Source organism: Moschus berezovskii, chromosome 10 (genome assembly GCF_049115385.1).
Source record: "Moschus berezovskii isolate FMDL1 chromosome 10, NW_MosBer_1.0, whole genome shotgun sequence".
Classification (NCBI taxonomy): domain Eukaryota; kingdom Metazoa; phylum Chordata; class Mammalia; order Artiodactyla; family Moschidae; genus Moschus; species Moschus berezovskii.
The window spans coordinates 102444151-102515291 of record NC_142469.1 but is presented as its reverse complement, the minus strand read 5'-3'; the positions used below and the strand labels follow the sequence as shown (position 1 = coordinate 102515291).

Below are 71141 nucleotides of genomic sequence, written 5' to 3'. Positions count from 1 at the left end.
GGGTGATGGAAAGGAAGCTTTTATGGGGCCCCAAGATTAATCTTTGGGCTGACCGAAAGGCAGAGACTAAATCCGAGTGCCCCCAACCACTACAGCAGCCTATAGTTAGAGATATCATGTCTCTACAAAACAAGCACAGAAGCTCGCCAAACAAAAGTGCACCCCAAAGACCCTGAGAAGAGTCAGCAGAGACAAGACTTGGGCTCCCTAGTACTTTAGATATTAGACTATTAGATTCAAAATGTTAGATGATTATACATGATATATTTAAAGAAGTAAAAATAAAGTGAAAAATAAATAACGATTTGATCAATAACCAAAACAACTCATAAATGAAAAATACTACCATGGATAATAAAAGCTGAGTGGATAGTTAAAGAGCAGATTAGGAATAGTAGAAGAGACGATTAGAGAACTAGAAGACTGGTCAGAAGAAGTTACCAAGATCGCAGCACATCCACACAAAGAGACAGGAAATAGCAAGAAAGAGAACACATACAAAAGGACTAAGCTGAAGAGCAGCCTGAACAACAGGAGCCTGAGGATGGGGGAGTAATATCTTTAGACTTTGAGAGAAAATGACCTTGCGTCTAGAACTGTGTGCCTAGCAAAACTGTCTTTCAAGAATCAAATCAAATAAAGGCATTTTCAAATAAAACGGAAAGAAGGCACAAATAAAGGGTAAATAGGAGTTAGAAAAAGAAGACACAATTGCATAAACAGCAAATATTAAAAGCAAAAGAAAACATTATGAATTATACAACTGTTTTATCTGTTCATCATAACTACTTGATCTGCTCATAAATATAAAGGTAATAAACTTGAAAACTTAACATGAAATAGATTCCTGGAAAACTATCTTACTAAACTTGACTCAAGAAGAAACAGAAGGTCCAAATGGTCCTACTGAAACAATTAGAGGATTTTAATCAGTTGTTTAAAATCTTCCTGTAAAGGAAATAGCAAGGTCAGCCAATTTTATGAGCAAATTCTACACAACTTTCAAGGAAAAATTGTTCCTATCTTCTGATGTAAAATGAAGAGCTACTCCTCCAGGAGAATTCCATGAGGTTAATATAACCTCAATGCCAAAACTAGACAAAAATGATGTGATAAGAGAAAATTAAAGACATTATAACTGATAAACATTGATACAAAAATCCTAAAAACATTAAATACCAAATCTGGTCAAGTAGAAAAACAAAAATATATCTTGTCCAAATATGCTCCATCCCAGAGATTCAGGGGGACATTTAACATTAGGATAAATGTTATTGTTGTTCAGTTGCTATGTCGTGTCCGACTCTTTCCAATCCCATGGACTGCAGCCCACCAGGCTCCTCCGTCCTTCACTATCTTCCAGATAAATATAATCTATCACATTAATAGATTAGAGGAGAAAGAACATATGCCCTTCTTATCTGACTCAGAAAAAAAGTATTAGATAAAACTTAATATCCCTTCATGTTTCTTAAGAAACTCAAAACACAAGGCAGAGTCCATAAACTGATGAATAGTATCTATAAAGATCCTCTCAGAGTTACTCAGTTTTCCTGGGTCTCTCCCACAAATACATGCTATTAAATTTTTGCCTGATTTCCTCTTGTTTAAAAAGAAAAATGAAAAACTCCACACAGCAAACACCTTCCTTGATTATGAAATATGAGAAGTGTGGGGTTTCCATTCTCATCAGCTCTCTATACGGGCAGACTTGGCAACTAACCATTATCTATTTCAGGCACTTGGCAATTTCTTCACTGTCAGTTGCACTGCTTGTCATGTGAAAGGCAGTCTTCTCCCTGTATCTTAGTAACAAGACAACACAACTTCATCGCCCAAGTGATCCTCCTTTCTAAGATCCTATATAACACACAGTGGTCAATTTAATTTTGCTTTGTATATTCACATACAATTACTATATTGGCTGTCAAATATTTTGAATAGCACTCCAGCTCTTAACGTAAAATTTTGCAAAGCCCTTGTGCCAGCATTATAATTCTCTCTCTTCTGGACATTTTCCATTATTCTCTAAATTTCAACAAAAGTAGGTGGAGAGAGGAGAGGAGATAAAGTCAAATGTGCTTTTCCCCTATTCATGCTACAGAATGTTTCAAGAAGCCGATGGTGGGCGTAACTTCAATTTCTCCATACTCTCCCTGGTACATCCAATTCCTGGTAGTTAAGTTCTCAACATTGTTCAATTTTATTTATGGTTCCCATTATTCGTAAATCACCTGGGGCAGTGAACCCCATGTGTATTGTTTATAGTGGTGGTATTCGCCCACATGGAGGATCTGATTTTTTCTCATATGCCTTCTGCTTCTACAGATAGTTTTCTTAATATACATTTAAAATAAGAATAAAGTAGTTGGCAAACATGATGTGAATTAGAGGAACTTTTTGTACAATACTTGCCTGTTCTTTTTGCTGACACTTGACGATTATGTCATTGTTTATAGTTGCTAAGGTGACCATGTGAGAATATTCAGTTTTGGAATACTTCAAGTCCAAGTTTGTGGTTCATATCCTTTGTGAATCACTCCACTTATAAATAAAATTAATTTGACCCTGGGCCATTTCATCAGCTATACTTCTGGCAAGATAATACAAGCCAGTCGCATTCTAGAAATAATAAATAAGTTACTTATTGGCCAACCCACTGGGGAAAGTGACATTTCACTCACTCACTTGGAAATAAAATAACTCAATCAGGAAATCAAAGTGGCACTGTATCAGAAAAACTGAGTAACACAGTACAACCGTTCAAAGAAAATCAAAATGAAGCCCCAAAGCCTCCAACTGCTGGTGGAAGTTAAACTGTTACTTCAGCTTGGAGAGCAACTACAGGCATTTGTCAAAACATTAAATACACATATTCTTTCTATTATTGACAAACAAGAAAGACACGCCCAGACTAGATTTGAAAGAAAAACAAGAAAATACAGCTTTAGGAGAATAGGATTAATAGCAAGGTCTCACTTTTGAACTGTGGTGCTGGAGAAGACTGTTGAGAGTCCCTTGGACTGCAAGGAGATCCAACCAGTCCATCCTAAAGGAAATCAACCCTGAATATTCATTAGAAAGACTGATGCTGAACCTGAAACTCCAATACTTTGGTCACCTGATGTGAAGAGCTGACTCATTGGAAAAGACCCTGATGCTGGGCAAGATTGAGGGCAGGAGGAGAAGGGGATGGCAGAGGATGAGATGGTTGGATGGTATCACTGACTCAGAGGATATGAGTTTGAGCAAGCTCTGGGAGTTGGTGATGGACAGGGAAACTTGGCATGCTGCAGTCTATGGGGTCACAAGGAGTTGGACACGACTGAGGGACTGGAAAACAACAAAAATGGGACAGTACAGCCTTAGGGCAGAAACATTCAGCCAGATTCTTTAAGGTACCCTTTTTGGCACAAATCATCCCCAACTGTTTTCCATTTTTTGTGTTTCTCAGGAGGCAGCATCTGAGTGCCTTGGTTGGGTCACATGATTCCACCTCCCCACAAGAGGACAGGATGCCAAGCTTCTTCCCCTGACAGGGCAGGCACAGCCCCGCTGTATTTGCTTTTAAATAACAGCAGAAGACAAACATTTGAGGTGTTTTCTTACTACATCTCCATTTCCCCAAAGGCAAACAGGGGTTCTATTATCAGAAAGAAAGAGCATGACAGCTTCAGTTCAGTTCAGTCGTTCAGCTGTGTCTGACTCTTTGTGACCCCATGGACTGTAGCCCGCCAGGCTCCTCCATCCATGGGGTTTTCCAGGCAAGAGTACTGGAGTGGGTTGCCATTTCCTTCTCCAGGGGATCTTCCGACCCAGGGATCGAACCCGGGTCTCCTGCATTGTAGGCAGACGCATTACCGTCTGAGCCACCAGGGGAGTCCACACACATATACACACACCCTAATCAAAGCTTACGTATCTATACGTATACCTGCGTGCACGTATATACCTGCACGCACAGTCTCTCAGTCGTGTCCGACTCTTTGTGACCCCATGAACTGTAGCCCGCCAGGCTCCTCTGTCCATGAGATTTCCCAGCCAGAATACCCTTCCAGGGATCTTCCTGACCCAGGGATCAAACCCACCTCTCCCGCAGCTCCTGCACTGGCCAGCAGATTTTTTACCACTGAGCCACCTGAAAAGCCCAGGTATATGTATAAAGTTGTTTAAACAATGTGGAAGGACACGGTCCGTACCCACCAGGGGCCTGGCATTAGAAGAGAATTTGTCTGAACAGACTACTTATAAAAGGGAGGGAAGAATTTGGGGAAAGAATGGGGTTTAATGCAGGACCAACAAGAGCAGGGAACCATGGAGCCCCAGGGACCTGGAGAAGGTGGCTTTTGGGGAAGTCAACTTTTGGCATTTGGTGGAGAAGCAACCAACCCACAGTGACCCAACAGGGAGAAGTAAAAACCCTGCCATCAGCACCTCCCACCCTCCAGCCTCCTCCTGCTGCCTCCCATCGGCCAAGTCCAGTCGAAGGTCGGAGAGTAAAGCAGTGGTCCCACCTCCAGGATCTAGTGCCTGAGGTAGAGCTGACATAATAATAATAATAGAAATCAAGGGCACAATAAGTGGAATGTGCTTGAATCCTCCTGATACCATCCCTCCTTCCCTCGGTCCATGGAAAAATTGTCTTCCATGAAACTGGTGCCTGGTGCTGAAAAGGTTGGGGACAGCTGCCCTGCATTACTCAGTGAGCACTCACCAGCATTTAGAGCTAAGTAAACCTCAGTGACGTGTAGTTAAGCACGGGCCACTCAGAGCTCTACACGGGAGTGTGGCAGAGACAGCTGAAACCCACCTCCTGCCGTAACAGAACAATGACCCCCCAAAGATGTCCTCATCTCCTGAACCTGTTAAGGTGACACCTTGCCGAGAAAAAACAGATCCTGCAAGTGTGATTAACTAAGAATCTTGTGATGGGGGAAATATTCTGGATTAGTTACTTGGGCTCAATGTGATTAAAAGGCCCTTTAAAATGGAAAAAGGAGGCAGAGAGTCAGAGAATGATGTGTGACAGGGGAAGCAGAGGTCAGTGATGTGACCACAAAACAGGGAATGTGCACAGCCTCTAGAAACCGAGAAAGATTATTCCTGAGCTTCCAGAAGGAGTGGACCCCTGCCAAAACCCTGATCCCCAGACACCTCCAGCTTCTCTGACCCCTGAGCCAGAGTGACTAGCTAAGTGACAAAGGGCCCAGACCCTGGAGGGCCCCACACCATCAAGGTCTGCAGCCCTGGAAATGGATACAGTTTCCAGTGTTGCGTCCTTGGCTTCCAACTTGCTCTTGGTTTCCAAGACTTTACACCCATCTTAAGTTCCCTACTGCCTGCCTTTTAGACTTCAAGCTCTAGCATCACACACAGGCAAGAGTTCCCAGAGAGGTCATTGCAGTAGCTCCCAGGACTTCCTGTGGTCAAAGGTCAAATCTCTATAACTGAACCCTTACGAGTTACGTATATATGTATCTATTACTCTATCTATCTGTACATATGTGTGGTTCTATATCTGTAGATAGGCATCCATAAGTATACAGACAGATGCTAGACAGATAGGGAGATATCTCCCTTAGCAGGTCTGCTTCTCTGCTCAAACTGACACAGGGGCTTGGCAACAAGTCATTGTCAATATCACTGTTGACATTATCTATCATGAAAGCCGTGGTTTTCTCAGGCTGTACTCTATACTAGCCAAATTCCTTAAAAGGATTTATCTATTTCCTATTCTTCACTTTCACTTTTCACTTTCACACATTGGAGAAAGAAATGGCAGCCCACTCCAGTGTTCTTGCCTGGAGAATCCCAGGGACGGGGGAGCCTGGTGGGCTTCCATCTATGGGGTCACACAGAGTCGGACACGACTGAAGTGACTTAGCAGCAGCAGCAGCATTTCCTATTCTTAATAATTAGCAAGACAAATAACAGTCACCTTATACTACCAATAGGAAAAGAACTTGATAACAGAAGTCCCTTAAGGAAGCAGTGTCTGACACACCCACCTTTTATCCAGAAGGAAAGACAAGGAGGAAAAACTTTCTGGGCAAACGGGTGTCTCACCCTTTTTTACCTTGAAGAGGTCCCCAGGCCATCACAGCTCTGGGCCAGATCAGGAACTCAGTAAGTAGAATGCCTTTATGTGCATAAGAACTAAATCCTTTCAATAATTTGCTGTGAAAGGGCTGACCTCCCTCTGCTTTGTTAGACAAAACTCTTGTGATTAGTTCTAACCAGGCTTGAATTGGGGATTACCTGGCCTTGGACAAGCTGAAAAGTGGAGCAAGTACAAGCAAAGCATACCTCAAGGGTGTGATTTTTGCACAGGATTTTTCCTACTTGTTGGTTTAACCAACTCTTTAACGTCCATGAAGGTCTAAGATAGACTTTCTAGAACACACACGCATTGCAGAGCCTCCTTGAACCCATAAAAGTGTCATATGCTCAACGCGACAGCTGCCCTCAGCATCATAGATTGGGTGCTTGCCCCCGTGTTGGTGCTGCATATGGATCTGAGTTCTTTTCTGTAGGTCACCTGGATTTCTGTTTTGACACCTCCTCCTATCAAGATGAAGGGTCATAATCTCAGTTAACTCCCCTCATTTTCCGAAGTTTAGGAAGCTCGGAGGCTGCACCGTCTATGGGAAGATGCTACCTGGCTGTTTCATCTAACCACACGAGGGCCCACTGAGACATCTCAGGTCCCTGACTATACCATCCTTCATACTAGTGGGTCTCCCTGTGAGTTCTGTGCCACGCTTGGGACACAAGGACCACTTGGCTCCTCCAGCACTCCACAGGCGGGAGTGAAACGGGAGGAAGTGGGCAGGCCGCAGCCTTAAAAAGAATGACATAGCCGTAGGACATGACAAAAACTGGTTAGAACCAACTAGGTCCAAGATGGCAGAAGATCTGACTTCTAGTAGACCCTGAGCCTCGTTGTAATACATTAGCTAAATGACGCTGCCCCCACCCCCAGTGCCGTGACAGTTCTGAGGCTGACTAGAGTAGGCCAATGGAGAAGGAAATGACACCCCACTCCAGTACTCTTGCCTGGAGAATCCCTTGGACAGAGGAGCCTGGTGGGCTACAGTCCATGGGGTCACAGAGTCGGACGTCACTGAGCAGCTGACACACACTTAGTAGGCCAAAAAGTGGGCACTGGCCCCCTGGTCCTTTCCCAAGAGAGTTGGAATCATCTTCCCATTCATTAGCCTATAAAATTACCCAGCCCATAAAAACCAACCACGCCACATTTCGGGCTCTCTCACCTGAGATGGCCCACGCTCTGTCTGTAAAGTGTGTTTCTTTCTAAATAAATCTACTTTTTACCGATCACTTTGCCTCTCAATGAATTTTTTCTGTGACATCAAGAACCTGAGTGTCATTAAGTCCCGACACCAGGTGTGTGAGAGCTCAATTAAAAGCCTATGGTTCAAGTCCCAATCTGGATTGCAGGCTTTCAGCAGGGGCGGATGGCAAACAAGGACTGGAGATGAAAGCAAATGATAGGCAAATGCATCTTAAATTATATCCTGCCCCCAAGTCTTATTGAATTTTATTTTGTATGGTGTGTGTGTGTGTGTGTGATAGGCAAATGCATCTTAAATTATATCCTGCCCCCAAGTTCTACTGAATTTTATTTTGTATGGGGTGTGTGTGTGTGTGTGTGTGTGTGTGTATGCTCAGTTGTGTCCGACTCTGTGGCCCATGGAATTTTCCAGGCAGGAATACTGGAGTGGGTTGCCATTTCCTACTCCAGGGGATCTTCCCAACCCAGGGATCAAACCCATATCTCTTGCATCTCCTGCATTTGCAGACAGATCCTTTACCCACTGTGCCACCTGAGAAGCCCAAGCTTTACATGTCCCAAACAAGATTTTGATTCCCTCCAGGCCATCAACTGTACCTTATAACTCTATATGTCCTTACTGGTCAGCAGAGTACCAACCAATGCATTTTTATCTTTGACAATAATCCTGCGTAGATTACACAGACAGGTATGTCTGATGCCTTCACCATGCAGGGAACTGTGACTAGCAGAATACTCCAGATGTGGACCCCATGGTGAAGACTCGTGTGCAAGAAATGTGCTGATTGTGGAAGCAGTGCTCCCAGGGCCAACTGGGAAGTGTGGAAGGCAAGATGAGGTAGGGAGGAGGGTGTGCCAGCAAAGGCTCAGTCTCAAGCCATCACACACAGAGGGTTGCTGCAGCCTGATCCCTCAGAGGAACCTCGGAGGATAAATTACACCTCAGGGTGGTCCCACAGGAACCAGGTCACTGGGTTTGTGAGTATCAGGGCTGAGCTGCTCCCATAGCCAAGGGCAATCCTTTAAAAAGTGTCAGGAAGCCCACAGGCACGGAGGGAAAGGACCCAAGAGGATGTGAGCACTGGCCAGTGTAGCGCCCCCTGCTGACCTGATGGGGGAGCAAGACCTTCTGAAGGCTGTACAACACTGAAGCGCTCCACGGCTCAGTGGCTGTGAAGGGAAGAGAAGAAACTGCTTAAAAACACTTCAGACGAGGGTGTGCACCCCTCCAGTTCACTGAGATCTTTTCATGTATCATGTCTGCAGTACTGTGATTTTTTGAGCCATGGATTTGAGCCAAGAATTTATCAACTAAAACTGCAAAATGTCACATAACGCAAATCATGGTTGTCAACATATACAAACGTCAGCTGGCAGGTGCTCGGACACAAAGCAGAGAAAGAATTTTACCTGAAATTCAATTTACAGGTATTTGGAAATATTAATAGTGTGTAAATAATATTTATTCATGCAGATATGCTATTCTTTTACAATATTTTATCTCTAATATTTTAAAGGAGCACTTATTCTAGATAACTTGGAAAAGCTGGAGAGAAGACTATTACTCCTAACTTTGAAGCACCTTTTTCCTAATTTAGAACAACGGTTCTCAAAGTGATATCAGGGTGCTTCCAGGTCAGCAGCAATAGCTCACCCAAAAGCCTGTTAGAAATGAAGGTTCTTGGGCCCCACCCCAGACCTGAAAAGTGAAAGTCGCTCAGCCAGTCCTTGAGATTCTCCAGGCCAGAATACAGGAGTGGGTGGCCTTTCCCTTCTCCAGGGGATCTTCCCAACTCAGGGATCAAACCCAGGTCTCCTGCATTGCAGGCGGATTCTTTACCAGCTGAGCCACCAGGGAAGCCCAGACTTGCTGAGTTATAAATGCTGAGGACTGGGAAGGCCTGTAGAGGGAGCTGTCACCCCCCACCATAAGTTTACCCCACTGCCTTATTAATGGGCTTCCCAGTTGGCACAGTGGTAAAGAATCTGCCTGCCGATGCAGGAGACCCAAGAAACGTGGGTTCGATCCCCAGGTTGGGAAGATCTTCTTGAGGAGGAAATGGCAACCCATCCCAGTATTTTTGCCTGGAAAATTCCGTGGACAGAGGAGCCTGGCAGGTTACAATCCATGGGGTCACAGAGTCAGACACGACAGAGCACGCACACACATACTTGGTATTGGAGACATAAGCTCTTTCCAACATTTCCCTATTTTAAAAAATATTTATTTGGCTGCATCTTCATTACGGCCTGGGGGCGCTTTAGTTGCAGTCTGCAGGCTCTAAGTTGCAGCATGTGGGATCTAGTTCCCTGACCAGGGATCAGAACCCAGGCCCCCAGCATTAGAAGTTCGAAGTCTCGGCCACTGGACCACGAGGGAAGTCCCCATTCCTCAGTTTCAAACAGTCAGGAAACATCCTTATGCTAGATTTTCCCTGCAATTAGTTGAGTCGGTATTTCGCACTCTCCTCTCTCTCTCTCAAACAGAAGCTTTAAAAATGAGGAAGCCGTCTTGCCTCCGCGGCTTTCTCCCTCTCTTTCTCTCTCCATGCCAAACCCCAGAATGCATGCCAGGAACACGGGCAGGAGGGGAACACGAAAATAAAAAAAGATTGCATTAAAGACACTCGTTCCAAAGATTATATTAAGAACTCTAGCTTTTGATCCATCCCCTTGTATTTTCTTTTTTACCTCCTGTGGAAAATTCTTGCCTGTCTCCCTGGAAAAGCAGCCCATAATTTTTCCTGAACTGAACCGCAACTGATCCTGTCCATTTCTGTTCAGAGTTTACGGACAGGACTCACAAAGGGGCAGAAATGGCTACGTCCCCTTTTAGGGTAAAGCCAGGGAGAGGAAAAGGAGCAGAGGGAAACTGGAGAGGAGAGGAGCAGAGAGTAAAAAGGGGTGGGACAAGGGGCGGGAACCTTTCACAGGCTTGGGTCCTTAGGTGCAGAGCAAAGGGAAGTTGCCACCGGGGCCCTCATCCCCGGAGCATCCATTACACACATTTTACAGAGATACCCGGGCAATGCGTTCTTCCATAAATCCTCCAGCATTTTTTCTTTACAACCTCAAACAAAATTCCATTTCTGCTACCGTGGATGCAGGCCATCATAAATACATCTCCAGTAATTTCAGCTCCTGACATTGGCAGTGTCCTTGGGCTGAACTTAATCTGAAAAGCTGAAGTTGCAATCTCCTCAGCGGTAAATGTATTTTCCCTTTGACCACATAACTGGGATAAGAAAGGTAACACCCATGGGAATATAAATGTGCCTCTGAAATTGAAAAAAAAAAAATGAAATGAATTATCCATAGTCCAGTGATACAAATTTATCCACATATTTTCCATTCTATTGTATCACTTGCACCACTAAACTGCCAACTGCACAGCTTCCCAGTAAACTTGCTGGGGTTATTATAAGTAAAATGTCAAGAGTTACCTGGGCAAGAATGTGAAAGTGACTAAAAATAACATTACTATGCTACCACCCTGTCTGCAGTGACGTCAATCGGCTGTAGCTGGTGGCTTCACCTGCCTCCTCTCCTCCTTGATACCCACCAGGCACCCCCTAGGCCACCCCCTCCCCAACCCCAGACCCCTCACTGTGCAGCTACTGGTCCTGGAGACCCTGCCCGTCTCCTCCTCACAGATCGCCTTTCCAGGGCTGCCTGCTGGCGCCTCCACCCACCTCACAGGGGCTCAAGGTGGGTCACTGTTGGGTTTATTCAGCTCTGACACTGGATGATGCTGCATATCTCCTGCCTGTCCCCCCAACTCAGACACCGAGTCCTGTGAAGATGGGGCCAGTGTCTCTGTCCTTGCTTTTTGAATGTGGGGGACATTTCCCTCCAAAGTCCTCAATCCCTGGACACACACCCCTTCACACTTTGAGTTTGCAGTTACTTCCTGCCCGGCCAGGTGGTGCCTGCTTGCCACGCTCTTGACTCAAGACTTGGCCATGTGATGTGTCTGGGCCAATGGGACATCAGCAGGAGGAGCCCAGGCCAGTCTGACAGAGGACAACATATGATATCATCTAATGGGTGGCTCAGGAGGGAATGTACCCTAGACCAGCAGGAAGAGGTGAGTGATCATAAAATGCCCGTGTGTGGAGGCCAGTGGCTAGTTTACACTGAAAGGAACAGGGACTGTCCTAGTTTTCACACACTTGGTAACCTCTGCTTGTTGATGTTCAATCACTCAGTCGTGTCCAACTCTTTGTGACCCCATGGACTGCAGTACGCCAGACTTCTCTGTTCTTAACAGTCTCCCAGAATTTGCTCAAACTCACGTCCATTGAATAGGTATGCCATCCAACCATCTCATCCTCTATCGTCCCCTTCTCCTACCGCTTTCAATCTTTCCCAGCAACAGGGTCTTTTCCAATGAGTCAGTTCTTCACATCAGGTGGCCAAAGTAGCGGAGCTTCGAGTATCAGTCCTTCCAATGAATATTCAGGACTGATCTCCTTTAGGATGGACTGCTTGGATCTCCTTGCAGTCCAAAGGACTCTCAGGAGTTTTTTCCAGCTCAACAGTTCAAAAGCATCAATTCTTCTGAGTTCAGCCTTCTTTATGGTCCAACTCTCACATCCATACATGACTACTGGAAAAACCATAGTTTTGACTAGACGGACCTTTGTTGGCAAAGTAATATCTCTACTTTTTAATACTCTGTCTAGGTTTGTCATGGCTTTCCTTCCAAGAAGGAAGCATCTTTTAATCATGGCTTCAGTCACCATCAGCAGTGATTTTAGAGCCAAGGAAAAGAAAACTCTGTCACCACTTCCACTTTTTCTCTCTCTATTTGCCATGAAGTGATAGGATCAGATACCATGATCTTAGTTTTTTGAATGTTGAGTTTTAAACCAGCTTTTTTACTCTTCTCTTTCACCCTCATCCAGAGGCTCTTTAGTTCTTCACTTTCTGCCAATAGAGTGGTATCATCTGCATATCTGAGGTTGTTGATATTTCTCCTGGCAATCTTGATTCCAGCTTGTGATTCATCCAACCTAGCATTTCACACGATGTAATCTGCACATAAGTTAAATAAAAAGGGTGACAATATACAGCCTTGTCATACTCCTTTCCCAATTTTAAATCTCTATTTATACCCTTCCTTATGTTATAGATACAGGATCTGTATCTGTACACCCTGGTGAGATGGGACCACACTTTTAAAAGTCACTTACTGACTTTCAGTTCAGTTCAGTTCGGTCGCTCAGTCGTGTCCAACTCTTTGCAACCCCATGAATCGCAGCAAGCCAAGCCTCCCTGTCCACCACCAACTACCGGAGCTTACTCAAACTCATGTCCATCGAGTCGGTGATGCTATCCAGCCATCTCATTCTCTGTCGTCCCCTTCTCCTCCTGCCCCCAATCCCTCCCAGCATCAGAGTCTTTTCCAGTGAGTCAACTCCTCGCATGAGGTGGCCAAAGTATTGGAGTTTCAGCTTTAGCATCAGTCCTTCCAATGAACACCCAGGACTGATCTCCTTTAGGATGGACTGGTTGGACCTCCTTGCAGTACAAGGGACTCTCAAGAGTCTTCTCCAACACCACAGTTCAAAAGCATCAATTCTTCAGCGATCAGCTTTCTTCACAGTCAACTCTCACATCCATACATGACCACTGGAAAAACCATAACCTTGACTAGATGGACCTTTGTTGGCAAAGTATTATCTCTGCTTTTTAATATGCTGTCTAGGTTGGCCATACAGCTAATTAATTTGGAATTAGGAAACACCACACACCTGTGTTTGGGTATTTGGGTTGGAGTCACACTTCTGGAGTTAGGAATACCCCATTTGGAACTCAGGGTCCCTGATGGAGTCTTTCTCACGGCCTGAAACACACAGCCTCCAACCAGGTCGGCTCTACGCCCCAAGGTGGCCAGGCACAGACCACACCTCCCACAAGCCGGCCACACCTCCCAGAGCTGGCCATGCTTCTCAAGAGCCGGCCACGCCTCCCAGGCGCTGGTCACGCCCTCACGAGCTGGCCACGCCTCTCCTGAGCTGGTTACCTGCTCCCACAAGCCTGCCTGTGGGTACCTTCCCGCACCTGTACACACTGATGAAGTGTCATGGGCCAGCCTGGAGGAGCCGGCAGATTTCTTAGCCGGGAAGACTGGGCCATGCGATGGCAGAGGCGCTGCTGATAGAAGGAGACTCATCCTATCAGGTCCAGGGTCCTGGGTTCTTCCAGAGGAGCCTGGCATGCTATGCGACCTGGTAAGCAGTGGATTTACCAGACACTGAGCTCCCCCTGGAGGCCAGTGGACCTGAGGATCCCAGGCCACTTCTGGATGACAAGAGTGTGGCTCCAGAGCCCTGGACAGATGCACCTGAGATACCAAGGCGAGTGGGGCATTCATTCTCAGCTTCCCAGGAGTCTTAGCAGAAAGGCCACTGTTGGGACTTTTGGCTCTCGCGCGTGCAGATGGCGTCACCTGGAACCTGAGAGGCTACACGAGGGTGTCGGATGCCTGGTGAGAGACAATGGCCAAGAACAAACTAAGAGGGCAGAAGTCCAGGGAGGTCCACCTAGCCAGCCAGAAAAGCTTTAAGGTTAAAAATAAAGCAAAACCAGTTACCACTAATCTTCTTTAAGGTTACAAATAAAGCAAAACCAGTTACCACTAATCTTAAGAAGATAAACACTGTGAATGATGAAAAAGTTAACAGAGTGAATAGAGCTTTTATAGATATACAGAGGAACTGGCAAACTTCTCAAAAGGCCTTCCCCTTGAACCTCTGCAGAAACAACTGATATCTTAGCAGTGTCATGAAAACGTACCAGTTAATGTTGATGAAGCTACAAGATTAATGGCTCAGTTGTAATACACCAGTGATGCATCAAATTCCCCAAAAAGACCAATAAATTTAATTTTTTACACACACACAAAAGAAAGGTCACTGTTGGGATGCAGGCAAGGAAAGCAGTGCTGACAGCCACCTCGCAGGTGGGACCAAGGGGACGGTGTCTGCTGCTTGACTGTCTTGCTTTGCTGCACTGCATTAATTATTTTAAAATCCCACGTATGTCTTTCCCTACAGTTTAGTTTTAAAGTGTTCTTGGGCAAGAATCACATGTTACACTTTTTAAAGCACTAAGGAAAGTGCTATGAGCAATGTGAAATACATTTTGATTTGAATTAACATGAAAAGGAGGAACATACCCCAATATCTGTTATTTTTAAGTGATTAGAGATCAGGTCTCCACTGACAAGGTGAAGCAGAAAACAGAGTTTCTCTATAGCAAAGTAGGTTTTAAAATCCAGATGATTCAAGTCTGCTGTGGGGAGCACACAGAGCTGAGTCTGAAAGGCGAATACCTTCTGGGTGTTTCTGGTTCTGCCCCCAACTAACTGCTGGATGCTGGGAGAACGACTCCCTCACCCAGGCCCCAGTTGGGTCTTCTCAACGTGCACAATATTGGGGCCACTTTTAAAGGGAAAATTTGCTTCCCCCCCCCCCCGCCCACAGTGGATTGCTTCATTTTCTGGAATAACACATAAATATACACAATGATAAAACACAGTGTAAATCATTTAAGACTTCCTAATGGTTCAGATGGTAACGAATCTGCCTGCAATGCAGGAGACCTGGGTTCTATCCCTAGGTCAGGAAGATCCCCTGGAGAAGGGAATGACAGCCCACTCCAGTATCCTTGCTTGGGAAATCCCATGAACAGAGGAGCCTGGTGGGTTACAGTCCCTGGGGTGGCAGAGAGTCGGTCACGACTGCGCGACTAACACACACAAAGCACGTGTTGCTGTTGTTCAGTCGCTGAGCTGTGTCTGTGTCTTTGGGACCCCATGGGCTGCAGCACACCAGGCTTCCGAACACATGTTTAAAACATTTTAAACATAAACTGTAGCAACACCACAAGTCAGCAGAACTCAGATGGTAAAACTGACGTGAGAGAAAATGTTGTTTCCGAACAACACTGCCTCTCACCACCCGCCTTACCTCCAAGTGCAGTGTTGGCAGTACCAGCCTTTTATATCCGGCTTGCTTCTGCTGCAGTTGCTGCTGTTGTTTAGTCGCTAAGTCATGTCCTACTCTTCTGCAACTTCGTGGACTGTAGCCTGCCAGGCTTGTTCTGTCCATGGGATTTCCCAGGCAAGAATAGTGGAGTAGGTTTCCATTTCCTTCTCCAGGGAATGTTCCCCAAACCAGGGATTGAACCTGGGTCTCTTGCATTGGCAGGTGGATTCTTCACCGCTGAGCCACCAGTAGCTGCATGCAAAAACTATATGGCTGCAGGGAGCCTGGGCCTTACTGGGCCTTCTTGGGCCTCGCAGTAATACCTGGCCCCAGCCTGACCACAAGCACAGACCCAAAAGAGAAAAAGGTACTGCCCGGTAGTGCTTAGAAGGGGGCCGACCACGTAATACAGACTACACTCCTGTTTTAGATTGCCACTGAAGTCAAAACGAAGTCTTAATCTCATAGAGAATTCAGAGACTTTCCAAAATCTGTCATAAACGCGGGCTGGAGAAATACTGAAATCAAAAACCTCTAAAAATCCTTCAAGATTTTAAAGTCCGTTCCATTCAAATCGAACCTCCCTGGGCCTCAGAAACGTCGGTTGCAGAACACAGACCTGCCACCAGAGGGAAGTACAGAGCCATCCCGGTAAAGAAGAGGCCGCCGGCAAGCCCGCCTCCTCCTCCACTTGTGGGAGCAGAGAGCTTGTTGGCTTCTCTTCCCGTGGGTCCCGGAGATAGGGTAGTTCAACCCAACTAAGCATGATAGCGGTTCAAATAATACGAGTTCATTCTTTTACTCAAATAAGAAGAGCTTTCTCTTTTTATTAGTTTCTATTTATTTGCATCTATTGAACAAACTTCCATCAGATGCCTACTATGTGCAAGAGAAAGATACGTGAGTAGAAAAAGTTATTCACAGAACTCTAAATACACTTCTAGCATAAGCTGAGCTGACAGCTCTCAGAAAGTCTCTGTGCAGGATTCACTAGTTGTGGTCTTCAAGGAGCATACAGAGTGTACAGTAGGAGAAAAGGAGGCCTTGTTTGAAAATAACAAAGTACCACCACTGGCATCATTGACTCAACGGACCTGAGTCTGAGCAAACTCCGGGAGATGGTGAAGGACAGGGAAGCCTGGCGTGCTGCAGGCCACGGGGTCGCAAAGAGTCAGACAGGACTTAGCGACTGAACAGCACAGATTTCCACGGGTGGCTGTACTCAGATAGAAGGAAACGCCCTGCTTTCTGCCCACAGGGCCCATCTCTGTAGAAACTCATTCTGCTTCCAGCCACTCACTCAGGGAGCAGACAATTCTGGAACGTCAAGCTGTGTGCCGGCAGCCCACAGTCCACGGGGTCGCCAAGAATCGAACACAACTGAGCAACTGAGCCTGCATGCACTCAGAATGTGCTAGATGTTTTGGGTTTTGAAAAAGTGTGAAACTGGGTCCCCATCCTCAAGACTCCCTGTAGCCTAGAGGAGTGAACAAAACTAATATGCAAGATGAGAGAGAAACAAGTACTAAACTGAGGGGAAGATAAATGAAATAAGAATTGGAAGCAGGGAGAGACGCCATTGTTAATTGTGAGGGATGGGACCCTTGGAGGAGGCCCAGGAGGAAAGGAGAAACAGGGACAATCATACCTGAAATGTAGTCAGCTCAAGAGGTGTGAAGTGATGTGGCCTTATCAGATGTATCTCTAAGACTATTTGACCTTTCTGGGGAAAAAAAATTATATCCTCTGTGGAAAGGAAGTGTCTCAGGGCCTCGCTGGGCTGAAGAGTGAGGCTCAGAGGCCTCGGGACCCAGGCCTCAGGACCGCCTCCCTGCCTCTCACCACAGTCTGTTCTGCCCACAAGTACATGATGGCATCTCTCCCTCCCGTATCCTGTGCCTTGGGCTTCCTGCTGCTGAGCTGAGCGCGGGGTAGGTGGGGAAGGGAATGGGCCCCTAATTCTTTGGGGGACTGAGCTTCTGTGCCCCCAAAAGCCACATCACCCAGGCTGCAGGTCACAGGAAGCAGCTCTGCTGACCCACCAGCATCAGCCTACAGCATCTGTCTCTAGAAGAGTCCCCACAGTCATCCTGCTCCCATCTCCACCCAGACTGCTCCACCCAAACCCTCTCATCTCTCTCCAGCCACAAAAGAAAACCTCATCATTTTAGCACACGAGGAGTCATGAACTAGCTTGTTCTTCTGTGCGACCCTTGGGAAGATGGCTGATCCCGAATTCTGTAAATGACTCTGACCTTGACAGGAGTGTGTGCCCTGTGGAAGGAGCCAGGCAGAGAGACCAGGGTGAAGCGTCAGAATCAGTGTGTAGAGCTAGCCTGCTCCAAGAATGGTGGCAAATCTAGTTTACGCACAAAGTTTTGCATCAGGAGAGAAATCCTACCCTTTGGGTAGGAAAGTTTGGTAATGTTTAAATTGTCAGAAATTATTATTTTACTTCTATAAACTTGAAATTTCAATTCTCTCATGACTATACATCCATCCATTCTTTCTAAAAGAAACAAAACATTGTGCATTTACAAAATGCCAGGCACCCTGCTGAGCCTGGACCTACAGAGAGAAATACAGCATGGTCTCCGTCCTGGAAAATGCAGCAGGTCAAGGAAGCAGTGAAGTGTGTTAGTTACTCAGTCTTGTCCTACTCTTTGCAACCTCATGGGCTGTAGCCTGTCCATGGGGTCACAAAAGAGTCAGACAAGACTAAGCCACTAAGCAGGCATGCAGGGGCCAGTAGAGGCGAAGACAGCACCCTGAGGGCTTGGATAAGAAATATTTAAGGACAGTCAATAGACTGAAGGACCGCGCACAAGTGAGTTGAGACTAACAGCTGTGGTGCCCTAGGAAGCGGAGCAGGGACCTAGAGGAAGGGACCAGGGGCTGCTTGCCAAACCTCCTACACTCTGTTTAGCAGTCGGGGAAGGGGGAAAGTCATGCCTAATCAAATGGCAAAACATGCCAAGGAACGGGCGGTATAAATAACAGAGACCCGGCTCATAAATCGGGCCTAGGGATAAGCAAAGCATGTTCAAGAACCTGCAAAGCCCGACAGCCTGGCTCCACTGCAGAAAGATGGCCCAGGAAGCAGATCAGATTGGATGGTGGGCTAATCCGCTCGGCAGCCACAACAGGCTACCCCAGGCAACAGACGTTTGTCTTCTCTTGATTCCAGAGGCTCAAAGTCCAAGATCAACGTGTCTACTTGCTTTCTCACAATGACCTCTCTCCTTGGGGTGTAGATGGCCGCTTTCACCCTGTGAATTCATGCACACCAAACTGTGCACCCTTAGAAAAAGGCTGTAAAAAGTGATTAACCTCTGTCTGAGTAAATGCCATCTGTAGGTTATGCCTTTTTCTTTTTTTTTTTGGTTGTTGTTTAAACTCACAAAAAGTTTTCGATTTGTTTTGTCTTCCACATCTCCTTTAGCAAAAATTCCTTGTACAAACTACATGAATGAGAGCACTTTGGGTAATTTTGTAGAAATCAGCCCTAACCCCTCTACTTCTATGATGATTTATGGGAGTTAGAGATGTCAGTTTGCCAGGAGGATTCTGGAGAGACAAAACCCAAAATCAGAAGACATGTGGCCCCCTGGGACCAGCAGTGGTCATGAGGGCCCCCCACCCCCCACCCACCCTCTGTGTCCGCCTCACTCTGCTTTCCCCTTTGCAGACTGGCTCCCTCCTCTTCCCCAGAACACCTGGGAGTCAGTGGTCCCTTGAAACACCCCCAATTTTCACTCTCACAGTCCCCATGCCCACAAGGTGGTTTCTTCTCCTCAGATCATTTGCAAATTTCCTGGGAAACAGCTTGGTCCTATTTTGGGTCTGCCGGTTATTCCTGGAGCAAGAATTGACTGTGTCCAGGAGCCGTGTGGAAAAACTCTTGGCCCAGACAGACCCAACCAGCCACAGCGGCAGCCAGGTCAGAGAACAGCTGCTCCCCACCAACCTGGGGGACCAGCCCCAAAGAACGGGGTGGAAATAGATGCTGACACAGACTAATTGGCCTGAGGTTGCATGTATTTCAGATAACCGACAATCTCTTCAATACAGCTGTGTGGGAAAGGCTGGAAGAGAAGCTGTTAAACTCTCAGAACTGAGAGCCTGTCCTAGCTCACTTCAGTTTCTCTTTTCCCGCATGACATTGCTTTGTTCCTCCCACATTATTTAAATAAAGTTAGAAAGGATAGGCTACCCACTCCATTATTCTTGGGCTTCCCTTGTGGTTCAGCTGGTAAAGAATCCGCCCGCAATGCGGGAGACCTGGGTTCGATCCCTGTACTGGGAAGATCCCCTGGACAAGGGAAAGGCTACCCACTCCAGTATTCTGGCCTGGAGGATTCCATGGACTGTATAGTCCACGGGGTCGCAAAGAGTCGGGCAGGACTGAGCGAGTTTCACTTTCAGATGGATGTGGCATGATGCTTTCAGTATGCAACCTTAAGACAGAGGCTTCATTTGAAATATTTAATAGATTCTCTGTACTTTGAAACTACCATAATGGGTGTAAATCTCTGCAATGATGAGCACAGTGGCGTCTGCCCTTGCTTCATGCCCATCCTTATGTTCAGCACACAAACTGCACTGGCATGAAATGCTACTTTTGAACCAAATCCCACTGATGCGCGCAAGAGCAGAGAGGATGATATAACATCCGGGTAAATGGTAGCAGCCGAAGCCAAATCAGGCTGCTCGGAGAACTTGAAGAAATTATTGATTTTGAATCTTAGTTTCTTTATTTAGAAAATCGGGAGTTGGGACCAGGTTATCATTCAGGTTGCCACTAAACCTTAAATTCTGAAGGATCTTCTGAATGACTGTCACAGTTACTGATAGAAAAGTCTTAAGAAATCCGTGTGTTCTGTAGATCACCAATATTAATGGATTCAGCCAAAAAGGGGATCTTCACCAAGAAAACAATTTTTTAATTAACGCTCTCAAGTTCCCAGAAGAAAGCAAGTTCGAGCTTCTGTTCTCTCTGAAAAGGTTTCTCTCTGCAAAGGCGGGGAGCCCAGCCCTCCGCCTTCACGCTAGGGGCTTGTACCGGCCACCTGTGCGCGCTATAAAAAGCAATCGCTCCGGAGCCACTTCCTACTGGACACTCAGGGGACCCGTGCACTGCTTTCCATTCACTGGCCCGCACTGTTCTTTTGGGTAAGCGTGGCCAACAGTTGATGGACGCTTCTGCAATGAGAGGTGCTGGGCGACCCGTTTTGTGCGAGGATAACCCTACAAGTCACATTTGCTGAAAACAGACCCTTGGGGCATGAAGTTCTTTAGAATTCGGCAGGTCAGACCAAGTGGAGGGTTGAAGAGAGAGAGAGAGGAAGGAGCGAGAACTCGCAACTTTCTAGCCAGTTGGCAGATAGAGCGAGTCCCTGAGACACAGGGCGGGCGCATGCGTGAAGCGCCGGAGCCCTCGGCTGGGAACTGCGCTTCTGACCGCACCGGCGCCAGGGATGACCAGCATGGGTCCGGGCTGCTCAGGGCCAGTGTGGTCGTGAGACTCTGAGCTCAGCTTCTGGCTCTCCTGGAACTACCCCAGCATGCCTGGTCCCCAGGCTCCGAGAGTACCCCCAGGGAAAAGCCGTGATGGGGTCCCCGCTGCAAAAAGCATGGTGAGTAGGGAGGCTTAAGCCTGAAGGTCCACTGGGAGCTCAGATACTAAGGGGAGTCGAATATAGCAAGTCTTCCCCCCGCCAAAGGGGACTAAAAATAGACTTCAACATAAAGGTCATTATTCAGAGCAGTATATATTGGTTGACCCAAAATTGGTTTATGTAGCTATCTAGAAGAATATATTCATATGAAGGTCTGAAATAATCTCTACTGGAATGTTAACCATGGTTAGTTTACATGTAAGAATTTTTGTCAATTGTGCATTTTCAACGTATATGTATTACCCATATTATCTGTTTTTCTAGAGTGAGCATATATTTCTTATTTTATTTTTTAAAGAGATATTTAGAAATCTCAAACTAAAAATCTAGGGGGAGGAGGGGGCCATTTGTTGAGGCTCAGGGTTGGCACTGCATATCCTAACCCCCAAATCTACACCTCTCCTCCTGTTGTTGGCGTCTTCTGCCCTTTCCTGTTTATTGTTTTTAGCTCTTCCTTTAAGTACTGGGGGTAGGTCGCACTAGATATTGTGATAAAGTACTCTCAAAGTGATTTTTTAGATTCACTTTAAAAGAAACATTTAGCATAGAAGAGAAAAAGCCAAGTCTTCACATTTTCAGGAAGATAAATCTCTGAATTTAGCTTACAGTCGAGAACAGTCATAATTCTCGGTACAGAGCACCAGCCCAGGCAGTAGGCATGATATTAAATGATTGTGATTTGTTAATTCATTTACAAATGATGTTAAATTGAAATCAACAGTTGCTTATTGATGCTAGATCAATTTAACACTTGTTAAGTGAAATGAAACTTCTGTTTATCTAAGGAGTGGATTTCTTTCTTCAAGATGACTCTGTAGTGTTCGCATGAAATGATATATCTTGGAGCAAAGGGAAGGAGAAGGGATAAGAGGTTTAAATTTAGACCACCTCAGCCAAATTTAAAGGGGCCGCAGGAGCATTTGACCTTGGCCCAGATTCAGGACAGAAGTCGTTAGGGAGAAACTCAACCACCCCTCAAGAGACACAGCTAAGGATTTGTGTCACCTCTCAGAACAGCAAGAGCGTGACACCCGTCTGAAGTGGACCCACTGGGAATCTTCCATCTCAGCTGGCCGACGTTCTTGGAAACGAAGCTTTAGGGGTTGTTTCTTCTTTGTAACTGCACTTAGCAACTGCCCTCTCCATGTAGACACTTGTGCAGGTGACAAGCATCGATCAAATGCGTGCACATGGAGGACCTTGGGCCGACCAAATGGAGGAGCCCGTGGCTGGTGGAGAAGTCCAGCACAGGCTCTAGACAGTGCAATGAGGTCACAGGTTTAAGGGGGATACAGAGTGGAGGCTTCCCCCTGGGGAAACAGGGGAGCTTCCAGAAGAGATGCCCTGGGCCAGGTCTTGCAGGAAGCATAGGAGTTTGCCAGGCAGAGACGGGACTTGCAGGCAGTGGAGCATCTGGCCACAGACCTGCATGGAAGGTGTGTCCAGGATGTGCTGTTGGGATGCAGGGCCTGTGCTCCAGGTGAGGACTCACAGCTCTCCTGCAGGAGAGCGATGTGTTCAGATCTGTGGTTTAAGTGACAACCTGAGGGAGTTCCCTGCAGTCCAGTGGTCAGGACATCACCTTCCAATTCAAGGGGTGCGAGTTCAATCCCTGGTCCGGGATCTAGGATCCTACCTGCCTCTCTTGGCCAAGAAACCAAAACAGGAAACAGAAAAGATATTATAAAAAAATTCAATACAGACTTTAAACATGGTCCACATCAAAAAACATTTTTTTTTTTTAAGTGACAATCTGGCAACAATAGAAAGCGTGAGTTGGAGTGGGTGGAGAGCAGTGGCAGGAACACCGCCTGGTCTTGATGTTCCTGCAAAAAGAAGGGCAAGAAAGACAAGAGCCTGGGTGAGAGCCCAGAGGACGGGGCGCTTTGTGGGACATTCTGGAGGCAGAAGTCGACAGGGCTCACTGCCCGATGAGGAGGAGTGGATGCGGGAAAGGGGCCACCATACGTGCATGAACCCTTTGGCGGGAAAAGGTTGATAAACTGATTATTAGTTAAGAACAAAGCTACTTATTTGCAAGAAAAGAAAGACTGGTTAGAGTTCAACTTTTTAAATCATAAAGCAAAAGTAGTCTAGGGCCTATAATTTCAGGAGCGTTAGTTCAGACAGGCTTCTTTTACCTTCTGGACGCTGTGGTCCCAGCATTTGAGTGGAAGCAAAAGCGGGCTAAATTTTTGCTTATCCTTGTTTGTCTCTGAACCGTTTTTTCGTTGCTGAGGATAATGACCTCAAAATTGCAACAGTATCAGATTCTGGAAGAAAAGATGGGGGATGCTGGGGACACACGGAAGCCTGTTTGATTTGAAAGAGCTCATTCAGGTCCCCAACCTGCAGCAGCGGCTCGTGTGCCCAGCCCTGCCCTCATCCCTGACCCTCCATTCTCCGCTGCCTGGGTGAGGTCAGCGCGGGTTGGAGGGGGGAGCCTTGCCCCTTCTGCTGTTTCTCTGTAATGATAAACTCTGGCTTTTCTCTTTATTGCCTAGTTTCTTTCCATTGTGTGTAGCCTTTATTAAAAACAAAGGCCACAATGGCCACAGGGAAAGCCAGTGGAAGCCACCAGGAAAAAGGTCTGGCGCTCTGTCATCACCGCGGGCTGGGGCCCTCCCAGGGAGCGTGAGCTGCCCTCCCAACGCCACCTGGTGCACTCGCTGGTTGTAGCCAACCACTTTGGATCAGGCTGTGACACACCCTTTAGGCTTCACCACAAACAAAGGCCACCATCCCAACGCTGGGTCTAGGGTTGTGCCTGGTCCTTGATCTATTTCCAGCTTCATCAGCCAACATTCCACCAAAGAGGGCCTGACATCAGGCATCTGTCTCTGCTTCTCGCAGCCGCCCCATTGACTTGACTCTGGGAACTGGCTCCTGCGAGCCTGAGTGTGCAGTCCCTTGGGGACACCCAGATCCAGCACCTCCCTCACCTCCTCCGACATTTGGTGGCTCGCTGTCCACCCCGTGACCCCAGATTCCATATTGTCAGTGACGATCACCTACAGAGGCATGGTGGTGGTCCTGCGGAGACCTGACTTCCTGTTAGCACACATCACAGCCCCTGAAACATCGCTTCTGTATGCGTGAGGGCCTGAGATTGCAATGAGCACTGTTGCTGGGCGGTTTGTCTGACATCCACGCGTAGCTGGTGGGAACTCAGAGTCAGGCTATGGGGCTTCAGATGGATCACTCTGCAAATCCAGGAAGGGAAGAGCCCTCGGGCTGTGTCTTAGAAAAGAAGCCCTATTTCATCAAAGGCTTTCTAACTTGTGATCCTAACTGATTTCAGAGCAAAGCCACATGCCATCAGGGCGGTGTTGCTGAGTGACCTCAGGGATGTCTCTGCTCCTTTCTCCTTGCCAATCCTCCAAACGCAGAGAGCCCTGGGACTCCTGGCAGGCTGGACTTCAGCCGGCAGGGCCCTCGTGGGTGTGGGGCATGCCCTTTGTTGCTCAGCCTCTCAGCCGTGACTGGCTCTTTGCGAGCCCAGGGACTGCAGCCCACCAGGCTCGTCTGTCCATGGGAATTCCCAGGCAAGAATACCGGAGTGGATTGCCATTTCCTTCTCCAGGGGATCTTCCCGACCCAGGGATCAAATCCCAGTCTTCTGCATTGGCAGGCAGATTCTTTACCACTGAACCACCTGGAAGGCCCAAGATATGCCCTTACACAGTTACAATCCTACAAAGGTAGTGATGCATCTGGGCCTGAAGTCCTGCTGAGCCAGCTAAACCACGCACACTTCCACCTCCTCTGTAGGGAGCTGGCCGGTATTCATGGATTCTGAATTATCTGCTCAAATCTAAGGCTTAGCCTGGTTCTCATGCCCAAACTGTAACTTCATAGAAACTGGCTATGTGAGAATGGCAGCCTTGCTCAGCAAAATCATATCTCTGTACCCTCCACCCATGCAACCCATTTCCTTCAGATGTATTTAAAATTACAAAATGTTTGCCCATTTGGAAACTTTATTTCCAGTGGGGCACAGAATTAAGATAATATTCAAAGTGTAACAATCCTTTTGTTAACTTGTAACAAACATGCTCCCAGCTCTTCCTAACAGACAAACAAGGCGAAATGTGAAATAAGCAACCTGAAAGAAAACAGAATGTAATTCTTTTCCTCCATAAGCTTTTCAAAAAGGTACACCTGCTGTCCAGAGTCTTTATAAAATCTCAAGCACATACAGAGCAGAGCCCTCAGTAAGTGCCTGGCACTGTTCTAAACACTCTGGTTAAAAAAAACTTCCTCCAGGGATTTCCCTGGTGGTCCAGTGGTTAAGACTCTGCACTCCCAGTGCAGGGGGCATGCGTTCATTCCCTGGTCAGGGAACTAAGATATGCCTCATGCATGCATGCTAAGTCGCTTGTCGTGTCCGACTCTTTTTGACCCGGTGGACTGTAGCCTGCTGGGCTCCTCTGTCCATGGATTCTCCAGGCATGAATACTGGAGTGGGTTGCCGTGCCCTCCTCCAGGGGATCTTCCTGAGCCAGGGACGGAATCTGCGTCTCATGTCTCCTGCATTGGCAGGTTCTTTATCACTAGCGCCACCTGGGAAGCCCAAGATATGACTCAGGTGCAGCGGGAAATAAAAATAAAAACTTATCCGATACCCGTAATAACGCTGTGAGGATAGCTGTCATTATTTCATGTTACATTTACATGTGAATCATTTCATAATCCAATAATAGTTGTCACTGTGGCAATTTTACAAATGAGAGAGAGAGGCTTGGAGGTGAAGTAACTCGCCCAAGGTCATGGCTAGTCCATGGAGAGCTGGATGAACCCATTAAAGCACAGGCTCTGCTCTACAATCCTGGTCTTCTTTTCATGGTAAATAAGTCATATATTGTAAATCACTTTGTGACTCTGCAGAGGAAAAAAAGAGGCAGCTCAAAACATCTCAGCCAGCGTCCTCTGAGGTGACCCCAAGGGTCCTGCAGTAAGGGTGCTCTGTCCCGCCTCACAGACCCGACCCCTGCCTTCCCGGCACCGGCCCGCCTCGAGGCTCCCCCATGAGCCAAATCCGCGCCTCACACAGCAGAGTTCCTTTTCTGGACCCTGACTCCTTTTCCAGACAACCGTGCTCTCAGTGTTGACCCTTGTGGGAGGGTAGAAGAATCTCTCTAAGGCACAACTGACCAAAGGCTTTGGTAAAGTGTTTGCCTTTTTAAAGAGGAGCTTATCTGATGAGTAGAAATGCAGGCTATGTGGCAAAGAGAATAAAGAATTCAACTTGGGACATCGTTTTAAAACAAGTATTTTAATTGCGTTATCATTCACATACTCGGTTGTTCAGCCATCGCCTCTAACTCCAGAACATTTCCATCACCCGAATCAGAATCACCAGACATTAGCAAGAAAGCCCCCATCCCGTTCCTCCCACCTCCTGGCAAGCATTAATCTACTTCCTGCCTCTAGAGATTTATCTGTCCTGGACACTTCCTATTGGAGAAGGCAATGGCACCCCCACTCCAGTGTTCTTGCCTGGAGAATCCCAGGGACGGGAGAGCCTGGTGGGCTGCCGTCTATGGGGTCGCACAGAGTCGGACATGACAGAAGCGACACAGCAGCAGCAGCAGCAGACACTTCCTATGGGGCTTCCCTAGTGGCTCAGAGGTTAAAGTGTCTGCCTGCAGACCCAGGTTCGATCCCTGGTTCAGGAAGATCCCCTGGAGAAGGAAATGGCAACCCACTCCTGTATTCTTGCCTGGAGAATCTCATGGACGGAGGAGCCTGGTGGGCTACAGTCCATGGGGTCACAAAGAGTTGAAAACAACTGAGCGGACTTCACTTCACAGCCGCTTCCTATAAATGGATTCATATAATACGCGGTCTTTTGTGACTGGCTTCAACCTACTCCAGTATTCTTGCCTGGAAAATCCCATGGACGGAGGAGCCTGGTGGGCCACAGTCCATGGGGTCGCAAAGAGCTGGACACGACTGAGCGACTTCACTTTCTTTCTCCTAGCATAATGGTTTCCATGCATGCTGTAGCTACTACGAGTACTTTGTTCCCTTTGGTGCCTGAATACTATTCCATTGTAGGAATAGACCGCATTTCGTTTCTCCACTCATCGGCTGGTGGACACTGGGTTGTTGCCATTTTTTTTGGTGACTTGGAATAATGCTGCCCTGTACATTCACGTACAAGTTTTTGTGTGGACATAGATTTTCATTTCTCTTGGGTAGATACCTAGGGGCAGAACTGCTGGATCATAGGATGATGGAATGTAATATTTAAAATGGGAAATTTAGAAGAACCTATTAAATCATAGTATGTCGGTGACTGCCCATAGCCTTCCCACCGCTTACAGCTCTAGGACCTCAGGCAAAGCAAATGACCTCTCCAAATTTCAGGTAGTTGTTTTGTTCTGTCTTTACTGTTACTGTTGTTTTGTATGTTAAATGTCTTTGAAAACACGTTTGCCTCTCAGTTGGGCAGACAAACTAGGATATATACATAAAAGTGTTTAGAAACAGCACATTGTGATGTTCCTGAGCTATTATCCCCACAGTCCACGTCAGGCAGGATGGCCATTCACATGAACCATCCGGCATGCTGATGCTGGGAATCAGGGCTGGCAGCCCCACAACGTGCCTCAATGGCATACTGGTTACTTTGAACTAAAGTTACTTAAGAAATGGACGGTGCAAGACGGAGACCCAAAGCTGTGTTTCTTTGTCTTGCCAGCTCCTCACAAACGCATCGTTTCTCGGTCTAACAAGTATAAAAACTAAACCTGCTCTCATTTCTGTGGGACCTCCATGCCCGTGAATTAAAATGGGTTTTTATTTTCTCCTGTTAAACTGTCTTGTATCAATTTTACCATTAGTCCAGCCGCAAGAACTGAAGGGGGCTAAGGGTGTGAGGGCCAGCACATCAGGGGGTGGTTTGTTTATGTGCCCTTTGAGGGTCTTTGCGAGTGTTACTGCAGTTTAGGTACCTTCTGCCTCTCCCTGAAGCTGGTCTTTCTCACAGTTTTGTTGCACTGACATACTTCTTGCTTCCATCACTCTCCCGATCCAGAACTTTCCGTGTGTGTAGTGTAATTGGAATCCTTGGCCCCTTAGCGATCTGCTCATCCTTACCTTCCAGTCTTACCTACTTTCTCACTCAGCCACTGACTCCTGGACGCCCTCCGATTTCCTGCCCCACTGCCTTTGCTAGAACGTCCCCCCTACCAGCTCATGCCTCTCCCCACCCACGCCTGCCACCATCTGCATCTACCCCAACACCAGCCCAGATCAAAGGTCACCCTTCCAGCAGGTTCTATCAGATCTGCTCCCACCAGCCCCAGCTCCATGCCAGAAATCACATTTCCTCCCGGTGTTCCCATAGCATTCACAGCATTCTTCTAGAACATTCTGTGTTGTGATTATTTGAATACATGTCTTGTTACCACACTGTGAGCTTGTTATTGTAACATTGTCCTTCATGACGTGGCCTTGCAGATAGTAGATATTTGAAGTTTTTTGAGTTGAACAATTTGTACCCTTCAAAACAATGGGGTTTTCATAGTATGTCCTTAAATAACAAGTATCGCCATGCTCCAAATCTGCAAAAATAAGAACTGTAAGTCCTGCATTCTGTTGTTAAGAGTCAGCTCATGTCAGCTGGCATACCTTGGTTGATTGCTGGTTATGTAAACTTAGGCACATTCTGAATTCTCGGTGTTTCGATGTCCTTTTGGTAAAGATGGGAATAATAACTACCAACCTCCGAGAGTTGCTAGGAGGAAAACAAATGGGACCGTCTGCACAATCCCCCGGGAAGGTGCCTGACCTGCAGGGAGTCTTCAGTAACTATGAACTGTGACTCAGCCCAAGCGTAACTTCCATCCGACTCTGCCTAGAGAAGTCTGGAAAATGGCCCTTTAGGTGCCGCAGTTACCAACTCTGACCAGAAGGAGGCGCCCAGCCTCCAAAGCTGTAATCATTTAGCGCCCAGCTCTTCTTGCCTGGAGAATCCCAGGGATGGGGGAGCCTGGTGGGCTTCCGTCTATGGGGTCACACAGAGTCGGACACGACTGAAGTGACTTAGCAGCAGCAGCAGAGCCCCGCAATAGAGAATTCCGTCTGGGGGTGGCAGGCAGAAGTGTGTTTAGAAACATCAAGAAAACCTCGGATTTTAAAGGTCACCACAAGGGCGTTTGGCAAGTCCCACTGCGCCTCCATTTCCACCCACTACCTGTTTAGAAAGGGCAGTGGTGCTGAGGTGTAGGCCTAGGGACTTGAGAGGAAGAAGCTGGGTCTGAAGCTGGGGACACATACACTGGTTTTGAGATCATGATTTCTTCCAGGATTAGCTAAAGTGTATCCATCCAGCCTCGCTCGTGTGGTCACCTCCTGAACGTGGGATACAACGGCCCATGTGAAATCTCTTTCCTGTCCTCTAGTTCCTCTGTTTCCTCCTCCAGACAGACTGTTCATCTGTTCCCAGGCCTGAGCATCTCTGCCCACTCCCAAGTCCCACGTGCCCATTTTTATCGTTCAGGAGCTAAGTCCTATCCGACTCTTTGTGACTCCATGGACTGCGGCGTGCCAAGATTCCCTGTCCTTCAGTATCTCCCGCCGGAATTTGCCCAGGTTCATGTCCTTTGAGTCAGTGATGCCATCCAACCATCTCATCCTCTGCTAACCCCCTTTTCCTTTGGCCTTAGGTCTTTCCCAGCATCAGGGTCTTTTCCAATGAGTTGGCTCTCTGCACCACATGGCCAGAGTATTGGAGCTTCAGCATCATCTTTCCAATGCATATTCAGGGTTGATTTCCACTAGGATGGACTGGTTGGGTCTCCTTGCAGTCCAAGGGACTCTCAAGAGTCTTCTCCAGCACCACAGTTGGAAAGCATCAATTCTTCTGCCTGACCTGCCCCGATCCTACTGGTATTTCTAGGTCCAACTCATAAGCCACCTCCTGCAGGAAGCCTGTTCTGACAGCTCTAATTCTACAAACTCCTCCTCTGCTGAGCGTCTCCCATTGGCATTTCCACGCAGTCAGACACGGTCCCCAGTGCTGCCTGTCAGAAGCTTCCCTTTTCACGTAGCTGCCTAGGACAGGACACGCCTCGTGTGTGCCCTGCCAGTAGTCAGTGCAGGATCTTGCATGGAGCGCCACAGCTGGAACGACGGGAGAAGGGCCAGGTGTCTTGCAGGTGTGTGAGAACGAATGGATGGCTCCTTAATCTGCACCATAAACAGAGAAAAAAACCCCATTTCCTCCAACTCTGTATTCAAAATATGACACATGAAAGCAAGCCACTGCAGTTATGTCTTATGTAGGTATGGTACATTATTGGATCCAGACCAATTCCACACTGCTGCTGCTGCAGCTGCTGCTAAGTCGCTTCAGTCGTGTCCAACTCTGTGCAACCCCATAGACGGCAGCCCACCAGGCTCCCTGTCCCTGGGATTTTCCAGGCAAGAACCCTGGAGTGGGCTGGAGTGGGTTGCCATTTCCTTCTCCAATGTGTGAAAGTGAAGTCACTCAGTCGTGTCCGACTCTTCGCTACCCCATGGACCGCAGCCTACAGGCTCCTCTGTCCACGGGATTTTCCAGGCAAGAGTACTGGAGTGGGTTGCCATCGCCTTCTCCCTTTTCCACACTATCAGTATGTATTTATGTTTTTTTCACTTGTGGTTGGCTTTATGCATTTAGCGATTGGTGAGTAAACTCATTAGATGTTAGATTGTTGGCCTCCACACTGCTGTCAGCCTTGTTCTAGGAAGACAGGGAGGGGAGCAGATGTACCCTGCCCACCAGGGACTCACAGTTCACCATCAGTTCACACACCAACATCTTCCTGCACTTATACACACCTGGCCCTGGGCTGCAAGACTCTGGGGAAAGAAAACGGAATAAGAGGACACCGTCTGTGTCTTGGGGACATGCTGTCTGATGGGGACATGCTATCTGAGGGGGACATAGCTAAACCAGGTTCAAGGCACTCAGGTCATCAGCTTCTCAGAGGATCTGATGAAGGGCTTAGATAACAGACTTTATCTGATACTGTCCTGAGACAAGAACACTCTGAATCGTGGAGCAGTGACAGTTCCCTGGTCGCCTAGTGGTTAGGATTCCAGGCTTTCACTACCATGGCCCAGGTTCAGTCCCTGTTTGGGGAACCAAGGTCCCACAAGCTGTGTGGTGGCACAGCAAAAAATAAGTCAGTAAATAAAATTTTGAAAAATAAAGAGCAAAGTTATAGGAATGTTTTGAGGGAATAGTAACCCTTTACCCCTACCTCCACCTCCCAAATCTCCTACCTGCTCTCTCATATTTTTCATTTCCTTTCATAAGAAAAGAAAGTATTTCTTTTCACAAGAAATGAGGCTTAGAAAACTGACTTAAATGAATATCCTATTCCTGATGGAGGGGTAAGAAAAAGCAGGAGAAAACGTGGGGCATGCCCATTTTACAGATGAGGAGACTGAGGCTCCATACAGAAGGCTCAGCAGCTTGGCTCGGCTCACAGGGCAGGTGGCAGCACTCCAGCCCAGACCTCCTGGGTTCAGACATCCCTCTCTCCTGGAATCACTTCCTTCTATGTGCCAACTCAGGGCCCAAGTTACAGAGTATTTGGGGCCCTCTGCTGCCTCAGGGGATCCAAGCAGGATCAACTGTCATGAAGCCAGGTGGAGAAAGGCTGAGGTGGAAAACTGGTGTGAGGCGGAAAACTGGTGTGAGGCCACCTCCACGCAGGCTCCCGGGGCCCAGCCAGCCCCCTGGCCGGCGTGCAGCACCAACCCCTACTCCTGCAGAACCTGCTGGAAGCCACAGAACCGCCATGTCTGGAGCCAGAGAGCTCTGCCCACGCTTCAGGGCGGCGGTGCGAGGGAAACAAAGAACGTGACCTCTCTCTGGCTGAGGACTCAGAAGGCGACCCACCAGCGAGGGCAGTGGCTGGCCATGCAGCGGCATGGAGAGTGGCCGGTGTGGAGTGTGCCCGGCCCAGACAGTGCCCGGATGGTGCAAGAGCTTCCCACCGGCCTCTGTCGGTCCCACCAGGCCCAGCGTGAGCGTGTTTCTCATGCTCACAGCTTCCCTAACGAAGCTGGGTTTCCTTCTGCCACTACTTTGCCTTTCTGGAAAGGGCAACAGGAAAAGAATGACAAGATTTGGGGGAATCTTCCAAAAAGCCCTTGCCTGACCCCCAGAGCTGGATAGAGCAGATAGAGATGTGAAGTCGGACCTTCTTGGTTTTCAGAGCAGGTTTCCAGCATCTTCAGATTCACCCTACTTCCCCTCTTAGGAAGAGAATAAATCACAGCCTGGAGGTTTAAATGAGTACGAGTGTCTTGTAATGTTATGTTTTATCAGGGGGGCAGAAAACCTTTTGGACAGGAATGACTCTACAGGGGTAGCTTTTAGGCGTAGCTGGGACACAGAACAGGTACTTCAGAGAAGAGAGCCCACTCTTCACTCCCAGCACCAGGCGGGTTAGAAGCCACTTCCCTTGTCCTTGTTCCAGTTCAGTCAGGAGGTTCTTCACATACCTGCCACGTGGTACTCTAGGGAGAGATGGCCCAGCCCACGAGCATATCTTCCTGAGGACCATTCGCATCGATTTCGCCATCTGCCTCCCTTCGCTCATACACATCCAATCCTCATGGTCCCCGTAAGTTCACCCAAAGCTAGAAGCCATCCCCTACCCCCATCACTCTACCCTGCAGGGTCAGCGTGGTTGATGCCCGTGAACTTTCTGTTTGACCTTGGAATGAGTTTTTGCATGTGATTATCAGAGGGTGGGTCCAATATTTAGATTTCTACCTGCAGTGAGATCTCACGACACGCCTAGAAAGAACCACATCACTAAATGCTGAGCATAGACCGGGAAGGCCTGGTCACTGGGCAGCAGGAAGACACACGGTCCCCTCTGCTCCTGCACTAGCCGTCTGCAGTCTGGGAATGGGCAGGTCCCCCTTTCCCTGCCAGAGATTCCTCAATGCCTACGAAGTGGGAGGAAACAAGGTGTGTGTGTGTGTGCGTGCATGTTGTCACTTCAGTCGTGTCCGACTCTGCGACTCCATGGACTCTAGCCCGCCAGGCTCCTCTGTCCATGGGATTCTCCAGGGAAGAATACTGGAGTGGGTTGCCATTTCCTCCCTCAGGGAACCTTCCTGAGCCGGGGATCAAACCCACATTCCCTGCATTGGCAGGTGGGTTCTTTTCCACTAGCGCTGTCTGGGAACCCCCCAACAGAGGGTGTGAGATGTCTACAAAGCACAATAGATTGGAATAGAAGCCCCCCCCAATTAAAGCTGAAATGTGGCTGAAGCCTTTAATTGTGTGAATCACAACAAACTGGAAAATTCACAGAAGGGGTCAACAGGAGATGGTTGGAGGGCATCACCAACTCAGTGGACATGCGTGCATGCATGCTTAGTCATGTCCAACTCTTCGCAACCCTTCTGGACTGTCGCCCGCCAGGCTTCTCTGTCCATGGGGTTTTCCAGACAAGAAGAATGGAGCGGGTTGAGTCTGAGCCAACTCCGGGGGATGGTGAAGAACAGAGAAGCCTGGGGTGCCGCAGTCCCTGGCTCCCAAAGGGTCGGACATGACTTAGTGACTGAACACAGCAGTGTGGCAGAAGTCTGTAGCCTTCCTCAATAAAGTGCAAAGCAAGACTCCTTCACACACGCGCAGCTGGGTATCATTGAGAAAACACTGGGGAGCAGTATTCTGCAGAAATAAAACCAAAGTGCTGCTTACGGGTTGTTGAATTGCCACATCTAAAAGGGGCTGCGTGTACAACTTCAGCATCAGAGTCGCTAAATTGGGCCCAGGAATCAAAGCCCTTGACTGTACCAAATGGGCAGGAGACCTCTGGAGGGGACGTTGTGGGCAGAGCCCAGGCAGGGACTCGGAGACCCAGCCTGACTGCACAGAGGGGTTGGTGGGGCGGGGGGCAGGAGGGAACTGGTGAGAAGCCCCCCTGTACCTGCTATGCCACAGGAGAGGGTGCTCAGGCCAGCTCCACCCGACAGTCCTTGTGTGGAGGTGCGGCCTCCCAACCTCCCCTGCTCCCAGAGGACTTGGTGTTTCCTGAGGGTGGTGCTTTCCTTACAAAGGGGCAGACCAGGGCAGCCCCCTCTCTGGGTTCTTTGCACATTTTGGCTTTAATGAAAGACTTCTATGGACATCTTTTGCAAGAAGACTTTGTGGATGCCTGTTTTCCCTTCTCTCAAGTGTATTTGTACAGGTGGAAGCTCTGATTATGATATTGTGATTTGTGACGTGTGGATTTGGTCATTCAGATGAGTAATGCAGGACTTCCACTCACACCCTGTTTGGCAAAACTGATCTCAAGCACTTGCCTAGCAACACGGTGGCTGAGAAATTAGGGGAACACGTGGCTATTAATATAGAGCTATTAAGAGTGAAGAAAGAATTGTTGTTGTTAAGTTGCATCCAACTCTTTGCAACCCCAAGGACTGTAACACACCAGGGTGCTCTGTCCTCCCAGAGTTTGCTCAAATTCATGTCCACTGAGTCAGCGACGCCATCCAACCATCTCATCCTCTGTCGTCCCCTTCTCCTCCTGCCCTCAGGCTTTTCCTGCATCAGGGTCTTTTCCAATGGGTCAGCTCTTCTCATGAGGTGGCCAAAGTATTGGAGCTTCAGCATCAGCCCTTATAAGGAATAGTCAGGGTTGATTTCCTTTAGGTTTGACTGGTTTGATCTCCTTGCTGTCCAAGGGACTCTCCAGAATCTTCTCCAGTGCTACAATTTGGAAGTATCAATTCTTTGGTGCTCAGCCTTCTTTGTGGTCCAACTCTCACATCTGTACGTGACTACCGAAAAAAACCATAGCTTTGACTGTATGGACCTTTATCAGCAAAGTGATGTCTCTGATTTTTTAATACGCTGCCTAGGTTTGTTATAGCTTTCCTTCCAAGGGTTAGGGTTAGGCATTATGTTGGTGTAATCTCTACCATGCAGCTATATGTGGAAATTAAAATGAATACAAGTGAAAAATATAATTGAAAAAAAATAAAAAACAACCCCGCTCTGCTTTGTTTCCACAGCTTGGGAGCCTGACCCAGCACTGCCCCTCCGTGCCACCAACCGGACTGGGCAAGATTTTCAGCAAGGCATGGCTACCCGCCAGGTAGGTGAAGACCTCCCCACACCCCACAGGGAACCGGAGGAGTCCGGTGGGGAGCCTCTCTGAGCGGAGGTGCCGCCTAGTTCTCTTCTGACTTCATGGCCCGTCTCTAGGGGACTGTGTCTCCGGGGCACCGTCCCTCCCACAGCGGAGCGGGCCATGCCGGTCCATGTGAAGGTGAGCCAAGCAGAGGCCTCAGTTCAACCCCAGGCACCAGGCACCACAGGGGCAGGGTGTTGTTGGGGTGCTCATTGGCTCACCCCTGGGGTCTTGGCATCATGTGGGTACCCTCCAAAAAGAACCAAAGAGCAGGGAAGAAACAGTTCACCAAAGCGAAAGGTGGCTCTGAGACTGATGTTTAAATTCAGTCTTTTCTTTGCTGAACTGGTCCAAGTTGGATGAGCGTCCATGTCCCTCCTGGGGTCTCACTCACCCCAGGAGGTAACCGGGGCAGAAGAGCAGCAAGGAAGAACTCCTAATTTTGGGCATTTCCCACATGATGCTGCTCCCCATCACCACATTGCACCATTTACCCTCCAGCTCGCCTTGGGAATGGACCCAATTTTTATCCCAACAAAAGTGGAGGAGGTTGAATAACTCATCTCAGGATGATAAGGACTGGGAGCCTGGTTCAGATCTGAGTGACGCCAGAGTCTCCGGGCTTCCCTGAAACTCTCTGCACGGAGTGAGTTTGCAGGGACCTAAAGCAGCATGGCAGGACCCTGGGAAGCTGACCAAACAGAGCCTGCCCCAGGCAGTGGACGGCATGCGGCAAAGCCAGAGCACTCTCGGAGAAAGGAGACCACCCCTGTGATTTCACAGTGGTCCCTCCTTTATCCGCAGACCCCACACTTGGGCACAGAGCCCCCATTCCAGGATGCCATGGACACAGAACTCACGCCTACTGAGACACACGGAGAAGGTTCCCAACTCACGCTGGGGGCCAGGCTGCACTTGAGAGCCTCGGGGACCCCTGTAGAGTGCTCCCTCCCTTCCTCAGAGCCTCCCTGAATGTGAAAGCTTAGTTCTTGCAGACAGGTAGTTACTGCTTTCACACATCTCCTGGAAGCTTTTGGGCAGAAGCCATAGCACTTGATGGAAGATAAAATTTTCCATCTGTTTCTAAAATCCCTCACTATCTCCTGTCGTTTAAGAATGAAGGTCATACAGCTGTCTTCCTGATGGGCGCCTTTGAGTTGTTAGGTTTGATATCGTGACTTTTGTGAACGGACGGTTGGGGCGGGGCTCAGAGGGCAGGAGAGGCCTGAGGGGTCATTGCAGACACAGCCCCGCTTCTATCCGCTCAGCATCACCTGGAGGAGGCACTGAGCTCAGAAGGCTGTCCTGGCAACAGAGCCGGGTGTGGCGGGTCAGGGTCCCAGGAGGGGAGGGGGGCTGCCCAGAGGGGGCTGGGAGCAGAGCAGAATGCTTAGGGGCTGGCCTGAGGGTCACTGAGCTGGGTCAGCAGCCCTGAGTCACACACGTGTGGGCTTTCCGATGGGACACCGCGTTGCCATTGTTCAGTCTCCAAGTCGTGTCCGACTCTTCCCGACCCCACGGACCGCAGCGCGCCAGGCTTCTTTGTCCCTCACCGTCTCCCAGAGTTTGCCCAAGTTCATGTCCACTGAATCGGTGATGCCGTCCAACCATCTCATCCTCTGTCACCCTCTCCTTCTGCCTTCCGTGTTTCCCATCATCAGAGTCTTTGCCACAAAGACAGCACAGGTGATGGCAGACTCTCTGGTAAAGTTATGGGAGCTCCTTGGCTCCATCAGGCAGATGAAGACGACTTTCCCAGGCTCTCCAGACATGGGCGAGAGTGGACTGGAATCGTAGGTGATGCACTTGGCCTACAGGAGGGCAAGGGTGCCTGGGGGAGGGACCATGGCATCCCACACAGCATGCGTTGCCTGGGAAGGCCGCTCCTCACCCCCCCACTTGGGAGAAGATGCCCGAACCTCACGGGGTGGAGGGGGGTCAGCAGAAGCCCTTTGAGACCGTGGCTGGTTAAAATCTGCTAGCTGGGTACCAAATATTTGAATCCACATACTATGATTTTGATCATCATCTTTAGTGGTTAAAACTTAGCATGAAGGTTTCAAAGAATATAGGGACTGCAGTGGTCTCTCATAAGGTAATATCCACAATAGGGAAGGATGAAAAAAATCAGGACTGAAAATCTGGTTAAGAGAAGAGACAATGATGGTGGGTGTTGAGTAGAACTCTCGCGTGGTTAAGCGTATTCCCGAAGATAAGTGAAAGTGTGTCTGACTTCACTAATGAAGACAGATTACCTACCTTTCCCTCCACGTTAGCACCTGTTTTACCCAACGCTTTCGGGTGCTGCTTTCAGGAAAGAGAGCAGTTTCTTTCCTCCACTTACGGATCATCTGCGATATGCAAGACACTCTCCTGGATTTCCTTCTGAGAGGATGGACAAATTCTGTTTCACTCAGCCAAGCTCATATCAAGCTTGACATCTGGAGGTGGCCCCATAGCCAGACCACCCAGCGTGCTCCTGCGTAGATACTCTTAGAGGTACCCGTGTCTCTTAAAGCTAAACTTCTGGTCACGGGGCAAGATAACCGTGTTTCCTCAGTAAGTCACTGGAAGTAGTGTGATTTGACTAATGAGTCGGTTGTTCATTGATCACAGAGAGCAGCACCTGAAAGTGTTGGTTGCTCAGTCATGTCTGACTCTTTGCGACCCTGTGAACTGTAATCTGCCAGGTTCCCTTGTCCCCGGGGTTCTCCAGGCAAGAATACTGGAGTGGGTAGGCATTCCCTTCTCCAGGGGATCTTCCTGGCCCAGGGATCAAACCTGGTCTCCTGCACTGCAGGCAGATTCTTTACCATCTGAGCCACCAGGGAAGGCCACTCCTGTAGCTATACTGTTTGCTCAAACCTCAGCACAGATAACAGTAGCAATTAATTATAACTATTATGGCTTCCAGGTTATCTTGCCAGTTGACCCCTGGGAACAGATGTTTAGGTTTAGGAGATGCAGGTACCTCTAAGAGTATCTAAGCATGAGCACGCTGGATGGTCTGGCTGTGGGACCACCTCCAGACCTCAAACTTGATATGAGCGTGGCCAGATCGAACAGAATTACCCATCCTCTCAGCAGGGAATGCAGTAGAGTGCTTTGCAGACAGTAGGAGATCCATAAGTGGCTGAAATATCCGCCCTACTTATCAGGGTGACCGCACCATTCAAATGCAAGTGACAATTTTCATATGACATTTACCAAGTCCTGTGTGAATCAGGCTAACCACATCTTCTGACCTGATTTAGCTCAGAATTGGTTTTTGTGTCTAATCTTAATAGCCTAGCTTCCAGGCTGTCAATCAAGCAACAGATTTACTGAGCACCTTCTGTGCACCTGATGCAGAGTTGGACGCTGGAGAGGCTGCGATGGATAAAACAAAGGCCCTGCTCTTGAAATGTTCCCAACATAGTGACAGGTGAACAGGTAACTACAGGAGAGCAAGACAGGTGTTAGAGACGGAGCAAGGTGCTGGCAGACTCCAAGGAAGCACCCCCCACCAACCCGTATGCCGAAGAGTCAGAGCTGGTTTCAGGTGCATGGCGAATGGATTCTGATAGACAAGAGGGAATTGGCCAAGCTGGAAGGGGCCACTGAAGGTACAGAGTGACTTGTCCTAAAGGGCTGGTAGTAGTGTGTCATTTATATACTCATGAAATTCCTATGGAATAGCGAATCCTAGTTAGGAGACATAAAGTCCTTTGAGACTCTGATTTTTTTTAATGATGTCTCCAGCCCCCACTAAGTCACCCTTGGGCTCCTGTTTAGAAAATCCTCCTGCAGGATATAAAGATTGAAGGTCTGGAGACCTGGCTTTATCTCCTCCCCTGTCAACGTTTACCTTCTGTTCCTCACGTCTCTGAGCCTTGGGTTGCCCATCTGTAAATAGGGCTCACGGATTCCCGCCTGACTCACAAGGTAGACAAGAATTAAAATCAAGCGAGGCCATGTAGGTAAAGAGTAGTCTAAACTCTAAACCTTCTGAAAGCCATGTATGAATTTTAGATAAAATATTAGAGAACTAATGATAACTAATGATAACACAAGGACTTCCCTTGTGGCTCAGCTGGTAGAGAATCCGCCTGCAATGTGGGAGACCTGGGTTCGATTCCTGGTTTGGGAAGATCCCCTGGAGAAGGCAAAGGCTACCCTCTCCAGTATTCTGGCCTGGAGAATTCCAAAGGGGCCGCAAAGAGCTGGACACGACTGAGTGACCTTCACACTTTCACACAATGATAACATCACAGGAGGAAAAGAGGCTCGGACCACAAAAGCCCTGAGGATCTCAAAGGCAGTGGCGGCTCTCCCAGATTTTAAGTCTGGGACTAGATCAAGCTCATACACTTAAACAAACTCCCAGAGAGTTACATGGAGGATGGAGGGGTTCAGAGAGTCAGGGGAATTCAGGTCTGAGACAAGGAAACCCAGAGAAACTATTGAGTTATGCAGGACAAGGCTCACACCCAGACTTCAGGGGAAAACACCCTGAAACAAAGTGCCTGGAGAGAGAGAGGTGGCCTACGTCTTTACTCAGAGCAGCTCCTAAAGTAGGGTCCTTCCTGGGGAACAGAAGGCCCACATCTGGGCTGCCTCTAACCCCCAGGCCCCTGCGACGCCTGACCTCAAGCTCAGGCTTTCTACTGCTGAGATCAGTTTAAGAGCACTTTGTTCCTTTTGAAAAACCACCAGTCCCTCGGAGAACCCCTAAATGCTTCACCGTTCTCCGTTCCTGGTGTCAGATCTAGAGAGATGGAGTTCAGGTCAGAGAGTCGGACTAGAGCAGCCTGGCGCCCGCCCTTCCAGTAAGCGGCCCTTTTGAGCACACTCACTCTGCTTCCATGAGAAACTTCTTTCTTGCCCTACTTGAAGCAAAGTGGTGCTGAAGAGGACTCTTGAGAGTCAGTCCCTCAGACTGCAAGGAGATCCAGCCAGTCAATCCTAAAGGAAATCAGTCCTGAATATTCATTGGAAGGACTGATGCTGAAGCTGAAACTCCGATACTTTGGCCACCTGATGCAAAGAACTGACTCATTGGAAAAGACCCTGATGCTGGGAAAGACTGAAGGCGGGAGGAGAAGGGGACGACAGAGGATGAGATGGTTGGATGGCATCACCGACTCTATGGACATGAGTTTGAGCAAGCTCCGGGAGTTGGTGATGGACAGGGAACCCTGGCATGCTGCAGTCCATGGGGTCACAAAGCCAGACACAACTGAACTGACTGACTTGAAGCATGCTCTCAAGCTTGCTCAGGCCGGGAGCTGACTCTGAGTCCAGTGGGGGCCCTTAATATACTATATAAGTCCCCAGGTCAGGGTCTTGGGCAGCGGCTCAGGTCTCAAAAAGTGCAGGCAGCCAGCACTTTCACTGTGAGAAGCCGCCATCCGGCCCCACTCGGCTGGAAACTCATCACTACGTGGAAAGGCAAAGGGCAACGTTATTTCCATTCACCATGTATTTACTACATCACTGGTTTCCTATTTCAGCACGTTTAAAAAATTTCCCCTAGGGGAGAGTGCTGAGGCGCCTTTGTTGTGAAATATGGTTAACAGGGTGCTTTTTTTTCATGACGTCACTCAGACTAGGTCTCTGTATAGGAAAACTAAAGTCTCTGTGACTGTACAGTCCTCTGGGATGTCAAAGAAATGCAAAGAGGGAAGGGATGGTTAAGGGGAAGAGCAGCGAAATGTGAGGGGAAAGAAAAAGCAGTGTCTAGACCAAGATCAAAATGTGGAAAAGCACTTGACAGGGGCAGCATTCTAAAAAAAGAAACCTTACCTACTTCCTCTTGCTGGTCATGGCTTAGCTATGTGTCCATAGTTTTTAAAGCTGAAATGAATAATTATCTGACAGGTTTAGATCTGTTACTCTCAATATAGCTTGTAACATCAGATTTTAAATATTCAAATATTTTGCTCAAATCATCAGAGGCTCTGTATTAATGTTTTAATGTGCTCTAAAGCTCCTGGTGACTAAGGCTGAAATGAGGCCAGCAGTCAGAGCATTGCCCTCCTGTGTTTAAATAAATGCTTAGAATCATTTGACATTTAATAAGATGTTGGCTTTCTGGCTTTTTAAATAACTGGCAGGGATGCTGGGCCCACATTCCTGTATGGTGCCGGTGGGCCACCCCTTTGGACGCAGCAAGACTTCTGCCATTTTTCCACAGACCCCCACTACTCCCTATTACACACCACAACCATTCACTTTTCCCCCCTGGCCCCTCAGGGACTTGAGGGTGCAGCCTCTGGGTCAGGCAGTGAGGCAGGCTCTACTGGGTGTAGCCAAAGTTGTCCTTTGTATTAGTGAGCTTTTGTCCCTCCAACATATGAAAATAATGAGGCATTTCCAAATAAATTCAGAGACAACCCAAAGACATTTATTTATCTATTCTTTTGGGTTTTTTAAAATTTATTTAACCATAGTTGATTTACAGTGTTGTGTTAGTTTCAGGTATACAGTTTCAGATGCTTTTCCATTATAGGTTATTACAAGATACTGAATATAGTACCCTGTGTTATACAGTGAATCCTTGTTATTTATTCTATATAAAGGGGTGAAAGTGAAAGAAAGTGAAGTCGCTCAATCGTGTAGCCCCACGGACTGCAGCCTACCAGGCTCCTCCTTCCATGGGATTTTCCAGGCTGGAAAAGTGGAGTGGGTTGCCATTTCCTTCTCCATATATATAGTGGTATGTGTCAGTTAATACACACAGAAGGGAGTTCTAGTTCCTGGGTCCTGTGGTCTGAGTCCCAATTTCTCTACCCTTGGGCTTCCAGGGGCTCTCTATTTAGGGGCTTCGCCGGTGGCTCAGATGGTAGAGAATCCACCTACAATGCAGGAAACATCAGTTCGGTGCCCCTGGCTGGGAAAGATCCCCTGAAGAAGGGGATGGCTACCCACTCCAGCATTCTCGCCTAGAGAATTCCATGGACAGAGGAGCCTGCAGGGCTACAGTCTATAGGTGGCAAAGAGTCAGACACAGACAGACTAAGTGACTAACACTTCTCTACCCTGGTTCCCTCCCTGAATAGTTAATTAACCGTCAACCAAGAACTGGAAAGGCTCTGCCGCACACACCCCCAGGCTTCACCCGGCCCCCATCATTTCTGGACCGAGCTTGTGCTGAGAGTAACTAAGTGAAGGCAGTGGGAGGTGTGGGGTGGGTGGAAAGGTCAGGAGGCAGAGTGGTGCTAACCAGCGGGAACTCCTCATCAGGGCGCTCCGTCAAAGATTCGTGCCACATCATTGATTTCTGGAGAATACGGAGTATTGAAAATGTTCACGTTTGCTTTAAATAACAGAAATGTGTCCTTAAGCCCTAGCACGGCTTTATTCAAACAACACATCTGAATTAAACAGAAGGTTCCCTGTATAAAAGTTCTGCCTCCAAGAGTCAGTAGTGCCGCCTTTAGGATGGAAGAAATGTGAGCAAAAAGTTAAAGTAACCGGAAAACAGGCCGTGCAGACAGCCATCTTGATAGGCTAATTTCAGAGTCACACAGTAGAGTTGCCCACCTCGCCTTCTCTCCTTCCACGCACGCACGTAGGTACGTAGGCACGTAGGCACGCACGTAGGTAGTAGGCACGTAGGCACGCACGTAGGCACGTAGGCACGCACGCACACATACTGAGGTCATCCATGTCGGCCGGAAACTGAGTGAATGACCAGGAAGTGAACAGCCAACAGGAACTGAGTGGTCCCAACTTTGGAAGAACAACAAGGAGAAGGTGCTGGAATCAAGTCCTGAGTGTCCATGGCCTGCGCCTTGCAGCTGGTGTTTACTCCCCACGCTGCAGAATCATGATGTGCAGGAAAACCACTGATTTGAAGTCAAAAGTTTAGATTTCACTGCAGGCTGAACCTGACCACTACAACCTTTAGGGAAAACTTTTCCTAAGTCAGTCCGAGCTTCCCACCCGTGTGCCACAAATGAGTGACAGCAATGCCACCTCACTGCTCCACTCGGCTCCCCAGCGCCGGGGGCCCAGCCAGCCTGTTTGCAGCCTCAGTTCACCTCCTGGTGACACGAAAAGGTGTGGGAAGCATTGCCTTAGGTTAAAATTCTCTCAGAAATTCTCACCAGTTACATTATAAGCGTGTATTCGCTATTCACTGACGCAGGACCAACATTTCTCGACGGATGATGCTTTATCGTAAATTCAGTTTTGAAGAAAAAAACAAACAACAACAACTTGCAGTTAGCCTCGTCACTGTTTTCCCTCCTAATTTCCACCCCAGTTAAGCCAAACTCGCGGTGACTTGCTGTTCTGGGCTGTGTCTCCTCACATCCTATCTGTCTACCATCCATTATCCGTTAGAGACTCATTCCTGCTCTCTTCCACCCAGGAAAGGCCTGGCGTCCGCGGTGTCTCTCCAGCAGCTGGACCTGCCTACCCAGCAGAGAGAGCCTATCCTCCAGAGCCCCGTGATGCTGACTCAGGGCCCCAAGGCCAGGGAGAGGCACCTCTTCCTCTTCAGGGACTGGCTGGTCATCGCCAAGCAGAGGTAAGTCACGAGACAGGCACTGCCTTCCTGTCTGTGAAAAGGCACTTTCTTTCCAAGTCCCCCATGCCTGAAGGCATCTCAAAGAGAGCTCCCCCTTCATTTGACAAATGAGATCATGAGACTGGAGAGGCTGCCTGCCTCAGACAGCATCACAGGTATAGCAGGTAGAAAGCTAGTGGGGCAGTTAGGGTACAGGAGAGCCATCATTTAAAAAGAACTTTTAGTGAACTTAATCTGTTGGATTGCTAAGAAGTGCTTAAAGTGTTCACAGCAACAAATTTGAAATCAGAAAGTTAGAAACTCAGTAATTAAGTTAATGTTAATTACCATGATAATCATTTTTCTCTTTGGGGGAAAATATGCAATTATACGTCTTCAACATTTGTATTAGATCAGGAGAGGCTACATCAAAAGAAGTGCAGTATTAGTTTTCTGGCTTGTAGGCTGACTGTGTATCAGCAGTGTCTATTGATTTCTTTCCCATTCCCCAGAAGGAACACATGCCTGTATGCTCCTTTGCCTCAATCTTCTCTGGGCAGAGAGGGAAGGAGAAAGACCAACTCCCTCTGCCCCACTCCTCACGTGGCGTGGAGCCTGCGCCTTCTCTCCTCCCCCCGCCACAGTGTCTGATAGATTAGCTGCACCCAAGTGGGAAATGAGACCAATGGTCACCCAGCAACTAAGTAACTCTCTTCATCTCCTCTGGGAAGGGGGAGGAGGGTGCCCAAGAGGCTGGTAGTGGGTGAAGAATACCCCCGGCAGAGCCAGGAAGCTGACCTGGACCAGCGGGGATAAACCACCCAGTGGGCAGCACCCTGCCCTATCTGCCACCTCCCTGCCCTACCCTTCTGTCCTTTGGTTCAAGGGCTTCCTCTTCTCCTTCCAGATGGCCCACAAAGCTTAAAGGGAAAAAAAGACCACCTTTCCTGGGTAGGGAGAAGGGGGGCCTTGGCCTTGTGCAGTTTCCAAGGTGGCAGCCCAAACAAGGAGTGGTGGCAGGAGCCGCCTGGCCAGGCCACCAGTTGGCTTTGGCTGCAAGAGGATGTCTGATTCTGAATGAGCGACACAGCGGCCCTGAGGCGGGACGCAGGGCACCCGGGGTGTGACCTCCTGACCACGAGCGTAGCTGAGCTCCAGTTCACTCCCAGGGCAGTGACTACCGGGAGGAAAGTCACCCCGGAGCCTGGCCAGGTTTGCTTCTGGAAATGAGCTGTGCCTGCCGGCTTCTGCGTCTTTTATTGCCACAGCAGAAATTCAGAGAGCACGAGACTCAAGTGTGTTACCGGGCCCGAGTGCCTGGGGAACACCCACCTCACTTTGGGAACTGAGCACCTGCCAGGCACATCACGCGTGTCAGCTGGTTGAATCCTCCTAACCCATGTCATAGATAAGGAAGGTAAAGCTCAGAGGGGCTGAGTGCTTGTCGCAAGTCCCCCGAGAGGAAGTAGCAGAAGCAAGCCTAACGCTTGCACCCCGTTTCTCAGAGGGCAGCACCTGGGTCCTGGAGGGAAGCTCTCCGACTTGAGCCGCACTTCCCAGGGGCACGTACACATCAAATAGGATTCCGCGGATTTTTCAGAAAGAAACAGGTTCGGGGAATGTGTGCCAGCCTTCCACAAATTCCACACCGGCCAAGGAAAGCTGGGATGGCGGTGCTGAATATAGGCCTTGCAGACTTGTGGGATTGATTCTTCAGGGAAAGCGTGGGCCCCAGGGGGACGTCCTGAGATCCACAGTCAGCCCAGGGTCTGCATGCCAAGTGCAGGCCGGAGCCGTGGAAAAGATCTGAGAGACCGGGGGTCGTCTGTGCAGCAGTGGAGGGAAAGACCCTCTGCATGGATGAAGACTAGAGGGGTGGGGGCACTGTACTTCTGTCTTATAGGAAGGAAAGCGTTTGCAAATTTTTTATACTTTCATTTAATTTCCCTTGAAAAGTTCTATTTTAAGCTTTGGGGGAAAACGTGCCCATTTTAAAGAGCTTCTCACACCTACCCAGCATGATTAATTTTCTTAGATGCTTAGAGATTTCAAAGAATTCAAAACGTATCTGGCATCCTCCCCTCATATTCCTCCCAGCCAGGGAAGTGTTGTTTTCAGAGCCCCGAGAAATCCCCCGAGGCACAAACAGCAGCTGGGGAAGTCCTGCCCAGCACATCCCGAGAAAGTGAAGCGGCCCCTTCCTGCCTGGTCCGCACAGAGGGCTGTGCAGGCTGCTGAATCATTCCTCGCTTTCATTCAGACAAACACCCCGAGTCCTTCCTCAAAAGGCTCACTCCTGCCCACAGTCAAGGGAGAAACCCTGGGCATCTGTTCACAAGGACAGTCCGCCACATGGGCTCTGCACCAAGGAGGGCGCTGTGGATCAGCTGCAGGCACCTGGTCACAGCATCCCAGAGACCTTGCCAAACCCGACCACATGGCCTCCCCGGCTGCAGGGCTGCAGCCAAGCCCAGACCTGAGCCTTCACTCACCGCTTAGAAAGGATAACACAGGAACCCTCTTCCTCTTCCCAAAGGAGTCAGGCTGACAGCACTTTCTGAGTAGGTGGGTCAGATGTCCACACACTCCCTTGGCCCAGCCCTCGAACCACTGTGTCTCCTCTAATGGACCTTGTGCTTCTGTCCTGGCTGTTCTTGCCACCTGGGAGGCTGCACTACCTGGGAAGCTGCACCCCTCTTCCCTTGGCCAGCTCTAACCCAGGCTTAGGGACACAGCTCAGTGCACGATCAAAGCATACGCTCTGGAACTACACTGTTCTATATGCCTCAGTTTTCTCATCTGTAAAGTGGGGATAAAAATAGCACCTCCCTCACAGAGTGGCTTGGGGTGGGGATGAAAAGGGTGGCTACATGTACAGAGCTTAGAATGGGCCTGGCACACATGTTAAGCCAGGAGTCCCCAATCTTTTTGGCACCAGAGACTGATTTTGTGGAAGACAGTTTTCCCATGGGCTAGGGAGTGGGGTGGAGAAGGAAATGGCAACCCACTCCAGTGTTCTTGCCTGGAGAATCCCAGGGATGGCGGAGCCTGGTGGGCTGCCGTCTATGAGGTCTCAGACACAACTGAAGTGACTTAGCAGCAGTAGCAGCAGCAGGGAGTGGGGACTGGTTTCAGGATGATTCTCATAAGGAACGCACACAACTTGGACCCCTTGTAAGCCCAGTTCACAGTAGGGTTTGCTCTTCTTTGAGAATCTAATGTTCCCACTGATCTGACAGGAGTCAAGGCTCAGTCGCTAACACGAGCAATGGGGAGCAGCTGTAAATACAGATGCAGCTTTAGTTGCCCATGTCTCACCTCCTGCTGTGTGGCCATGGACCGGTGGTGGTCCATGACCCAGGGGATGGGGACCCCTGTGTGAAGCATTTGCTATGAAGAATAATCACTTTCTCAAGTGCTCTCCAGGAATGATTCTGAGGCCCCACCCTTGGCCCAAAAAGAGCAGAAAAGAAAGCTCATAGCCCTCACTAGCCTGGAAGTTAATTGTTAATAATTAACTAACTAGTCGCTACTGGCATTGTAGAGGGGCTGTTCTGCCTGAGTCATCCTGCTGTGTCTGGAGGTGATAGAGTCCAAGCTCTCAGGCTCTTCATAATCTGATAGGAAAGGTACGGTGGACAGAAGGGAAGGAATGATGACTGATTTTTGAGTCTAGTTTGGATTGTTGTTGTTTTTAATTCAAAGAGTGCAACTCCTATATGTTTAGAAAGTGTAGTCAATTTATCTAATTTAGTTTAGAATGTTCTACTATGTTTTTAGGATGTAGTTGGTACCATGTTCAACTATGCATAATGAGCTGTTTTAAATAAATTTTGCTATATTTTTACAGGCTTCGATATCTGATTTTTAGAACCGTGAGCCGCATGGTTACTTTCCAATCAGTGTGATTAGCATCAGTGAGTGAAAATCTATGACAGTCTCAGCAGCATATTGACAAGAACACACCCTTTGCCTCCACAGCCAAAGGAAAATATTTTCAGTTGCATTTTACTATAAATAGCGTGAGACACAAAGAAGTTAAGTGTATTTCATAACATGCCCAGTTGTTTTGAAATGTCCTTTTACCCCAAGCAGTAGCAGTTCACAGGTGATAATAACCACCCCCAGGACTGGCTGCAGAGCCTGGGGTGAAATGAAAATGTGGGGTGCTTGGTTCAAAGAGCAGAAAAAAACCCAGCACAGGGGTCTTCTGAGCACGGGGTCACCGCACAGGTCACATGTTTGTCCGTGGGGCTGGCTCTGGCTGTCCCCCTTATGGAGTTGATGTATTTTAATATTGACATTAATGTATTAACACACTTAAGGAGCTTCCAAGCCCAAGGCCTTTACTTGACATATTTACAAGCGTTTACCAATACTTAGCAGGATTTCCCTGTAGCTCAAACTGTAAAGAATCTGCCTGCAATGCAGGAGACCAGGGTTCGATCCCTGGGTTGGGAAGATCCTCTGAAGAAGGTTATGGCAACCCATTCCAGTCTTCTTGCCTGGAGAATCCCATGGATAGAGGAGCCTGTGGGCTACAGTCCATGGGGTCGCAAAGAATCAGACACGACTGAAACGACTTAGCACAGAAGGACCCAGCGTGCTGAGTATTGCAAACATAGTATGTGCTTGCTTTTGGGCTTTCCTGGTGGCTCAGCTGGTAAAGAATCTGCCTGCAATGTGGGAGACCTGGGTTCGATTCCTGGGTTGGGAAGATCCCCTGGAGAAATGAAAGGCTACCCACTCCAGTATTCTGGCCTGGAGAATGTATAGTATATACATTCTGTATAGTCCATGGGTTTGCAAAGAGTTGGACATGACTGAGCGACTTTCACTTCCTGCCAGTCATTGTACTAAATCCTTCACTTCTAGTAACTCACTTAATTCTCAAAAAATTCCTATCAGATAGGAAACGACATCTTGTCACTCATCATTATCTGTTCATAGAGGGGAATCAACAAGTCCAGCTTTCGCATGAAAGGAGAGAAATTAAACTTCACCTTTTGGAGGAGGATATGCTAAAGGACTCATGAACATGTTCACGAACATCATATCAGCATACCAGTTATGGGGACTCCCCTGCTGTTCAGTAGTTAAGATTCCACCTTGTAAAACAGGGGCTACAAGTTTGATCCCTGTCTAGGTAACAAAGATCCCACAGGCTTCTGGGCAACTGAGCCCACGAGCCACATCGAAGATCCCCCATGCCACAACTAAAACTCAACACAACCAAGTAAATAAATATTTTAAATATAGATAGATTGTGTTTAAAACCATGAGATTGGTTAAAATCACCATAATAGTGAGTGTCCAGTAAAAAAGAGAAGGGATTCAGGACTGAGCCCCACAATGCTACAGCATGCAAAGGTTCCTTTTCTGCTCTCTAGATAGGAAGCCAGGCATTTCCCAAGGTCACCAAGTCCATGGGTAGTGGAGCTAGACTCAGGCCCCAGGCGCTCAGGTTTCAGAGCCTGCACTCTTCACTGCTCAGCTGCTCTGAAGGAAAACCACAAAGGCCCAAGTTCAGTACATGAACAGATGAATGGAGATCTGTAGACTGATATTTGCCATTTGGTCTGCTGTTATGATATCCATGAAAATGATCATTTCTTCTTGGGTTCTTGGCCTTGGTGTGCCTGTCACCAGATGATGGTGCCTGTCATGGAAGCACTCATTAGTTGACACGTTTCTTTGCTGAGCATCTCTGTATATCAGACATCGTTCCAGGCACTTAGGATAAAATAGACAAAAAGCCCTGCTCTTGTGGGGCTTATATTCTAGCAAGGGGAGACAGAAAGTAGACACGAAACATAATAAATGATCTAGAGATTCCCTGGTGCCTCAGACAGTAAAGAGTCTGCGTGCAATGCGGGAGGACCCAGGTTCAATCCCTGGGTCAGAAGGATCCTCTGGAGAAGGAAATGGCAACCCACTCCAGTATTCTTGCCTGAAAAAGCCCATGGCTGGAGGAGCCTGGCAGGCTACAGTCCATGGGGTCACAAAGAGTCGGACACAACTGAGCACCTTCACTTTCAGAAGGTTGGAAAGTGGTATGTGTCATGGGGGAAAAAATTAGAATTGGTTAAAAGAATCAGCAATTCATAGCAAAGGAGGGGTCCTCATTGCAAAGGGGAGTTTTGAGCTAACATGAAAGAAATGAAAGTTAGTGGAGTGGATATCAGTATTCCTGGCCCAGAAAACATCAAGAGCAAAGGCTGGAGGCTGGCGTGTGCCCGGCATGATGAAGGGCAACATGGTGGCCGGGGGGCTGGAGCAGAAGGAACGTGGGCAGGAGGGTGGGAGACGTGGCAGCAGGCAACAAGTGCCCGATCAGACTCCCCACAGGGCTTGCAGGAGGCAGGACTCTGGCTTTTTCTCTTTGTTGAGTGAGATGGGAGACCTGAAGGGATGGAGCAGGATCGCACTGGCTGCTTTGTGGGAAATGGCCCGGGGTCAGGGCGGAAGCCGGGGCAGAGAGAAGGATCCGGCTCACCTGGGGAATGCATGATCCAGGGGAGTGAGGGATTGCCCCATACGGCGGAAGCCGCATCCTGTTTGTAACCTAATCTCAGAAATGGCGTTCGAATTCTTCTGCCATAATCTCTTCAGTAGAAGCCGGTCAGGAAGTTCAGATCACACTCAGAGGGAGCAAAATTAACCTTCACCTCCTGAAGAAAGGTGTACAAAAGGGGTCATGTTTTTAAAACCATCACATCGACACGCAGATTATATTTAACGGCATGAGATTGGATAAGATCACCAGAAAAAGAAAGGGGGACCAAGGGCTGAACCCCAGAATGTATCAACATTAGCAGGTTGAGGGGAAGATGAAGACTACCCAAGGTCAGGAATGAGAAATTTGTGAAATGGGAAGAAAACCAAGAGAGTGTGGTGCTTTGGAGCTCAATGAAGCAAGTACATCAAGGAGGAGGCGGGTCAGCTCTGTCAGATACGGCCGCTGGCGGGGTAACCCTCCTGGCCCAGGACAGGCCCAGCTCGCGCCTGCTTTGGTCCTGACGTCATTACTAATAGTAACCACCACCCCCCTTCACTCTTAAGAGCGAAGTTGTTCAGTTTGACAATGAACTATGTGCACATCCCAAACAGAAGTCAAGTAACATGAACTGTGAGATTTGTGAATTGGATCCGGAAATGCAGAGATCATTGGTAACCAGGGGAGATGATCTGATTAGTGGTTTACTGTGACACGTATATCAGCATCCTTTTCATTCAAAGTACTTTTCTATTAGAAGTTATTAATGGGACTTCCCTGGTGGTCCAGTGGCTAAGACTCCATGCTCCCAATTCAGGAAACCTTCAATCCTTGGTCAGGGGACTATTAATAGATCCCACATGCCATAATGAAGATCAAAGATCTGACGTGCCACAGCTAAGACTCAGCACAGCCAAAAACATAAATAAAAATAAATAATATTTGAGTTATTAAAGAGCTAAGCAAAATATTAACAGTATTAACATAAATTTGGTATTTTATTTCATGTTATAAGATTTGAAAAACCACAAATGAAGTTAGTTCACTAAATTTTAACTCTTCTCAGTCATTATTTATTGTAATCAACAGTTACACTGAAGTTTGAGTCAGCTTTAACTCAAACTCAGTGAGTTTGGGATCTTGAAAAATTGTGACTATTAATAATGCTGCAGAATTGATAGGTTCTTCTTGTTGTTGAAATGAAAGAATATTACCAACTGGCAAAAAGGAGCCTCTTCAATGCAATACAAGTAGATAAAATAGAATTTGTGTTTATTCATGAAACACTTTTCATTTGATAAAATGCACAAAGGCTATGGGGACTTCCCTGGTAGCTCAGCTTGTATAGAATCTCCGTGCAATTCAGGAGACCCCGGTTCGATTCCTGGGTTGGGAAGATCCCCTGGGGAAGGGATAGGCTACCCACACCAGTATTCTTGGGCTTCCCTGGTGGTTCAGATGGTAAAGAATCTGCCTGCAATGTGGGAGACCTGGGTTTGACCCCTGGCTTGGGAAGATTCCCTGGAGGAGGACAAGGCAACCCACTCCAGTATTCTTGCCTGGAGACTCCCATTGACAGAGGAGCCTGGAGAGCTACAGTCTGTGGGGTTGCAAAGAGCTGGACATGACTGAGTGACTGAGCATGCTTGAGTGCATAAAGCCTATAGTTACGGCTTGTGCGGGGCTTCCCCAGTGGCTCAGCGATAAAGAATCCACCTGCCAGTGCAGGAGATGAAAGAGACTCAGGTTCAATCCCTGTGTCGGGAAGATCCCCTGTAGGAGGAAAATGGCAACCCACTCCAGGACAAAGGAGCCTGGCGTGCTACAGTCCTTGGGGTCACAAGAGTCAGACACGACTGAAGCAACTAAGCAAGGCTTGTTCCCCAACTCTCCTGGTTGCCCCGGCTCTCAGCTTCCCTGCTGGCTACTTCTGAAGAGATGACCTCGTCCCCCTATTGCCCCATCTCCACTCAGCCTGTGCCAAATTTAATCAACATCTGGCATTTACTTGCTCATCACTTTGCATCTCTTGATGTGTTTAGTCACCGGCCACAGCTATGTGACATGTGTGTGGTCCATGCCTGCACCTTCAGACGTGCTCGGGTCACAGGACTCAAATACTACCTCACATGGACCATTTGTCAAGTGAAAGATGACCCTTATTAACCTTGTTGAAAAATAAACTCTGGCTTATTTCTGGCACGTTTCTGAAAAGGAAAGCTGAAGTGAAGTTTCATTTTACTTATTTGGTCTGAGATCATTTTTTTCTTGGGGTCTTCGTTTTCACTGAAAGAGAGATTTCCATCCATAGGAAGAGGAAATGCTCCTCATGGCTTAAGTGACCCCTGGTGAGGGAAAAAAAATGTTAGAAAGGAAAATTGTTTATAAAATTTTTCTAAGTGTTTCTGATATGAGTAGCGTTCTCATTTTAACTATCAGAAACTCTTACATGACTGTTTCTGTAAAGGATCATACCAGATAGTCTCCATCTCTGATTGTGGGGCTCTGTCTGAGGAACTGGCCTGGGTTCATGACCAATACAGGGTGTCTGGGTTTCTTTCACAAGAGGGTCAGTCTCAAGCTGAAAAATAATTAGCCCGCTAAGAAGAGGCAGTTAGGAAGCCAGGGCATGACCCAGAGGGTTGGAAGACCAAAAACCCAACCCTGGCTGAGAAGTTACTGTGAGATGAACTCTACAGCCTTTACGTGGAGCACCTAATTTTATCTTTACAGTCACCCTGTACATCTGGAGCTATATTAGTCAGCTAATGTCACAGAAATGACACAGAACTGATCATCTCAAAATGCCATAGCTTACAAAAACAAGCTTTTGCTTCTTGCTCATAGAGCTGTAAGTCACCTAGCATCTGACGGATGCAGCCAGGCTCAGCTGAGTGCGGGTGCCCGCCACAGGTTAAGTTCACGCGTTCCCCAGTGTCTCTTCTTCTTCCGGGACCCTCAGGGCTTGTGCTTCTAATGGTAATGCAGTGGTGCAAGAGGGCACACCCAACCTCACAGGCATGCTTCAGGCCTTTGCTTGCCTCTTGTAAACTAACAACCTGTCCCAAAAAGACCAATGGCCAAGGCCAAAGTCAAGGGTCAGGGACAAGACGCCTTGCCCACCAGGAGGCCACGTCAGGAGTGTGGATGTGTAGCACTACTGTGGGAGCATGAAGACGGGATCAATAAGCAAATCCAGCGTGAGTGCTGTTGTTACAGTCATCTTAGGGATGAGGATATACCAGGAGAGGGTAAACGGCTTGCCCAATGGCCCGCTAATGCTAAGTGGAGACGCCGACCTTTAAATCCAAGCAGACAAACCCCAGAGCCCACACTGTTATTCAGAACAGCTCAAACGGGACCAGGCAGACGCTCCTGTGGGCCAGGAAGGACACATTAAAGGTCAGACACAGGGTGGGAAAGTCCAGGGGAAGGAGCAGGCTAGGCTAAGAGGGCTTCTGCCCATGCCCGTCTTGTATCCACCTGTACAGATCGCTTCCCACAGGCTTGTTTATAGAGGTGTCTCCTCTAGACCAGTGGGTGGAATCACAAATTGGCACACTTATACCCCCAAATAAGGAAGATACTCCCCAAATCATTTCCGAATTCCAGTAGCTACATCTCCTTTTATTTTTCTGTCATTTAAAATTGTGTGGTGAGTAAAACAAAAGCACCCCTTTATAAATAAACAGGTGGATAGGTAAATAAAAGTTTAAAAATATAACTAGAGTATCTTCCTCCTAGTGCTTGAGAATTAGTTCGTGGGAAGTTTTTCTGTTACACCTTGGATATGTTTGAATTTATTTTTAAGTGTATATATACATATATATGTTCATCGAATTCCAAAAATTTTTCCTTTTCCAAAAAGCAAATTTAAACTTTGAGAATTTTGATCAGAAGCTAAAAATCGGTATACCCTATTCCCATGTCTAAGATAGGAATAAATATAAATTATTTAAAAAACTATTTTCTACTGTTGTAACCAATTATTGTATGTATTGGATCAGAAAATGATAAATTCAATATAGCTTATTTTTTAATGTTTAATAACTGTGTTTATCTCTGGTGGCTCAGTGGTAAAGAATTCACCTGCAATGCAGGAAGATGCGGGTTCAATCCCTGGGTTGAGAAGGTCCTCTGGAGTAGAAAATAGCAACCCACTCCAGTATTCTTGCCTGGGAAATCTCATGGACAAAGGAGCCTGGGGGGCTACAGTCCATGGGGTTGCAAAGGGTCAGAGACATGACTTAGTGACTCAACAACAACAAGTTGGGTTAGAAAGTAATAACTTCAAGATAGCTTATTTTTTAATGTTTAATAACTGCTTATGACAAGAATAAGGTAAGTATAAAGATTGGTGAAAAGAGTTTTTTTCCATTTAAACTTTTTAGCATTTTGGTTTTCTGTTATAGCAAAGTGCTTCCAATTTGGGGCAATATTTCTTAAAGTTTCAGTGAAATCCAGTCAGTTGTGTTCTTTTATCAATTGCCTTCTTATTTCTGACCAAACTATAAGAGGCTAATAGATTATGAAACAGTGATTCAAAGAAAGTACCATCAAAGGAGAAATGAAAATCCTGTTTTAACCCCAAAATAGATCAAGTTGTAATTCCTTCACATGGAGGAGATGCAACACTACTGCTTTCATGGCAATGAGGGACTCTTATGACTCATGCACAATTGGTGCATATGCCTCTCGTTCATTGTGAAACGTCTGCCTTAATTTCCATCCAACTGCAGATAATTGCACGTACTCATTTTGTCTTTGTTTTCAAAATCTTTAAATATAACTGTAGTAAAATGTCCAACCATATAATTAAGATAAATTTGCTATTTAAAAATGGGATTTTTTGTTTCATTATTAGATATAAAATTTTTAAACTAGTTCATGTTATATAATATTTTATATCTTGTGTGTGTGTTTTAGTCACTTCAGTCTTGTCCAACTGTTTGTGACCCCGTGGACTATAGCCCATCAGGCTCCTCTGCCCATGGAATTCTCCAGGCAAGAATACTGGAGCGGGTTGCCATTCCCTTCTCCAGGGGATCTTCCCAACACAGGGATCAAACCCCAGTCTCCTGCATTGCAGACAGATTCTTTACCATCTGAGCCACCAGGAAAGCCCCTTTACATCTTAAATGTGATTATTAGAAAATAATGCTCACAATACATCAATCAAAATGTAGAAAACCAAATTTTAAAAACATCTAAATAAGTAGAAGAATTAAAAAGAAAGTTGAGTTGGAAATAAACAAATTTTAAAATGTCAAAATAAAGGTAAGAAAATATCTGGTTTGCAATAGAAAACAAAAGTATTAAAAAAAATACAGGAATAAATCTAAGAAAAATGCTCAAGAGAAAGTTTTTATTAAATTGGTAAATCTATACCCCCAAATAGAGAAGTTACTCCCAAAATCTTTTCAAAATTCCACTAGTTATCCAAGTTTGTTTCTTTAATATTTTACTGTCATTTCATGGTGTCCACGATTTGAAATAAGCAAAGACTTGAAACCTGGAGAGTTATACCGTATTTACTGATGAGAAGACTCAATTGTGAAGCTCTCCTGTCTCCCCCAAATTACTGTGTAAGTGTTGTACTGATCAGAAATCCCCAGAAATTTTAATAGAACTGGTTCTTAAATGTGCAAAAACAGCCAAGACGAGTTTGTCGAGAAAAAAAAAGGCAACAGGCCCAGCCATCTACCAGAACAAGATATGAAGCCATAGAAATTAGAACGGGCGGCTCTGGATGGTGAGACTGTGAGAAAGAAAATGTTTCAGTAAATACACCCGTTACTGCAGAAGCAAAGCGGAGGTGGGAGGGGAGCTGGGGACATCACCTCTGGTGATGGGACCCGTGCTTAGAAATGTGGGCCCTGGGGCAGCTCTGATGGGGACCACATGGTGATATGATTCAGCAAGTTGAGTGTGCCTTCTCCATCTGGGCACTAAGCTTCCATCTCTGCAAGTTACCTAGCAATGCTTTGCATTGTCACAGACCATCGTGCCCAATGCCGATACGTGTGTATAAATTTACTGTCAATAGTTTCCAGTTTTCTCATTTTCATAGAAATAAATTTTTCCTCAACTGTGCTAGTTAACAATGAATCTGATTGAAATCCACTTTACTAAAAATCCCGTCCTTAAACATTTTTGTTTTCTAATGTTACGTGGAATGTCAAACCCCTTTCTGTAAAGTATATAGCTAGAACGGTTAAAAAAAAAAATGGCTATTTTCTTTCCTGCCACTGTGCAGTGACATTCTTTGCAGGAGCTTTGTCATGTTCCAGTCTGGAGGTCATTATCCAACATAATTCGCTTTGTCCTCTTTTCTTGGGAGATGAGTGCTGAGCCAGCAGTGTGGGCTTGCCTCCTTCGGGTGAGACTGCTGGGTTTGGTGGTGGGCGGCATGGAGTTCTGAAGCAAGTGTCGGCTCTGGAGACAGTTTCAGTCCCTCTCGGTTCATTTCTGGGCTCTGTCGTCCTGGGTTCCCTCACTTGCAAGATGACATAATCAAGCTCCCTGGTAGACTCTTACTAAAGATGTGATGCTACTCTGTCACCTCCTTGGCGCTCAACAGATACTAGTTTTCTTCCTTAACTATTGCTGTAAAAACGGGACTTCCCTGGTGGCTCAGTGGTAAAGAATCTGACTGCCAATGCAGGGGACCTGGGTTCAAAGCCACCACTATGGGAAACCCACGCACCACAGCTAGCGAGTAGCCCCCACTCGCCATGACTAGCAAAAAGCCCGGGCAGCAACAAAGACCCAGTACAGCCAAACATAAATTAATAAAATTATAAAAACTGGAATGAATTTGTAGAATAGTGTGCGGAGGATTTAAGTATGAATACTTCTGATATCTTGTAAATTTGGTCTGTTTGTTTTTTCTTAAGTCATGGAGTCCTTTGTCCCAGGTCTATTTTTCACAGGAATTTGAGAATGTAATATGGGCTTCCCTCATAGCTCAGTTGGTAAAGAATCCACCTGAAAGGCAGGAGACCCCAGTTTGATCCCTGGGTCGGGAAGATCCCCTGGAGAAGGGATAGGCTACCCACTCCAGTATTCTGGCCTGGAGAATTCCATGGACTGTATAGTCTATGGGGTTGCAAAGAGTCAAACAAGACTGAGCGACTTTCACTTCACTTCACTTCACTTCACTTCTGAATGTAAGGATAAGGGAAGCTGAAGGGTGGACACCCCCATCACAGAGGGGGGACCAGGACAGCAGCCCCGGGGCGTCAGCACTGAGGACGCCCCCTCTCCCCTTCCCTCTTTCTCGAGTCTCTGTGGTACTGTTGGCAACAAGAATGAGGCATGAGGGTTATGTTTTTTAAAAGGAAAGGAAAAAAAACAAGACCTTTAAGAGTGTTTCTTCCTTTTTGATGGAGATTATGAAGCTAACCATTTGTGCCAGAAGAGAAGGTCAGAAGGTCTCTTCCTTTCTGTGTGCACCACAGCACTTGGTGCAGAGGGGACTCCCCCGTGACCAGTCCCCTGGGCAAGCCACCTTCCCACTGGCGGATGTGGGCAGTTACGTAGCCCAGCATCACAGAGGGACCACCTCCTGTGATGCACAGGGTGGGATGGGCCCCGAGTTGAGATGGAGTGGGGGCAGGGGTGGGGAAGGGAGACGGGCTACTTAAAGGCTTCATGTGTCCCGTACGTACCAGTAAAGCATGACCTGAACGACCTCTGCCAGGTGTCCAGTCCTGTGCTGCATTGACCCCGGTCCAGCCTCTGTTCTGTTGACCCAGTGGACACTTGCTGTCCACCTCTGCCTCCAGAGAGAAACTAAAACAGACAAACTCCTTCCACAGAGAGAAATCTCTGCTGGGCCACGGAATCTTCCACATGCCTTCCAGTGGCCACGCCACTGTCCATGAGCTTGCTCGCTGTGGATTGAAGGATGCGATAAGAGCTAACGTTCTACTGTTTTGATTCTCTGCCGGGCACTGGGCTAACATTTTTTACATTATTTATGTAATTTGATCCACGTAGCAGCCCACCGCTGGTACATTTGTTCTCATTTTGAAGGTGGGGTAGCTGATGCTCAGGTGGCTGACTTCCTTGTCTGGAACGACAGCTCGGGGAAGCAGCGAAGTCCAGATTTGAAGCGGGGTTTGCCCACAACCAAGCCTGAGCTTTGAACGGCTCCATGGGGGCCACGTAGGTCTGAGCCCAGGTGTGTTGTTAATTTAGGCTTTCTTGATATACTAGCGAAAAAAAATTGCAAAACAAAATTTACAGGAAAACTATGAACACTTGGTCACAGGAGGCTATAACCCAGTTTTACGAAGGGAATCTGGCGACAGAGGCCATCTAAACTTGCCTTTCCCTCCTCATTCTAGAGCCCACGTATTCTCTAGAAGCATCGTTGAATTCTTGGCAATTCAAAGGTCCTGGAAGAGAATTCATCTTTTAATTGTCCCAGGTTAATATTTACTCATTGCAGGTCTCTGTTTATTTTAACTAAGTGCCAAGTATTTTTATTTTCTGCCAAACTACGAGCCTCAGAATGCCGTTCTCTGTAACCCCAGGGAAGACCTAGAGCAAGGCCAGGAGGAGGGGAAAGGCAAAGGGAGGGCCATGCCATCTTTGCCGGTTGTATGCCATTGTCTCTGCAAAAACTTCAGCTTCCTCCACCAGTTCTCACAGAGCGAGTTTGACTTGCAAATTTATACCAGGCTGACAAATAATAGAAGTGAGCAAATGAAATAATAGAAGAACTTGAAACTCTTCATCCTCCACTTCGATCATGCCTCTGCCGGGCACTCATTTAGGGTATGTGTACTGACTCAGCGGTAAAGAATCCACCTGCCAATGCAAGAGATGCAAGTCCAATCCCTGAGTTGGGAAGAGCCCCTGAAGAAGGAAGTGGCCACCCACTCCAGTATTCTTGCCTGGAGAATCCCATGGACAGAGGAGCCTGGCAGGCGACAGCCCATGGGGTCGCAAAGAGTCCCCCACGACCTAGTGGCTAAACAACAATGCACACAAAATCAAGACAGAGGCTCCTCTTTAGGGCGGGACTGAACAGTGCGTATCAGACAAGAGCAGAACGTCCTCCTTTCCTTCGTGAGTGTGTGTGTGTGTGTGTGCGCTCGGTCACTCAGTTGTGTCTGGCTCTTGCAACCTCACGAACTGTAGCCTGCCAAGCTCCTCTGTCCATGGGATTCTCCAGGCAAGGATACTGGAGTGGGTTGCCATTCCCTTCTTGAGGGAATCTTCCCGACCCAGGGATCAAAGCCAGGTCTTCTGCGTGGCAGGCAGATTCTTTACCATCTGAGCTACAGGGAAGTCCTTATCCCATGAAGTCTCTTTTCAGCCAGAACATTTCAGAAGGGCAGTACAGGGCAGTGCCATGATCAAAGGCAGCGTCATGGTCGAGGGCAGAAGCTGGACCTGAGTTCGGCCCCGACTCTGCCCAGGGAGCTCCTCGGCAGAGTGTGGGGAGTAACAGAACCACAGCACAGAGTGGCAGGAAGGTTAGGAGAGATGGCAGTGCCAGAACCGTGGGGAAAACGCCTGGATCCATGTGGCTTTCATTTTATTTCTTTATTTCCCCTTTAATCTCTCTCAAATCAAAATCCAGCTTGAGAAGTGCTTTCCCTTTTTCCTGGGAAGGAGCCAGATGTCCGCTTCCCCAGGGGAACAGGCTTAATGACAGAGAGACCGGCGTTCAGTCCAGAGGATCAGAGGGTGAGCAGCCACAGCGCGGTGGGCTCTGGATTCTGAAGGCCTGGAAAACCCATGGTTTACCACGGAAACCGTGACAGGACTTTAGATTAACACCCGCCCTCCCTTCCTCCCCCGGGCCTCCCGGGCCCCCTCGAGTGAAAGGACAGAGGCCCCCAGCGCTCGCGGTGAGAAGCCCACTCTGTGGTTTGGCTTTTCCTGTCCTCCCACAAGCTGCGGAGTGGGCTGAGCTGCTGTTGCTTGGGGACCACTTCCCTCGGAGCTCGCAGGCAGCAGAACCCGCAAGGCCAGCGCCTCTGATCGGGCCCCTGAGGCCCTAGCAGAGGCCACGACATTTCCTGTGTCCGCCAACACCGCTCCCTTCTCTTCTGAGTCCAGGAATCTCACCTCCAATTGCTTTTGAGAAAAAGCCCCCATGGCAGCATCATTTCCCAGTAATAAACACATCTTCAAAGGAACTATGGTCCTACTTTGAAAAGCTGCAAAAGGTGCCCTGAGAGCCATAGATCTGGGAAATGTTTCCTTTAAGCACAGGCCATAAACTGCATCTCTGTGCGCAGTGATCCCTGAAAGTTTCAGCATTAGAATCACGTCCATTTCCCTTCCTCGGCTCTTCTGGAATCAGCTCTTCACACCCCTCTCTGCCTCTCGAGCGCTGGCCCAAAAGGAATCTCCCATAGAGATCAGGGATAGTTCCATGGACCAGACAGGACCTTATTTGACTTGAGCTGGAGGCATAAACTGGTTAATTTGATTCCCAAAGCAAGAAGCTGCTATTGCAAATTAATGCCTCATTCTCATGGATGGGCTTGGAGGTGCTGGGAATGGATTAATGGTTTTTATTATCAACAAGCTTTTGTTAAACTTAACCCTGTGCCAGATGCTATGCTGGTCCCTGGGTGCTCTGTCCATTCCATCTGGAAGGGCAATTCATCTAAATAAATAACAAGAGTTCAGGTCCCAAAAATCAGCTGGACTCAGAATTGTATTCAGTGTAAGCTTTGAAAGGTGTCCTGTAGTTGTTGAAATTGAGACTGTGGTGTTTATTTAGGGAGATGGTATTGTCTGTGCAGAAGGCAAAGGATCGCTTTGGCGTCAGAAGACCTGGGCTTCTGTCTCAGCCCTCCTGTGTGTTAGCTGTTAGGTTTCAGCAAAGTCCTTGCACCCTTGGTTTCCTCATGAGAGCACCTCCTTGGTGAGTCAGAGCTGGAATTAAATGAGACAATGTGTGCAAAGCGTGCCTTGCACACTCACCTTCAACAAAGGCTGATTCTTTCATAGAGTTTACACATGAGGTCGTTAAAACTTTACAGAGTCGTGTCTAAAAGTTGTTTTATAGGAAAGCTGGCAATGCTTCCAAGCATGTTCACAGACTCAGTAGATTTCAGGGTTGAACAATAACATTCCAACCCAAAGAACCAAATTCTGGGCAGCCAAAATTCAAGGAGGAAATGATAAGAAGATAGGAAAAATGTGGAAATGATAAAAAAAAAAAAAGAAGGATGTGAGACAGAGGGACAAGAGAAAGGACGCATATGTGGTTGCATCTGACTCTTTGTGACCCCGTGGACTGTAGCCCGTTGGGGTCCTCTGTCCTTGGGATTCTCCAGGCAAGAATACTGGAATGGGTTCCCATGCCCTCCTCCAGGGAATCTTCCCCACCCAGGGATCATCCCTTATGTCTCCTGCATTGGCAGGCGGGTCCTTTACCACTAGCACCGCCTGGGAAGCCTAAGAAAAGATGTGAGGGAAGTGGAGTAGGCAGGAGAAAGGCCAGGGAGAAATCCAGCCTCCCCGAGCAGAGGATGGGGACCTAGAAAAGTGAGGGATGAGGAGGCTGGGGTACCTGATGGCTTCATGCAGGAAGGGAACCGTGGTTCCTCAACCCAGTAAGATATTTGCCATCTCAGTTTCTTTGCATTTGCTCCGCCCTTTCTCTGGAACATTCTTCTAACCTCAGCCAATCACTCCCCTCACTCCTAACAATACCCTCATTCCCCCACTAAAGTCTTCAGTTCTTGGCTGAATTGTCTCTTTTGCAGAGATGTCTCCTCTACCACTTTATCTGATGTCACTTGACTAAATGAATGAGTAAATGGCAGGAAAAAGTTCCATAAGCAGATGGAGAGCCTGGGGTCTAGGATGCTGAATTTCAGGTAGTTTAGCCACTCCACTACTCTTGCCTAGAAAATCCCATGGATGGAGGAGCCTGGTAAGCTGCAGTCCATGGGATCACTATGAGTCGGACATGACTGAGCAACTTCACTTTCACTTTTCACTTTCACACATTGGAGAAGGAAATGGCAGCCCACTCCAGTGTTCTTGCCTGGAGAATCCCAGGGACGGGGGAGCCTGGTGGGCTGCCGTCTATGGGGTCACACAGAGTCGGACACGACTGAAGTGACTTAGCAGCAGCAGCAGCAGCACCTACTACTGTGATCAGCATTGCTGTTACTTTTTAACAAAGTGTCAAATATCTTCATAAATAACGAAGAATTCAAATACCCATAGATTGAAAAAAAAAAATGTCTGATGCAGTGTTTTCATCTCCAGTGAGCTCCAGTGAGGGTAGTTGAGTTCAGTCGCTCAGTCGTGTCCGACTCTTTGCGACCCCATGAACCACAGCATGCCAGGCCTCCCTGTCCACCACCAACTCCCGGAGTTCACTCAAACTCATGTCCATCGAGTCAGTGATGCCATCCAGCCATCTCATTCTCTGTCATCCCCTTCTCCTCCCACCCCCAATCCTTCCCAGCATCAGAGTCTTTTCCAGTGAGTCAACTCGTCACACGAGGTGGCCAAAGTATTGGAGTTTCAGCTTTAGCATCAGTCCTTCCAATGAATACCCAGGATTGATCTCCTTTAGAATGGACTGGTTGGATCTCCTTGCAGTATAAGGGACTCTCAAGAGTCTTCTCCAACACCACAGTTCAAAAGCATCAATTCTTCAGCGATAGGTTTTATTTATTCCCTGACACATCAACACTTAGTATAGTTCCTGACATATGGCTGGCACTTATCAAAAATTGACTGGACAGAGGAAGTTCAGTTCAGTCACTCAGTTGTGTCCGACTCTTCGTGACCCCATGGACCACAGCACACCAGGCCTCCCTGCCCATCACCAACTCCCCGAGTCCATCCAAGCTCATGTCCATTGAGTCTGTGATGCCATCCAACCATCTCCTCCTCTGTCGTCCCCTTCTCCTGCCTTCAATCTTTCCCAGAATCAGGGACTTTTCCAATGAGTCAGCTCTTCATGTCAGGTGGCCAAAGTATTGGAGTTTCAGCTTTAACATCAGTCCTTCCAGTGGACACTCAGAACTGATCTCCTTTAGGATGGACTGGTTGGATCTCCTTGTTTTAACAAAACATTGTGGCACGTTGGCCCCAGTCGGTTGCTTCTGTTACTCCTTTCCTAGCTTCACGAGGAAATCACAGCAAAGTCGATGCCAAAGTTGAGTGGCTGGCGATAGAGCTAGCACCAGGAGTCAGCCACTCTGATTCCTCTCATGTCACGTAACTACTACGTGTGTGTGTGACCAGGGGCCAAGCACAGCCCTGCATCAGTAATGTGAATGTAGCTTTTCCTTTCTTCAGATGACTTTGATCCCTTCAAAGGATCACAGTGTACTCACAGATTAATTGAAATTACTGTTAGCACTAAATTTTTATCATCTAAATTTAGACATCATTTTATTTACATTTTTTGTTGAATTGCTTTTATTCCCCCTTTTTTTTTCTCTTGTGAAAAGAAGGAGAAAGCAAAAACACTTTGTGGAATGTTAGAATTGCCTCGTACCTGGCAACAAAAACAGAATTTGCCTTTTGTGAAAATGTGAGACTGTTCTGGAGAAGATAATAAATGATGCTCCATCAAAATATGTCTCACCAAAATTCATGCTTTACCATATTTGGTTTTGTTTCTAATTATCCTTTCTCCCTCTTTCCCTTCCACAACCCTTGAAGAATTTCTGTACTGGATTCTTAACTCTTGAGTCTTTGCAAATTTGAAATCTTTGAGAGTGTTACAGTTTTAGGTGTACATATCTCATTTCCTGCTTTCTACTAGAACTCTGATTTTGTTCAGGAATCTGCTCCACCCACTAAGCCTATGTTTCTTTTAAAAAAAAAAAGAAACTTAGCAGTTTGTTTACTGCAGGCTGCACCAAGCCACATGCAGGATAAAGTTCGCTGATCAAGGATTGAACTCATGCCCACTGTATTGGAAGCACAATTGTAACCACTGGACTGCCAGGGGAGTTCCAAGCCCATATGTCTAAGAGGAAGCTGAACCACCCTCAGTTTAATTGGGGTGGACTTGACCAGTCTAAAGCCTTTCTCTCCCTTTTATGAGTGACTGGCCCTAGGATAGACATACAGGTATGTGACTCCATTGTGCTTTATGAGATGAGGCATCTGGTTACAGATACCTCCAGATGCTTTACCAGAAGCTTCTAGAAAACACCAAACAGCTCCATAGGAATATTCCCATAAGCAGTATCATCTCATGGCAAACAACCTTTTCTAAAGCTATATTCAGAATCCAAATCACAATAGGAAATAAGGTACCAAAAGGGGCAGTTAGTAAATATAAATAATATTTTCACATCAAAAACTGGAGGACATGAAATAATCTAAACATATTTAAAATATAAGGAAAGAGTGCGAAGGGAAAATATATATTAAAAATTCAGTTTGTATAAATGAAACAAAAATAATGGATATGAAGCCTCAAAAGGTAGGCTTAAAAAGTTACGTACAGTTGAAAGAAAAATTAATGAATTAGAATATAGAACTAAGGAAATCACTTAGAATGTGGTTCAGAAAGAAAATGTGAAGTATAAAAAGTACGAGGATAGAGTGAGAAAGGCTAACGTGCCTAAATAGAGTTCTAGAACAAGAAGATAAAAGAAAACGTTAGAGACTATAGTCAGCCAGTAAGTGCCTGAAATTTTTCCAGAAGAGAGAAAAAGTATGAATCTTCAAGTTGTATGAGTCAACTGAATCTAGGATAGTATATGGTAGTAAAACTGCAGAATATCAAAGGTAAAGGTAAAGAGAAAAATCAGAAAGTTATTTTAAAAGAAAACAGACAAGTTACGAAGGAATAATTAAATTGACAGTGGATTTCTAAGAAGCAATAATAGATGCCAGGACCATAAATAGTACCTTTTATAATAAATACTCAGGGGAAAAGTTATTGTCACAGGAATCTTATTTCTAGCTAAATTACCATTCAAAGTTAGAAGTTAAATTCAGATAATTTCAGATATATAAAGTCTAACAGTTGAGCTCCCACAGAGTCTTGCTGACAAAAAATACTGAAAGGTATACTTCAACAAGAAGGACGTTGAATCCAAGAGGAAAGATGGAGCTCCCAAAACACAATAGTGGCCAAAGAAATCCGTCAAATGCACTGTCGAGTCTAAATAGTTACTGACTGGCACAGATAATTAAAATAGCTAACTGAGTGTGTGAAGCTAAAGTCAAGGTGGACCCCACATGATAGATGATAATATCATAAAAAATGGAAGAGGAGCTCAGATATTAAGTCATTCTTGACTTGTTCAAGGAAAGAACAGACATACCAATCATCTCTAGATTTCGTTAGAAAAACATAAGGTCAAGTTTAAATTTTAAAAAGTAGTGGATGACAGCTAAAATAATTTTTTAATGTATGCTTTCCAAACAACTATACAGGGAAATAAGGAAGTAAAAGAAAATTTGATCCATTCAGTATCAGCCAGGAAGGGAGGACCAAAAGAAGCAGAGTTATAAGATGCAGACAAGAGCTGTAGTTATTCCTCAAATTCAGTCGCAGGCCCACCCAAATATCATGTTACCCGAAGACTGAATTGTAAAGCTGGTTTCCAATAACACCGTTCAAAGCCTTAAAGAGAAGGACAGAGAAGAAGAAATACGTTAGCACGTGCACACACATGCACGCAGAAGGAGCACATAAAAGCAGACGTAGTTCCAACAGCACCCTCTCCCTCTGACTGGTTGAGAATATAACTCCCTTCCCCCGCAGCTCATTCTGTGCTTCCTGCAGCCTCAGCCAGGCTTCCTTCAGGCTTCAGCTGGTTGAAGTTCTCTGTCTGGGGCAGTGACTCAGCCCCTCATTCCAAAGGGGTCTGGATCCTCACTGCCCTCTCTCTCTTTTAAGTTGCTATAGTTTTCCACTGGACATCAAGGTACTAAAGAACAACTCCAAACATTCTGGGTTCCAAACAAAGTTCCCCCCACCCACATGGTGTTGAGCAAACAAATTTCCTCTCAGTGACTGACCCAGCCCAGCTGGCAGGGGTAATGGGGCTACCACATGATACTTGTGACATCAGATGTGTGGAGTTTTTCCACCAGCTGGGCACCTACAGTTCACATCAGTCCTGACAATAACTGGAATTAGTGCAGACTGAAGCTCAGTCAGTAAAGAATCTCAGCTGCAATGCAGAAGACCCGGGTTTGATCCCTGGGTCAGGAAGATCCCCTGGAGAAGGAAATGACCCACTCCAGTATTCTTGCCTGGAGAATCCCATGGACAGAGGAGCCTGGATTGCAGAGTCAGACGCAGCTACGCACTTCACATGCACTCCAAACCAGTCCTGAGCACAGAAGCATCTGTCTCTGTGGGGTTGGGGTGCACCATCCTCCCAGCTTGTGGGTGTGGTCACCAACCTGTAAACTTTCCAGACACCATATTTTTGAGGGTTTGGTGGAGGCTTCATCGTATAGGCATGATCAATCACTAATTCAAGCTCCATCTTCCTCCCCTTCTCAGAGGATGAAAACATGAGCCCGAAAGCTCCATTTTTCTGATTATGGCTTAGTCTTTCTGGTGACCAGTATCCCCAGAAGCTATTGGGGAGTCCACCCAGAGTGACTTCTTGAAAACAAAAGAGATTCTTATCACCCAGGAAATTCCAAGGAACTCTGTGAGGAGCCAGGATCAAAGACCTAAGGTTAAAATATTCTCCTAAATGCTCTTAGCACTTAAGAAATTACAAAGATGTTGGGAGCCGTGTGCCAGGAACTGGGAGCAGAGACCTAGAGATGGATTTTCAACGATTCTTTTCCATTCGGTTCTGTGGCACCTGGCACCCCCTCTGGTCAGACGGCCATCTCAAGTGCCAATTCAGCAGGACCCCTGGGGACACATTCCTCCCTTATAACACAGTCTCCTAGAAGACCTTAAGTTTCGGGGCAAGGGGAAGAAGCAAGAAAGTCTGGACGTGTTATCAGATGTGGTCTTGAGATTCCTGGCCCATGGGTACTGGCTAAGGCAGAAACGGCGTGGCTTGAAGAAACCCAGTGGACAGCACGATCACGTCCATTAACTGAGAAGGTGAATCCAGTTCACTTGGCTCTCCTTTTCTCCCCAGCTACATAGGCATTCCCCACGTTGTTTCACCAGCCGCACCTGATGATCCACATGTTTAATTATATCTGCCTGGCCTGGGGGACTGGGAGCTTTGACCTCTCTGAATTTCTCAGCCTTTCGCCAGACAGCATAGCCATCCAGGCCACCAGCGTGTCTCGGCAGAGAGAGGACCTCTCGTGGCACAGTCCCCTACTCTGAGGATACAGAAGCTTGTCCTCGGAGTAGCAGGGCTGTCCTTCTAGGAATTGGTGAAAGCAGCTCTTCCAGGGCTCTGAGCTGCCCATGAGTTGAAGACACAGCACAACATATTGAGTCCACTCTACCCGGTTTCGTCGCCCTCTCGGAGTGAGACAAGACCACGGGCCCTTCAGAGAGCTTGGCCACACCACCCGGCACGCACCAGCCCCTCCCGGAAAGGCCCTGTCCCTTGTGCCCCTCCAACTGGACTCTGTTGCTTTAGTGACCACAAAGCAAGTGTAGCCACAGGACGGTAGTCTTCTAGGTCGCTTCCGACACCCATGTCTCTACTTTGTAATCATATTTCACAGTTTCTGTTTTCATCTCCTATCTTGGCAAAAATAGAAACAAAGTTAAAAAAATAAATAAATCCAAGAGCTGATTTGGGGGGATTAAACACCCCACTCTGTCTCCCAGGAGGAAAAGACATTGACCACTTCTTGATTTGCATTTTCCTTCGTGTGAGCATAAAATGTAACATCTTGCTGGGTTGATGTGTCCTTGTGCCCCGCCGTCAACTGAGTCTGTAGAAAAGGGAGAAGTCATATATTTGGCTTGTAGTTTGCATAGTCACCTACAGGGAAGCCAAAACGAGGCAGACAAACACAAAGCAAGCCAGGCTGCCTCCATCGTGAAGAAATCGGAAAACACCAGCTGGTGTTGGCAGAGGGTAAAGCAGGAGCTGGGAGAGCAGCTGTCAGGTGTCGACAGCATATCTTTTAAAGTTTCAAATCATAGAGGAATCGGGCTGTCTCTGGAGTGTGAGTGCTGTCCAGTGTGTCTTGTTGACAGGCCAGAGATGCGCTTCTTGCAGTGAGTGTTAAGTCACTTCAGTTGTGTCTGACTCTTTGAGACCCCATGGACTGTAGCCCGCCAGGCTCCTCTGTCCATGAGATTCTCCAGGCAAGAATACTGGAGTGGGTTGCCATGCCCTCCTCCAGGGGATCTTCCAGACCCAAGGACTGAACCCGCATCTTTTTACATCTCCTGCGTTGGCAGGCAGGTTCTTTACCACTAGCGCCACCTGGGAAGTCCTGTGCTTCTTGCAAAGAGCATGTCAAGACAGTCTTCCTTGGCAACAAAAACATGCTTGGGGAGAAGATGCTTCAGCATTATATCAAAGTCTGGTCTTTTGTGTGCTCCGGCTCTCACAAGAATAGGTTTAGGAGGAAGACGCCAATGTCTGTTTTCTCCCCAAGATCAGTCTGTGATCTCCCAGTGAGGGTGACTTCTTTAAGGAGATTGAATTTACACGATGATTTAAAAAAAAAAATCACAGAAAAATGCAGGGCAGCATCTTCCTTGGGACCTGAGGGTGCTGCCAGCCTCCTGCCCTGAATCTCTGCATGCAGATAACCAGAGGTACCCTGGTGGCAATGTGAGAGATGGGAACTAAATGCAACCATAGTTCTTGTTTATTATTTCAAGCAGAAAATTGTTGTTGCAAATATATATATTTAGGACTGACAGGTCAGCCTGCCCTACAGAGTATCTGGACTTTGTCCAGATGGCCAATACAAGGCTTTATGTTGATCTCTGGAAAAATGAGAGAACTGCTACAGTGGCCTTGTCCCTACCCTCTCCCCCGTCCTCCACCTCGCCCTCCCCACCACTCAGAAGCCTTCCCCATGCCTGTTGTCATCAAAGTTTGCTGTTCTGTGTAAGCACTGCCTTGTGCCTCGGAGATGCTTGAAGTGTTTTGAAAATATGCTGAGGTTAAGTGATATTTATGGGCCTGTGTTTTGCACGGGCTATTATTCTTACTATTCAGTTGAGAGCTACATCCAGATAAAGTGGGTCTCCTCTCCTAAATCAGGGACGGTGGGGACTACTCCCCACCCTTGGTTCTCAACTTCATCCCTCCCTGCCAGAGCCATGGTTCTTTTCTGCCCCCAGTTCTCCTGGTGAATTGCAGTTAGGAGCTTCATAGAAAAAAAGAGCTTGATAAGGGTCCAGAAGTCCAGACATATCTTGCTTTTAGGGTGAATGTTTCCTGCATGTCCAGAATGTGTTTTCTCCTCCCGTGCCTTACAATAATTATGTTGTGGTACACGGAGTGGCCACTAAGATTGAAAGGGAGACTTTCAAGTTTGTTCCTGTCAAGAGGGAATGTCTCAACACTAGGCCGTACTTTATTCATCCTTCAAAGTGCCTGCTAAATTCCAGTTATTTTTGTAATTTTTCTTTTCATTATTCAGTGCCTACTGTCTGCCTGGCTTTAAGCTTTTCTTTTGATCTACCGTATGGTGCTTTTTATTTACACTGACAACAAAGCTGGGACTCTCTTAAACTGAGGCAGGAGGAAATGTCCTTTGACATGTCCTGCTGACTTTTGGCACTTGCCACAGAAAGCGATGAAGACAAAAATCCCCATCTATTATCATGGCTTTTATTATCAAGACCCTTGGCCACTGAGTTGAGTGATGAGATGGGATGGCACCCACTCAGCTCCACTAAAGACGCTGTATCTCTGGGTCTGTGCCAAACCTCCAACGCAGGCCTAGTCTGCGCTTGGAACTGGGGACCTGGGGATATCTCAAGGCATTTGTGCCAGTGGGCGCCTTGTCGAATCAGACCCACTGACAGCTGCTTCCTCAGAAATGATCCACAGAAAGTTTTGCTCGTGCTCAATCTTTCTTTCTGAGTACTGTCTGGATACTGGATGGACGGCTAACCAAATGACAGGGATGGATAGCAAAGGAGGCGAGAGGACCCCGCCTCTGAACTGGGGCTGCTCAGGTCTTACAAGGCCACTGGCTTAACCTGGAGCACGTCCAGTAGCACTCCCGAGTCAAACAGAAAAGACAAACCAGATTCTCACTTGCTTTTATCCAGGTCTTCCACGAGCTACAGATTCGAACAGAAGCTACCGCTCTCTGAGTTGGGGGTGGTCTCCTGTGACAGCGAGGAAGAGCTGGACAAAGATGAGGCTGCCTGCCTCACCCCCAGGGGAGGAAACACCGTCTTCTTTATGATGGCCTCGAAGACTTGTGTCACCGAGTTTCCGTAAGTGCCACCAAGTTCAGCGGCAGGTTTTCAACCCTAAGATCCACAGGAAGGCCCTGGTCCTTTAATAAACTCACAGCTGTTACAGCAAATCAGAACGTGAAAATTTGTCCCCTCCAGGAGCAACCAGGGGGGATCTGCACTATAATTAGCAGAGGGCTGCCTCAGAGTCTGTTTTGGCTTTTCCCTGCATTTCATCCAAATCAGTTGCTTTTAAAGAAATAAGCAGGTTGTGAGCAAAGATGAGAAAGCAAGCAAGACAGCTGAGTGCTGGTTATTCACTACCGATTCGAGGACTCAGGCTACCAGTTAGGTTACTTCCCTTGAAAAGATTTGTTACACAAATAATAGTACTTCTTTTCCTTAAAGCGCATTTGTGAGCTGGGAACCCCATGAGTATCACATAGGAGGTTCGGTGAAGGAAAAAAAGCGGCTTGCTGTCCCAGTCTTTCATGAGAAGACTCAGAGCAACCTTAATTTTCTGCTCACAGCAAGGTTGATGGGGGTGTTAATTTCCTTATTACACACCATCCTCTCCAAATCCCTTTATGCGTCACGGGATTCTCACATATATAAAAGCGCTGCAAGGACGATGATACAAGCATAAGCATTATTACAGCCGCTCCTTCCTGGCACTGGGAATGAGTGTCCATGTCAGCTGTGTCCAAGAGACTGAAGCCTC

At 47.4% G+C, this 71141-nt stretch overlaps 2 protein-coding genes across 2 annotated transcripts; both read left to right on the top strand.

The window, feature by feature from the left end:
- Positions 1–13818: 13818 nt before the first annotated feature.
- On the top strand, positions 13819–14160 carry LOC148776376 (ribosomal biogenesis factor-like). The gene is made up of 3 exons (XM_088840952.1): positions 13819–13887; positions 13931–13981; positions 14098–14160. Exons 1-3 carry the CDS (start codon positions 13819–13821, stop codon positions 14158–14160), a joined length of 183 nt encoding a protein of 60 aa, XP_088697078.1.
- Positions 14161–20873: 6713 nt separating this feature from the next.
- LOC148776375 (rho GTPase-activating protein 20) lies at positions 20874–70539 on the top strand. Its single transcript, XM_088840884.1, has 4 exons — positions 20874–20945; positions 35028–35110; positions 43503–43661; positions 70289–70539. Exons 1-4 carry the CDS (start codon positions 20874–20876, stop codon positions 70461–70463), a joined length of 489 nt encoding a protein of 162 aa, XP_088697010.1. The 3' UTR covers positions 70464–70539.
- The last annotated feature ends 602 nt before the right edge of the window (positions 70540–71141 follow it).

What these genes read in the sequence shown, in the direction of transcription:
- LOC148776376 (XM_088840952.1), top strand. Translation starts at nt 13,819, where the DNA reads ATGGCCAAGAACAAACTAAGAGGGCAGAAGTCCAGGGAGGTCCACCTA. An exon ending in CCAGCCAGAAAAGCTTTAAG is followed by an intron (nt 13,888 to 13,930) that starts GTTAAAAATAAA and finishes ATCTTCTTTAAG; the next exon opens with GTTACAAATAAAGCAAAACC. An exon ending in ATCTTAAGAAGATAAACACT is followed by an intron (nt 13,982 to 14,097) that starts GTGAATGATGAA and finishes CTGATATCTTAG; the next exon opens with CAGTGTCATGAAAACGTACC.
- LOC148776375 (XM_088840884.1), top strand. Translation starts at nt 20,874, where the DNA reads ATGCCTGGTCCCCAGGCTCCGAGAGTACCCCCAGGGAAAAGCCGTGAT. An exon ending in TCCCCGCTGCAAAAAGCATG is followed by an intron (nt 20,946 to 35,027) that starts GTGAGTAGGGAG and finishes TTGTTTCCACAG; the next exon opens with CTTGGGAGCCTGACCCAGCA. An exon ending in CTGGTCATCGCCAAGCAGAG is followed by an intron (nt 43,662 to 70,288) that starts GTAAGTCACGAG and finishes GCTTTTATCCAG; the next exon opens with GTCTTCCACGAGCTACAGAT.